Genomic DNA, 72,089 nt, shown 5'->3' on the forward strand with positions numbered 1-72,089 from the left:
GGTATCATAGACTAGGCGACTTAGAAATTTATTTCTTGCAGTTCTGGAGGCTGGAAGTTCAAAATCAGGGTGACAGCAAGGTCAGATTTTGGTGAGGGCCCTCTTCTGGTGTGCAGACTGCCAATTCTCCTTGCATCTTCACATGGAGAAAAGAAGCTGAGAAAGCTCTCTGAGGTCCCTTTTATAAGGGTACGAATCTCATTCATGAGGGCTCCACCTCCGTAGCACGCTTCTTTAATCTCTTCTCACTTAACCCTTTTGAGCTCATCATCACTTCCTTCAGAAATCTGCCTAAAAGGGTTATTACCCCCTCACGATCTATTACTACAGATATGCAAATATCCACACAACTAATTTGCCTTTGGCAGTTTTTCATTGAGGATTAAATTTAAAACAAATAAAGAGATGTGGCCTGGTGCGGTGGCTCATGCCTGTAATCCCAGCACTTTGGGAGGCGGAGGCAGGTGAATCACTTGAGGTCAGGAGCTTGAGACCAGCTTGGGCAACCTGGTGAAACCCCATCTCTACTAAAAATGCAAAAATTAGCCAGGTGTGGTCACACATGCTTGTAATCCCATCTACTCAGGAGGCTGAGGCAGGAGAATCACTTGAACCTGGGAGGTGGAGGCTGCAGTGAGCCAAGATGGTACCATTGCACTCCAGCCTAGGCAACAGAGCAGGACTCCATTTCAAATAAATAAATAAATAAATAAATAAAAGAGATGTTGTAGCTTCATGCTTAGAAGGAACTTAGTTATAATGAAAGCAGTGTGTTGATGGGACTACTGTGTGTGATGTTATTTCGGGATGGTGGACAGCGTAGGTTCTACTTCTTAAGTTTTGAAGTCTGCCACTCAGGATTTTGGCTTCTCAATTATTCTAATAAAGCTATTAAAAAGTGAAAGGTCACAGAAGTCAGTAGCAAAGCACTACCTGTATGCAGAAATGAAAAGGGAGAATTGATGTTTATTGAGTTTGTTTCAAATGATAACCAGTGTATCAGTCACTGAGAAGTGTTATTTTATATAATTTTGTATTTTTTCACAAGCTTATCAAGTATTTATTAATGAACCCATATTACAAATGAGCAAGTTGAATCTTGAAAAAATTAAACCACTGATAGCTGATGCCCATCAGAGGTAATGCCATCTGGTTCCCTTTGCCATGGGCTAGTATCTACTTAGTTTGCTACAGCCTCTGGTAATCAGACTATATGCCATGTCCTCAATCCTCGAAGCTTGGAAATCTTAGCTATGAGGTTCTCTTGGCCGTATTCCCCTAGGTCTCCATTATTGCATTCACGATGGGCTATAAACTTTCTAGAGTAGGTCTCTTCATAAACATGCTAGGATGCAAAGCTGTGGGTTCCTCTGTTCTAAATCACAGAATTTCAATATGACTCTCAGCCCAAGGAGGCCGAGGGTAGCGGGACACTTTTCAGAGAATGAGTGCAGAGAAAACAAGCATATCTTCCTAGATTCTCCTCAACTCGGTCAGAGTTTTCATTTGGAGGAAACATTGTCACGTATTTTTCTATGTAAGAACAATGCTAGCTTTTGCTCTTGATTTGTATAGAAAAGTTAAAAGTTTTTTTTTCTCTCTCTCTCAGGATCAATACTCTTGAAAGTCAACAGCATCTTTAGCTTATTGACACTGCTAATATTATATGATATTGTTTGAAATGTAAAACTTAGCAAGCATTTCTTCATTCTAGGAAGCATTTGACTCTTGTTTTGAAGCTATTAAAGCCATCATATTAGTGAATCACAAACAGCTAAGGACCACTAAAAATTACCTGGAAGAAATGCATTATTTATTGTTTCAAAATATCCTCTCTATACCTACACAAGTCTGTGACCATGTCTATATCTACTTCACATATGTCTATATTTCTTTTGGTATCGTATCCATGTGTGCATAAATCATATCTATGTATCTATAAAATGGAGAGCTAGTGAATGGATTGCAAACTTATTGGGAATAGCAGTACAATAATAAATTTTCTGGTGGAAATACACCAAATACGATTACATCAGAATTTTCAGCTTCCAAAGACCCTGAGAGCATCATATGGTAATAATGCTTGTCAATGTTGCAAATGATACAGATTTTCAGATGATGGCCATATAAACCAGTTTCATTAAAAGTTAAATTGATTTGCTAGTTTTTTCATAAAATTAACCTTTCTATTCACAGTAAGATATTAAAACAAAACACTATTTTAGATATTTTGCCAGCTAGAAGTACAATTTCAATGTGATTTGAGCTATTAAATACCAAAAGAATTGTGATGCATAAAAACCAATGGCGAAAGGGTCGATAGTTTTGTAGCATAACATTTGTCATTATCGTAAGATTATATAAAATCTTAGTGTATGTTTTGTTCTTATTACATTAGTCACTCATCCCATTGCTAAAAGTAAAATGGTTACAAATGGGCTTCATCAAATATACCTCCTATTATCTTCAGTCTCTACCTTTACAAAGGCTGATTTAACCGATCAATTTGTAATTTTTACATTATTAAGAACATATTGTCTTCATACCGTTGAGAAAAGCATCTGTATATCATGTTCTCATTCCAGAAACATTGCCTCTGGCCAAAGCTTTCTTCTTAACAACATAAAAAGTAAAAAATGCAGAAAACAGCTAGTCCCAGAAAATTTGGTTTAAATGTCTAGCATTCCTTTAATAGAAATTGTAGGTAGAATTTCATCTGTGTTAGTCAGGGTTTTAGAATAGCAGGTAGTATGTGGATAACTGTCAGGTTTTCTATGAGTAATTCAATTGATGTGGAATAAATTTGGTTATGGTTTTGTCTGCTTGGTATTTCGAGGTTTTTCATTTTTTCCATTGTGGAGATGGGCCCAAATCTAAAAATCATTTGTTGTGGCAATTTTCCCCCATTGATGAACTAACCCCTGTGTCTTCCTCATGTCCTGCTTTAAAAACAGACCATAGATTATGGTTATACATGATGAATGCATTCATGTTTTCTTCCTCCCAAAACTCCACAAATAACAGTAAATGAATAAAAAAGACATGAATCCAAGTGGCCAGCCTACAAGATGGTTTCCAATGATCTCTACCTCCTGGTATTCACAACCTGTATATTTCCCCCACATTGTACAAGATTCATAATAATCTACTCTGTTTGACCCATATATGGCAGAAGTGGTGGTATATCACTTCTGATATTGGGTTATAAAAGAATATGGGTTCCATCTCGTTCTCTCCCTCTCTCCCTCACTCTCTGTCAAGGTGGTCAAGGTGGCTAATAAATACCTACAAATGAAAACTCAGATAAATAGTTTATTGATACCCAATAATGTTTTTCTTTTTTTTCAAAATGCTAAATATCCTATTTATAGTAAATTACCTCTTTCCTTGCTCAATTACATTTAATTATTATTTATAGTTTCATTTTCTTTTAAATTATTTTTCTGATTTAGTCAATATACCACTTTTCTTTAAAACTTAAGCAGGCACTGGTTGTTTTCTGGTTTTGCCACCCATGTGTTGAACACGACTGTTCAGGGTCTAGCCATATTTGCTAAGGTCTAGTTTTTCATCAGCCAAGTGGTCAGAGTTATTTTCATATTGGGGAAAATGTTAGAATATACAACATGTGATGCAAAACATCCCTTCCACTCACTTATTTATCTATTTTTTCTTCCCTAAAGTATAGTACATGCCTAATGCCATCTCACATGTATTAATTTAATGAAATGCCTCTTTATAAGAATTTCTTGCTAATGATAGGATTTGAGTTGTGGCAGGCAATATTTAGGATATTTATTTTTAAACAGGGATGTTGTGTGTATTTATGGGCAAATGATCCCATTTCCCTTACAGAGTCAAGGACATTTTTAAAGGTTATTTTCTTGTAAGTAAAAGCTTCTTCCTGAGTGTAGAGCCATTAAAAGTGAATCTAATTTCAACTCACATTTAATGTATCAAATATTTGCATTCATAATAATCTACTTTGTTTAACCAAAGGCTGGTAGTGTGGTTGGAATTCTATAAGCTGTGCATAGGGTGAAGAAAAAATATTTACAAAAATCATTTGATGTGTTTTTATTAAAATAAAGTTTAGTCATTTAAAAAGCTAGAGCAGTAGTTTATTAAAATAGTATAAGGACCAGTGACAGTGACAAAGTGTATATTCCTGCCTTGTCTCTAAGGAAAGCACAATTAATCCTTCAGAAGAGATTTATTAACCCAGATGATGATTTCACAATGTGGATTCCACCTGATGTACCTTTGAGTTAATATGTGTTGAATTCTGACCTTGGAGACACTACCTCATAAGGAGTAGACCAACTGTGTGTAAGTGACAAAAGAGTCTCTGAATGTTTTACTGGGAATGACTGCCATGGGCAGAGTAAGCCATAATGTTAAGGTCACTGATGAGACACTGACTTGGCTAACCTTCCCCCAACTTAACCAAGCGTGAAAGCAGATCTGCAGCCAAGTCTGTCATGGTGGGTGAAGGAAATTTGGAGAAGGCTTCCCTCCACAGTTGGCTTTGAATGAGCAACAGTTGGTTAGCGCATTGTGTTTATGAGAATAAAACCATGGGCACCATCCCAGCTCAGCCCAGTTAACATCATTTATTTCCATGACCACCAAGTACACCACTCACCTTGCCAACAATATTATAAATGTTCACATTTGGTTTCCAGGACAATTGGGCAAAAAGCATCTCAGCCTAAGTATCCTCCACACTGTAGATAAAAGAGCCGTAGATGGCATGGATCTGCTATATCATATTTGCATTTATCTACTACATATGAACTTTTCTTACCTGAAACATACAAATGCTGAATTTTATAATTGAAATTGAACTTGGATGAGAATGGCACATAAATTGGCAAAGAAATATTATAGGTAAATAGATGGATTTTTTACCACAGTCACTCATAAAAGAGTTCCTGGAATTTAGCATATAAAATCCTACTTTCTGCTTGCTTAGCTTTTCCAATTAATGTACAGCTGAGCTATGGTGTGTAGGAGAATTTAAATTATCTAGTGAAGGTCAGTATCTCCGTAGTCTTCATTTTCAGAAGTGAAATGATTTCATTTATGGGAGTCATATTCCAAGTCTTGTCTTTTCTCTATTTTCCTGATATTTAAAACATAAAGTGAATGTAAGTGATAAAGCTTGTTGATACTTAGGTTCCCTTTTAATTAAGGAAATAGCAACTTGCAAACTGTAAAGTAACTTTAGGAGTTATGTGGAAGTGCATGTGAGTTGGGGAAAACAGCTGTTCCTTCTAGTTTATTTGCTGATAAATAATGAGGATAGAGATGGTAGCGAAGGAGCTGTTGAGGCAGTGGTGATTGGAGGTGATAGTGGAAATGATGGTGATGGGGGTATTGATGCTTAAAGGGGAGATGGAGGTGATGGTAGTGATTGTGAAAATGGCAGTGGGAGTGAAAATAAGGGAGAGGATTGTGGGGTTGTGTATAAAGCAGATGGTTGTCTAAGTCCTGATGATACCATTAGAGGTGGAGATGGTGGTGGTAGAGGTGGTAGTGGGGGAAGTTATGGTGATATCGTTTTTGGAGGTGGAAATATTGATGGCATATTAGTAATTATGGAGGATTCCTTGATGATGGAGGTAGTGGTGGAGGTGGAGATAATATTAGAGGTGGAGGTGGAGGTATTTGAGTTGGATGTGGTGGAAGAGCTCAGTTGCTATCTTTTCTTAAAAGTCTTTTTTCCATGTGCAAAAGAGGAAAAGAAAAATGATACTTAAATATATATATATAGATATCTATATATATAGATATAGATATAGATATATATATATACACACACACACACACACACACACACACATACATGCACATGACTAGTTTTCTATTGCTGCTGTTACAGGTTACCACAGACTTAACAGCTTAAAAAATCATCTCACATATCTGGCATTCAGAAGTCTGGATTGGCTCAGCAGGCTTCTCTGTTCCAGATTTCACAAGAACACAATCAAGGTGTCAATTGCCAGGGTTCTGATGGAGGTGCTTTGGGAAGAATGTTTTTCCAAGCTCATCCAGGCCATTGATCAAATGTAGTTTGGTAGGATTGCAGTTCCCATTTCCTTGCTGACTGTCAGCAGGGGCTGGTCTTTCTTCTCATGTTCTCTAAGTAAACCCCATTTAGTAATGAGGGGTCTGTCAAATGCTTATCATACTTCTGATCTCCCTGCCACATCTCTCTGAGTGACTTTTCTGCTTTAAAGGGGACTCATACTACTATTGGACACCCAGATAACCTATAATTATCACCCTACTTTAAAATCAGCTGATTAGTAACCTTAATTACATTTACAAACTTCTTCATAGCAGTACCTAGCTTAGGTTAGTGTTTGGTTGAATAACAGGAGATGGGAAACTTGGGGGTTCATCTTTAAAATTCTGCTATATACATGAAATCTCAAGTATCTGCTCTCAGTTTAATGTACCTTCAATTTGCAAAATTGATGAGACATTGAATGATCTAAATTTTCAACAAAGACTCAGACATTACCTTCTAAATGGTCTCCCTAGTTGCAGTTACAAAGTAATATAGTCAACAATCTCTCCTGATTTCTATTCACCTAGTATCTACCTGTAGGATCATTATTCCTAAGGATTTAATTTCAGCATTACATGCTTGTGGTCATAAATCTTCACAATGTATTTGTCCTTTTCTGATTTCCTGTAGGACTTTTGAAACAAGAATATGCATATTTGTATTATTATCTATAGTGCAGATATATTTGTCATGTCATATGGATTCTAATTTTCTAGGAAGTGGAATCACATTTTATATTTTTTTCATTTTTTACTGAAGAGGAGAAAAGGAGGCATTGTTGTCTTAATAGCATTATTAGTATAATATTTCAATATCATATTTAAAATTTATGTGTATCTCATTTAAAATTAAGACAAATAACAGTAAATATAAAATCTATAGACAGTGCAGAAGAAAGAAGTTAAACAACAAATAAGACTAGTGTCACAGCAAACAAACAAGGAAAAACAATTCAAAACTGAAAGCCCTACCAACTTCCTTATGTTTGCTTATCAATTTGTCTCCATGAAAACAAAGCACTACTTTTTACATCTTCTTCTGAGTGATGACAGTGCCTTCCAAAGACCACCAGAAGCACAGCTGTAGTTAAATTAGTTAGATTTACTTTTGGTTGCAAAAAGGGAGAACATGCACCATGGGGATCTGAGGATGTCTTCAAAAGAGGGTTTTAGAGAGAACGTGATACAGAATTTACACTTTGGTTGGGTAATTTGGGAGAGGATCTAAGAAATGAGTTTGCTCTAAGTTTAATGCTTCCAGAAAGCAGGACAATTTTAAGACTATCTCAAAGAATCTTACCCATACAAAGAGGGGACTAAAACAAAGATAAAGCTATAGTTGGTAAAGTAGCAGCCTATCATTTAGGTAAGAGAGAGAGACGTTTGGTATTTTGTGGGTGGCACTGTGATTTTCTTTTATTTTTTAATTGGTTCTTAGGCAAAATTATGAAGTAGCCTTGTTTTATCTCTTTTGTCATAGACTCAGGATAACCTTGTCTAAGTCTGGTATTTTGTGAGATCAGTTAAGCTAGATATAGTGGCATGGCCTAGGATGGGTATTATGCCAACTTTCAAATGTCAGGATGGTCTTTTTCGATTTTCTTTCTCAGTGGTGTGCTAGACTTCAGTAGTGGCTTTATTTCTGTGCACATTAAACAGTTTTTTTGTTGTTATAATAAAATAGTTCTTAACATAAATTGAATTAATTGATCTTAATTCCAAAGTACTATTTATAAATATAATCATGATGGTAATGATGATGATGATGACAATAATCATCATAGCACCAATGAATAGAAAGGAGAGGATATGAGATGGGAGATGAGGAAAGGGTGAGGAGAAGCCATCAGTGAGTGCTAACCATGCTCCAAGGACTGCCCTATCTTATTTGGTATACAAGTACTATTTGAGGTAGATATTGTCTCAGATAAAGACACCAAGGGACAAAGAGTTAAATAATTTGAGGGAGATAGCCCATAAGAAGGGTGTGTTTGTGGGTGTTTTCGTGTTTTTCTACACCAACTAATTCTCCAATTGTCCAGACACCAGCTGAGTGTCTTGCAATCAATTCAATTCTGACATTATCTACTTGGGGTTAGTGTTGAATTCTACAAAGTGAAGGGCTCAGTCTTACTTTAAGACTGTCTCCCACTTCACGTGCCAAGCGCTAGTCCAGGCCTCCCATATTTCTGAACAACTGGATCCAAATAGTGAATTTCCATGACCCTCTCTTCAGGTTCAGAATTTGCTAATCTGACTCACAGAACTCAGACAAACATTTAACTGTGCTTGCTGGTTTATTATAAAGGATACGGTAACAGATAAACAGCCAGGTGGAAGTACATAGGGAGAAGTTCAGCAGGATCCCTGTATGACAGATGCACCTGACAGCGGTAACTTATAGAATGACCCTATATGGCAAATGCACTTGAATATGTGTTTGGAGTTCCAAGCTATGGAATCCAGGAGCAGCAAACCTGGAGATTTATTTCTTATCTATGAGGAGCATCTGAACCCTCAGCCCATCTTGTGGAACATGGGTCATACAGGAAGTTGAGACCCTTTGTTTGGGGTTAAATGAAGGCTACCAGGTAGAGATTGTTATGTAAACTGCATGGTTTTAACAAGCAGTGGTGGTTCCCCTCTACTGCCTGCTGGCGCTGGACCTCCCTGTATGCAAGTTCCCCTCAATAAATTCTGTGTCTTGTTTGCTGGCTCTGGGTCTTTTTTTTTTTTTTTTTTTTGAAATAGTCTTGCTCTATCCCACAGGCTTGAGTGCAGTGGTGCAATCTCAGCTCACTGAAACCTCTGCTTCCTGGGTTCAAGCAATTCTTATGCCTCAGCCCCCCAAGTTGTTGGGATTACAGGCGCTGGGCTAATTTTTGTATTTTTAGTAGAGATGGGGTTTCACCATGTTAACCAGGCTGATCTCGAACTCCTGACCTCAGGTGATCCACCCACCTTGGCCTCCCAAAGTACTGGGATTATAGCATGAGCCACCGCACCTGGCCTGCTCTGGGTCTCTTTTTCAGCCTCTTGAACCTTGTGGCATTCCTACTAGAGTTGACAGGGGTCTGTCATGACACCCAGTGCAGAAGTTTCTGTCCCTGTGGAGCTGGAATGTGCCAGCCTCCCAGCACATGGATGTGTTCACCAACCCAGAGGACCTTGTAACTCTGTGCTTTAGGGATTTTCATGGAGATTTCATCATGAAGGCAAGATGGATTATTTTAATTGTAGCTCCTTTCCCATTTCTGGAAGATGAGGTGGGGGTGGAGCTGAAAGTTGCACAGATTCTGATCATGGCTTGATATTTCTGGTGACCAGCCCACATCCAGGAGCTATTCAGGAGCCCACCAAGAGGCACCTAATTAGAACAAAAGATGATCCTATCACCCAGAAACTTCCAAGGAATTTAGAAGCTCTGTGTCAGGAACCAAGGTCAAAGGCTGAATGTTAAAAAAAAAGATGTTCCTAGAATCTCTAGCACTCAGATTACAAGAGTTTAAGGAGCTCTGTGTCAGGAACTGGGGCCAGATTCTCTCTCTCTCTCTCTCTCTCTCTCTGTCTGTCTCTATTCTTTGTTCTGTTCTCTCTCTCTCTCTCTCTCTCTCTGTCTGTCTCTATTCTTTGTTCTGTTGTCTCTCTCTCTCTCTCTCTATTCTCTTTGTTCTATTCTCTCTCTCTCTCTGTCTCTATTCTCTTGAATTCCCAAGAAGCAGATGATTCATATAAAAGTTGATTTGTTTGCTTTTAAAAGACTATTCCCCAAGAACTACCAGTGGAAAATCAGGGAAGTGAGACAGAGAAGAAAAGAAGGCATTCTCTATGCCAACAAATGCCAAGTAAGAGGCATGTATTTAGCAAACTCCCACAAAGCATCACCCTATAGGGAAGTTCTCAAAACTGTGCAGTTCACACATTAAAGTTGTCCCAGTAAGGGACGAGAGGGCTGGGCTATTCATTCCTCCCTACCTGAGTATCATCAGTGAGGAGTTGGCAGGAGAGACAAGGGAGTATATGAAATCCCAGGCCCCACATGAAGGCTCTCTGTGTCCCCAGTGTGTGGTCCAGTGGGTCTCAAGCTTCAGCAAATCAGAATCAGCTGGAAGGCTTGCTAAAATAGTTTCACATTCAGTAGATCTGGGGTGAGACTCAGTAATTTTTACTTTTGACACATTTCCAAGTGCACTGCACTTTGAGAAGGGCTGATATAGCATTACGAGTCTTTAGGCAAAGAGACACAGATGCTGGCTATTAGGATTATAGCAACGGGAGCTGACCCAGATGAAAACTACACAGTGATCCTAGATGGTATGCAAAGAACACTATGGAATACAATGGAAGCAACGAGATTAGGATCTAGATCTGTCTGAATCCAAAGCTGGTACTCTAAAACTGCGTGATGACACTTCTCAATTGTGTATTACAAGAAGCTACAGAATAAACCCATTTGAGGCTTGTCAAGTTCAATGGCGTATAGGCAGGAGGGGATGGGAAATCAGATTGGATAGATAATTTAGATAATTAACTTGAAATATATATTAAAATTTAAAAATATGTATGTAAATACTTTGTTTTTCTTAACGTCAACTATCTAGTAGGCATTTTGTGTTTTCCTTTGTGTTGAGGCCAAAGAACTATCACTGCCCATTTTCACTCCCTTCAATTAAATGATGATGGCTGAAAAGTTTCACAAGCACTACATTCCTTTATCATATTTTCTATGCTGTGACTCTCATATTTCAGGTTTAATTTCACATAATGTTTTATTCAGTAAAGGTGATTGTTTTGTAAGTCAGTAATCAAATATGATTTAATATGTGTGATTTTATATGAGCTGCCCTATCAATAAGCTCACAATTTATAGAAGAAACATTTTTGAATACTTTGTTCTACATTTTGGATTTAGATAAGAGGCTGCTGGTTTACCCAGAATCACAAAGTCTCAATTCCTCCTGTCCAAGTTGAAGCCAACTAAAAAATGCCTTGTCACATTGGGTAGGCTCAGCCTAGGGATATGCTATGAGTAGAGACAGCACAGGTAAGGCAGAAATGTTCTGGAAAGATTTTAGGAAAGAGGGTGCCAGTGCAAAGTTTATCTATGTGATGCTTTTTCCTATGGGCAGTAGGAGTATCATTTTATGCTTGCCTCAGATACTACAAAGGCTTTCTATATGTTTACACACAGATCTTCACTGCCCCCAAGTGAAGTAAATACATGAGGTTTTGGCAGAAGTGTGAAGGCTGTTCCATGCATTTTTCATGAGAGAAATTTCAATAAAATGAATTAACTTGGTGTCCCAAACACTATGCCAACCAATGACAAGGAAGGCTGTTTACATTTGGATTGGGCAACCAGAACAGGTTGGGTTTTCTACATCCTGAGGCTTCCAGCCAGCACTTTCGGTTGATTCACATTAGAAAAAAAATTCAGTTAAAATAAAAAAGAGAGACCTGTTTAAAAAACTACCTGGAAAACACATGTTAGGAAATTCAACCTCTTTTTATTTAAATGGAATTCCTTGAAAAACAATTACCATCATACATAGAATTTCAGTTTATACATGCGAAGGTAGTTGCAGCTTTGACCCAAATTACCTCAATTATTTACAGGCCTTGATTAACTGAAATGCCCATTTAGTTGAAGCAAAGTGTTTTGTTTTTGAATTTTCTGAACGAGGGCCATTCTTCCATACCAACTGAACATAGTGTATAATCCTGGGACCCTCCAAACATACTGAGTAGGCAAATTATAACAATATAAATATTAATTGGAAATAAGAAATATAGATAACAGAAATATAAAATATTTTTCTATGTCAGCTCATCATCTCCTATCTAGAGGAGTGATTCTCCAAGTAGGGTCTCTGGATCAGCAACAACCACATCACTTGGGAACTTAGTACAAATTCTAGGAGCCGTAGCCTAGACCTACAGAACTCAAAGTCTGCGACCCCATAATATGTGTTTTAACAAGGCTTCCAGCTGATTATGATACATGCCAAAGTTGGAGGACCAGAGTTGGATAATATTTAATGACTGAATGATAGTAATAGAACTCAGAATAGTAGGTAACACAGTGTGATGCCATTATCAGAGGTAATTTTGTGTCTTCACAAAATAGAAAAACATACTTACATACATAAATAGAAAAAAATGAGGCAGAAAGAGACAGCATGTGAAATGTTAATAGTCAGCATTATAGGCTATTTATTTTTGCCATAAGCGTTTTGTTGTTTTCCATGATTTCTTCATTGAACAAATGGTTTTGTGATTAAATCTTAAAGAGAAACACAAGAGATACCCCGAGGTGTATTGTGGTGCAATAAGAAATTGTGCCTAATTCTACTGTAGCAATTTACAAAGCAACAATCATCTAGTATGTAGCAGGTGTATGTTGAAGGCATTGCTCTCTTCATAAAGTATGGGCAACTGTCATCACACAGCTTATAACCTCATTTTCACCTGCCCTTAAGGTAGTTGCTTTAAACTGCTGGCACACAGCTGATTGAAATGTGGGGAATCCCTGGCTGAGAGCTACCTTGCTGGGTGCTCTCTATTCACATTCTTTCTGGGAATGGAACATCTCCCTGGCTCTGGTTTGTACATGTGGTCGTCATGGCTTCTTTGTTAGCATTTGAGGCTTTTATATATATTTTATATATGCATATATAAATAAATATTTTATATAAATATATACAAATAATATATTATATAAATATATGATTTATGTATATATAACCATATAAATATATGATTTATATATATAAGTATATACATATAAATAGAATATGTTATATAAATATATATTTTATATATAAAAATATATAAAGGTTCAAATGCTAACAAAGAAGCCATAAATACCCACATTTACAAAATATATATAAAATCTATATATATGTATGTGTGTTTGTGTGTGTGTGTATACATATACATATATAAGTGAGCCAGATGGTGATTGTGAGTGCTTATTTTTGGGAAAATATCTGAAGCCATCCTTGCAGAGTTAAAGAAAAAAAAGTCAGACAAGGTCTTTCTGAATGTCTGATATGATTTGTTAAATTAAATTTAACCTAGAGCTGCCCCTGTACGTATTTTTAAGTTGGGCCTAAGTGTTTCTCATTCATAGTGAACTGTAACCTAACTGGGTGTGTAAACAGACTGTAAGTTACTCTTGTTAACGAGAAGTCACGTCTCAGCCAATCCCAGCAGCCATACTTTGACCACTCACAGGTGGCCAACTGTTCAAACCATGTGCAAATAAGGCAAACACTGAGGTGTAACGACCACGGCTGTTTCTGGACCTCACTTCCTTTTCTGTGTGTCACTTTCCTTTTCCTGTCTGTAGGTCATCTCCAAGTGTGCAGCAGCTGACATTGTTCTGAACCTATTCTGGTTGCAGGAGGGGTGGAAGGAGGCTGCCAGAATTGTGAATTGTTCTTTGCTCAGTTAAACTCTGTTAAATGTAATGAGTGTTAAGTAAACAGATTCTATGGTGGAACTGCCAAGGAATTCAGAAGCAAGTTCTGGCTTCCAAAGCGTATTAGTTTCTTGTTGCTGCACTAACGAAGTACCAAAAACTTAGTGGCTTAAATCAACACCGATGTATTGTCTTACAGTTGTGGAGGTCAAAAGTCCTAAAATCAAGGAGTTGGCAGAGTTATGTTTCTTTTAGAGGCTCCAGGGAAGAATCCATTTCCTTCCTTTCTTTATCATCTGGAGACTGCCCGCATGCCTTGGTTTATGGCCTCCATCCAACAATTTCCTCACTCTGACCTCTGTTTCCTCTGCTTCCATCATCATACATATCATATCTCCTTCTCCGACTCTGTCCTGTCCCGCTTACCCCAACACACTTGAAGGATGCCTGTGATTCCACTGGGCCCACCCAGATAATCCAGGATAATCTCCCCATCTCAACACCATTAACTTAATAACATCTGCAAAGTTCTTTCTGCCACGTAAGGTAACACATTCACAGGTTCTGGGAATTTGGACATGCACATTGGAGAGGGGGCAGTATTCTGCATGTCATACAAAGGAAGAAAGCTTTCAATACTGAACTCTATTGTTCTTTATCCACGTAATAAACTAATACTGAACTTCTTTTATTCCTGTCACATTTGTAAAAGATTGAGGGACAAATCTAAAGGGCTATATAAATGTTATCATTGACAATGCCAGAATCCATACAATGAGCTAATGGAGAAAACCAAGCTTTATTTGGCAATATTATGTTGAATTTCTGATTCATTGTACGTTAAAGAAAATAACTCCAATGTTTGTATTTATTAAAATGGTTCTGCATTATGCATATAAAATTGGACCACAATGCACGTTCTGTTTTTAACCCTCTTTTCATTATTCTCTCATGAAATATTTCCTTATGTTAGGATTCATTTACTAAATTTCACAAAACCATAAATTATGCAATTTCTCTAATATTATTGGAGATGTCATTTGTTTTTTATTTGAATGTTTAAATTTCATAAACAATTTTATGTTGAACATTCTAACCAATAAATCCATGCATGTCCATAATCATTTCTGTAACATAAAATGACTATGACAAAGAATTATTTAATATTTTTAAAATACTTACATCCATAATTGATGATATCAGCCCCCTAAAATCACATATAGCTAACAAGGTAAATATAACAACATTTGGGCTGTTCCATTCATTTTCAAAGAATTTTTTCTATAACTTCATTGGGGGATAGAAAGCTCAGAGTCAAGAACATAAATTATAGAATAGAACATCTATTTTTTTATTTACAGAGTTGGTAAGTAAACACATTTAAGATCTAGGTCTTTAAACACTCTTTATTTAAAATGTGTGGCATGTAATTCCATATCTACAAAGAGCAACTTACCTTTGCCATGGGCAGAGACAGCTCACAGTAGTGAATGTGTGTAATCAGAAATAAAAAGATGGATAACTTCAAGAAAGTAGCGGGAAAACTAGCAAAATGCTTAGGCAAGACCCATGCCAAATTAAATTTTGTTGAAGGGCAATACCTGCAGGATGATTTTTCAAAGACACAAAAATTAAAGTTGATGCTCACCAGTGTAATCGAATCATCAAACGTTCCCACTGCCCTGCTGACTTACATACCAGTGAGAAAAACTAATAGTATTATTTGATGTAAAGTGTATTAACGTTGAATGCTGAGATCATAGAAATTAATTGGAGGACTTTTATTTTAAAATTATAGGATGCAAATAATAACAGCAAACATTAAATGTTGGCCTAGGTCTGAATATTACTGAAGTCAATCGTCTTATTATGCTCATTACTCTTCCAAAGAGTAAAAAAGTGCATAGAAGAGAAGATTTTAAAATTAAGTAAATGATTAAATCACTTTTGAGAACATTAAAGATGACATGCTCATGATATAAAATTAGGAGAGTTAAGCCAATATCTGTATTTGTATGTAAAATCAATATAATGTAAAATCAATTTTTACATCAAAGTGAAATAAATTTTGCAAAAGATAAGTACGTGTGTGTACATATTCATATAATCTTATATATAGCAGTGGTCTTGAAATGGTAGAGTCATAAATGATTTAAGTTTATTTTTAGTATCTTCTTTTGTGTAATAAAGATGATAGTATATTTCCTAGTAATCAACAAAAATTCATAACTGTTTTAAAAACAGAAGTAAAGGTGACCTATTGAAAGCTTTATTGGACCTTTACAAATAGGGTACACTAAGCAAAGTGATCGTTTTTCGCTATTAATATTACAGGTATGGTGGTAGACACAAATACGTTCTGTGCTCAATTTGTAAGACTAGCAAAATGTATAATATCTAAGGAAAATTGTAAAATATATCCATTATACTTTATCTTTTTTTGAAAAATATAGCAACGATTTAAGTAGAGGGATGAAACATTATAATGACACACTACAGTCGTATTACAAAGTTCAGACAAGGCTTTTGGGTCTGCTATCAAAGTTTTAACTTATCAGCTATTTTACAAGAATCAATATACCTCAGGATCTGGTTCTCTTGACTTCAAACATTATATGATCACAATGACTAAGAGCAATCCCATTACTGGGTATATACCCAAAGGATTATAAATCATGCTACTATAAAGACACATGCACATGTATGTTTACTGCGGCACTATTCACAATAGCAAAGACTTGGAACCAACCCAAATGTCCATCAATGTTAGACTGGATTAAGAAAATGTGGCACATATACACCATGGAATACTATGCAGCCATAAAAAAGGATGAGTTCATGTCCTTTGCAGGGACGTGGATGAAGCTGGAAACCATCATTCTCAGCAAACTATCACAAGGACAGAAAACCAAACACTGCATGTTCTCACTCATAGGTGGGAATTGAACAATGAGAACTCTTGGACACAGGGTGGGGAACATCACATACTGGGGTCTGTAATGGCATGAGGGGATGGGGGAGGGATAGCATTAGGAGAAATACTGAATGTAAATGAAGAGTTGATGGGTGCAGCAAACCAGCATGGCACATGTATACCTATGTAACAAACCTGCACGTTGTACACATGTACCCTAGAACTTAAAGTATAATAATAATAATAAAAAGAACACCTTAGTTTTAATCAAATCATAAAGACTATGGGTCTAGCAAATGCCTGGTGCAACTAGAAAAGGCAGCATAAATTGAAGTCCCAGACTTTCCTTGAGACATAGGCTGCTTTTGAACACTATGTTGATCTCAGCTTGGGAACTGAAAATCACTTGTAAGGAATTCAATTCAATTTCTTTAATCTTTGAACTCATGAAATTAATGCAGGTGAGGTTATTTGTTTTCAGTGAGCCATTTAATATAACGAAGGAGGGTTTTTGTAATCCCTAATTAATTTTTGCCCTCAACCCACCAATTGATTAATAACCCAGGGGAGTGAACAGTCAGCCACCTGCCCCTCCCAAATAAGTGCTACTGCCATTAGGAATGTCACATTCAAAATCACCGTTGTTAAAATAATAACAAATTTGAGTAAAAGGTGATGGCATTAATGAGTCAAACGAATTTCAATTCTTACTGATTAATTGGTAAAATTTATATCATCATAAGCCCTGCAAATCTACCTTAAATAAATGTAGAAATGGAGAAATGAGCTATGGTTTTTATTGAGACTACGTCTACTATCCAAACAAATGTTTTTTTTGGGGGGATGGGGGGTGAGCATAATATAATATAGAACTGTGCAAGATGACTGGCTGCTATATTTAACTCAGATAAACACATAACAAATCATTATTCTGTAGTGAGAAGGCACACCTCATAGGCTCCTTTTTCTTTTTTTTTTCTGTCTTTTTTTTCTTTCCTCGGGGCCTGGATATAAGACCACAGCCATCTAAATAATCCTCCAGAAATAAACCAATGAAATTGTGAGTCTGACAACAGACACAGTATTATACCTGCAGCTGGTAAATGTTTCCATAGTCCAACCACCTTTCCAGTAAAAATTTTGTCCCCGGGGGAAAGTCAGCAGCAGCTAAGATTTTAACTACTTTTCTGCAACAGAAAAGTTTGGAGCAATTGAGCCTTTATAAATTTTAATATTTATGACTTTTATTTTTCTTAGGGAATTACCCACCCATCAAGTATATTGTGAAAATACTACTACTGTATTACTAAATTCCCATAAATAAATTCTTTTGAAAAATCTGGATGATTAACTATGAGGCTGCCTCGTAAGAAAATAAATAATTCCAAAATCATTTTGTTATTTTCCATAATTTGCTATGTTCATAATTAGTGAATGTGTATTTCAATTAAAGGAATATTAGAGGCTAGAAAATTTGTAAAAGTTAGGCCAGTTACCTGGAGTGTGAACCTCCACTGATTGGCCTGCTCTGTTTTGATAGCACCCCTAAATGTTGGAATGTTTGACTTTTGCATCCTACCTGTTCTCTCCTCTGTAGAAAAAGTATTTACTTCTATACAATCTTTCAGCCCATGAACATATTTCCAATAGATACTACGCTACTACGGGGGATATAACATAGTGAACTTAGTCTTTGCTATCAAGGAATCTAAAATGAAATTGAAAAGAAAGGGCAAAACATGAAATAGCAAGCCACCCAGAGTTTTGGTGAGAATATGAACAGTTACAACTGTTAAAATTTGCATTATTTGTCAAAATATGAAATTCATGAATGCTTTTACCTAACATGCTAGTCCCGTGAATCTAATGCATATGCATGTGTGTGTGACAAAGATATGTGTGTGTTTGTGGGGAGGTATGTATAGGTGTGTACACACACACACATATATACATATATATATGTGTATATATATAAAATGATGTCCACCAACACATTATCTGTAATAGTAACAAATAGCAATATGTGAAAGGAGTAGTCAAAGGAAAATAAATTGTAATCTTTTCTTATCCTGAGTTCTCTCAAGAAACACAGCCTGAGGGGCTGCATTGCTTGCAGGTTTATTTTGGGAATTGATTGCAATTGATGAGAGTAGAAGCATGAGAATAGTGTGACAGAAAAAGAGTGACTGCCAATCCTGACACATGATATTGATCTTGCCATTTCCAGGGCAATTGTATATCAATCTTGCTTGGGGACCTTCTGAAAAAATGAGTAGACTTTCCTTTGACAGTGTTTCTTAAGGGCTGGAATCTGATCTTTTGTGCCTCCAATACTCATGAGTTGCTCTATGGAACTTGTTTCCTTTCACCTTCAAGATTCTCATCTGTAAGAATCTCTGAGCAGTTGCCACAGGCTTCCCAGATGGTGCCCAAGAAACAGAAGGACAGAAAGGAGAAGGCAGGCAGTTCTACTGAGATGAGGGGCTGCCAGAGTCCACCGAGACCATCACAAAAGTGGAGTGAGCTTTGTTACAGCTGCATCCCAGAAATGCTTTATGTTCATTTTAATTTTCACTGAACTAAATATTCACTTGTCATTTGATTTTGACCCATCAGTTTTTCAGATGCAATGTTACTCAACTTCCAAACATTAAAGATTTCCCAGATATCTTTCTGTTACTGATTTTTAGCTCAATTCCATTTTGGATAGAAAACATACTTTGCGTAGTTTCAACAGTTTTAAATTGTTGAGTTTGTTTAATGGCAAAAAACATGACCTATCATGGTGAATTCTCCATGTGTGCTTGAATGTGTTCTGTGTTGTTGGGCAGTGTTCGCTATCAGTTAGGCTAAATTGGGTGACAGTCTGATTCAGGTCTTCTATTATTTCATAGGTTATCTGTCTACTTTATTATTAAATACTGAGAGAGAAATGTTTAAGTTTCCAATCATAATTGTGGATTTGTCTCTTTCTCCTGCTCTATCCATTTTTGTTCAATGTATTTTGATGTCCTGTTTTAAGGTGCATACATATTTAAATTATATCTTTGGTGAACTAACCTTGTTATCATTTTGTAATGTCCCTCATTATTTCTGGTAATATTCCTTTTATCCAGTCTAATTTATCTGATATGAATATAGTAATTCCACCTTTTTTGTTTTTTGTTTATGATGTGGTTCCTTTTACTTTAGTCACTCTAAGGTTTTACATTTCTAATGTTTTTTTTGTAGACAATATATAGTTGGATCTTGCCTTTTGTTTATGTAATTTCATCATGTCTATATTTTCATTCATTCTTTTAAAATAATTATTGGTTATTATCTCTTTAAATTTTCCCTCTTCTCTCTCTTCTGAAGGAACTTCAATTACACGTAGGTTGGGCCATTTGATATTGTCCCACAGCTCTTAAATGATCTGTGTAGTTTTTCCCATTCTTTTTACTTCCTGTTTCTTTTTGTGTTATTTCTATTTATCTATCTTCAGATTCATGTATTCTTTCCCGGGATGTATCAAGTTTACTAGTGAATATGCCTAAAGAATTCGTCCTCTCTTATATTGTTATTTTTGGTTTGTTTTTCATTTTGGCTTCTTCAATGTATTCTTTCTTAAAGCTTGCCTCTCTCTGCTGAAATTCCCATCTGTTCATGCATTTGTGTCTAGCTTTTTATAATATAGCAGCATAATTATATTAATCATACATATTTTAAAATATTTCTCTGGCTGTTCAACCGTCTGTGTCAATTTTCATTCTGGTTCTGCTGATTGTTTTATCTTTTACAATGCGTTTTCTAAAGTGAGTGTGTGTGTGTGTGTGTGTATGTGTATGTCTCATAATTTTTAATTAATTGTAACACAATAGGCATAGAACGGTAGAACATAATAGTATATATTGTGTGGTTTACACAGTATTTAAACGTGGAAATGCATGCTCCTTGTTTACTTGCTTATCGGGCTATACTTATTAAGGAGAGGAAAGTAGGAGTCAATTTAATAAGGAGTATGGCTAAGTTTGAGTTTTAATGTTATTGTGGTTGCCTTATTTCAGAGTTTTAGAACCTTGGTGTCACTGACATTTTTGTCTGGAGAATTCTTTCTTTGTTGGTGATGGTGGTGGCAGTGGTCATGGTAGTCCTGTGTACTATAGAAGGTTCTGCAGTATCCCTGGCCTCTATCCACTCAATGCCGGTAGCACTTTCCCATTCCCAGGTGTGCCAATTAAAAGGATCTCCAAATATTGTCAAAATTTCCCTGTGAGTCAAATTGCCCTCATTTGAAAACCAAAAGCTTCAAATCCTCTAAAAATGCCCTGTTTTTGTAATAGTATGTTTAGAGGGATTTTCCTCAATGTTCATGCCCCACCCAAGGCTGTCAGCTGGTCTGGTGTATGTGAGTCACAATCTTGTCTCTCCTCCAACACTACTTGACATTTCTAGTGTTAGGGGCAGAGGCACTTGCTCTGTTTTCTTGGTCTTAGTTAGACTCTGTGAACTCAGGCACCAGGAATGAGTCCTTCCCAGGAACCCTCTTTTTCTCTTCATGGCTCCTAAATTCTGCCTTATGTCTATGGAGGGTTTTTGTGGGAAATCATTTCCTGACCCTGCTCCAGCAGTCTCAGAATTCTGAAGGTATTTGTATAAGATCCTGGGTTATAAAATGTTTCCTTCTTGTCCTATCCCCCACTCTTAAGGTGGAGGAGAGTTTTTCTTTTATCTTTCCTCCCCTCCCACTCCCCCAAAAAGGAAACAACACAAAAATGAGTTCTACATGTGCTTTGGAAGTGGGAGTATGACAAGATTTACTATACTTCCCCCAATGGCTGAAGGAAAGGTGCTAATTAAGAGAGAAGTTTTATAATGTGATACATATACACCATGGAATACTATGTGGCCATAAAAAGGAACGAGATTATGTCCCTCATAGGGACGTGGATGGATCTGGAAGCCATTAACCTTGGCAAACTAACACAGGAACAGAAAACCAAGAACCACATGTTCTCACTTATAAGTGGGAGCTGAACAATGAGAACACATGGACACAGGGAGGGAAACAACACACACTGGGGCCTGTTGCGGGGAGCGAGGGTAGGGAGAGCATCAGGATAAATAGCTAATGCATATGGGGCTTAATACCTAGGTGATGGGTTGATAGGTACAGCAAACCACCATGACTCTGACAAAAGAAAGAAAGGAAGGAAAGGAAGGAAGGAAGGACAGACGGACGGACGGAAGGAAGGAAGGAGGGAGGGAGGGAGGGAAGAAAATTCATGATTTTGATTTTTATTATCTTTAATATTTTTATTGTTAAAATGAGTATGACACTTTCCAGTCTTCTATGTCCTAGGCAGAAACAGAAATCAAATATTGCTCTTGGTGTACGACCTTGGCAAGCAGCAGTAAGTGTAGTTCTAGAAACTTACATAAGGTCTCCCCAACAGGCCAAGGCACCGAGGTGTAGATTTGGCCAACTCTTAAATATGTAAATGGTAATTGCATTATGCAGAAGTTAAACATCTCTTTAGCTGATTTTGCAATTAGTGTTAAATTAGTGATTAGTTAAGAATAGCCTTTCATTGTTCTTCTCCAGTGCATTGATGGTGCACAGAAATAACCACTGGATTGTATTTTTCTTGTAAATATTACTTCCCCCAACTTCTCAATTGTTTGAGATGCTGCCCCAATTAGTGCTTTCCCTTCCATTAATATTCCATCAAGTATTCTTTAAGCCCTTGGGTAGTGGTGCTGGCAGAGGTATTACGGGCAGAGAAGGAAAGCCAACATCCAGCCAATTCTGGTAAAAATGGATCACAGCCTCACAGCAGTGTAGAAGGAGTCTAATATAATCAATCTTCCACCAAATAGCTGGCTGGTCTCTTCTAGAGCATAGTATCATCAAGAGTTCTTCATAGGCCTCTGCTGCCTATAATTTGGGCATTCCATGATGAAGTCTTCTCCATTAGGTTTAATTAAAGGGAGCCCATGCTGTTTGGCTTAGGACTAGTCCCGTATGGCCATCTTGTTCATGGTCCTACTGAACAAGCAGAGGAGTGGCCATGGAGCCATATGCCTGGCCTTATACTCCAGCTGGATAATCGGGTACTTTCCTATTGAGTCCTACAAATGCAACAATTGAAACAGGCAGATTGTTGCTGACAGCACGTATTTCCCCCCTCCGTCTTCATTCAGGGTTCACCTATAGCCTCTTTCAGGTGTGATTTTTTGCCCTCTGAAAGCTGACTTATTGGGAAGGATGCTCTTCTAAAGTGTCTAGGCCCACACTTCTGTGCTAATTACTCATCTGGAACCCAGATTTATGCTTCAGGCAACCATCAGAAGGGGGTGCTATGAAATTCTATAAATGACTCTGTGAGAATCATGTTGATATAAATTTGCTGACAATCTTGATTTCTGATCTATAGGTTTCCTTACTCTCCCAACCTAGAGTATATTTGAGTTCATTTGCAAAGATAGTTTGCTCAGATTCTTATTATAAGAAATGATTTTTTCTGCATAGATTCTTAGATATTGTCTCTTATCTAAACATAACTAAATAAAATTAATCTATGAAAACAGGTTAATAAGAAAACATATTAAGTAAGAGAAAAAAATATATATACATAGTACATGTACCAACTGCTTTGTCTAGGCCCTGATCCATTACAGAAAATATAAAAAGAACTTAGGACAACTAAGTGTATTGGTAAATTTTAAGAAAATCTCATTCTGCTATCAAAAATGTAACACAACATATTATACTCATATGATCATGTAGTTTATAAAACACTAAAAAGTATTATGCTTTAGTAATTTTCTTTCAAAAAGGATATGAAATTAAAGGATAACATATAATATCTCATGAACTATATCTCTAAAACATGTCAATTGATGATTTCTTATCAAATAAAATCTTTGACCAGTTGACTGCTTTACCCTCACAAGTGAATTTTTTCTAGGTGACAAACGCCCAGCAAATTGATTATAGAGAAATGCATGCTTATTATGATAACTCAGTAATTAAAATATGCCCTCGATGCTTAAAGACAAAGCTATTAACTATCACTCTTCTCCACTTCACCCACACAGTGTTTAAAATCACAGGATCATGGAATAACTAACAAAATCATTTTAAGGGTCTAGAACCATCCATCCTAATAAGCATTAATTTACTACTGAAGATACTTTGTTGAAGCAGTAAGAATATTTGCCAAAAAAATATTTTAAGCTTTCTGTTGTCATTGTTAACATTTATTTCATTTTTGTCATGTGGTCACAGTTTCCTTTTGACACGTCTTAGATAAGAGCTATCCACTTGCCTATAAATGTTGACATGGCATAAGTGAGAGGTAAGTGAAGACTTTTCAGACTGCTTCTGTGAGGTTGAAGCCATTAGTGAGAGTGTATAAAATGTTCAAAATATTGCCCTAGAGGTTTATATTTTTTACATGCTTTCATTATAACTATTTCAATGTTTTAAATAAATAAATATCACCAGTCTGATCACTATTGTTTTATGGTAAACTAAAAACATACCTATTGTGAACACACTTAATTTGTTATATATAGGCAGCAAAACAAGTATAAATGAAAGATGGCTTTCATTATCTTAATCCTCACCTTTTGCAGCTTCAAATACATTTTAGAAAAAAAAGTAAAGTAAGAATAAATAAATAATAAAGTAATTTTCCTTTGGGTTTTGGGAAAAGATGGACTTTCGTTAAATTCACATTTTGCACTTTCTCAAGTTTCTTCTTATGTCTGTTTACATATTTGTGTGATGGCTGACTAGGGCTTAGAGGTAACATATTTAACTATGGAAAATTTTTCTCTGCACATCCATATGGCCTAGTTAATACAGTTATTGAGTTAAATTTGCACACTTACTCTAGGAAAATCAAGTCTTTTTCTAAGAATTCCTTTTGCAGGCATGTTTCTGTGTCCTGTAGACACAGAAAAATATAATTTGGAGCTGGTGCAAGCCTACTGAATAACTTCATATGGGACCTGTCATACCTTGGAAACTTTGCACTCTGAGCCATGTAGGTGCGTGCATGGCCTCTGAGCTAAGTCGACAATAACCTAGGAGCTCTTCTACCCCACTGAGGTTATATTTTGCAACTGCTTCTGTATTCTCTTTGAACCCCATGCTATGTGTATTTGTCTGTTTTCACACTGCTATAAAGAAACACCTAGGACTGGGTCATTTATAAAGAAAAGAGGTTTACTTGACTCACACTTTTGAATGTCTGGGGAGACTTGGGGAAACTTACAATCATGGTGGAAGGGGAAGCAGGCACATCTTACATGGAGGCAGGTGAGAGAGAAGTGCAAGCAGTGAAATGACAAATGCTTTTAAAACTATTAGCTCTCGTGAGAACTCACTCACTATCATGAGAACAGCATGGAGGACACCAGCCCTAAGATACAATCAGCTCCCGCCAAGTCTCTCCCTTGACACAGGAAGAGAATGGGAATTAAAATAAGAGATGAGATTTGAGTGGGACACAGAGCCAAACTGTATCATCATCAAATGCTCAACTAAAAGCCTTCAGCCTGCTGGTGTTGGTTGTCTCAAAGACTATTGTCACCAACATTGTCAATAGGAATGCCAGAAACCCACAGACAATGCTGCTGTTGTTGATGACCTTGCCCAGACTTCATAGTTCGTAGCCTAAGCCCTGGAAGTCCCAGAGAGATATGACCTGGTCTGGTCAAGATCCCTACATTTCTCATGATCACTTAAAACTCCCCACTAAGAGTAAGCCAGGCATTGGAACCATGAGAAGTAAGAGTGTGTGAGAAAACTCCCTTTGCCCACTAGGTGGCTTTACCACAGGAAACTACCTTTCACCAAGTGGTGTGCTGCATTATGATGTATCTCTTTCCGTAGTCACATACACACAGTCATATTCCTTGAGGAGCAGTGATTAGAAGGACAGGGTGCATGTGCAACAGCTGATTGTCTTGGGTTGGGCACTTCACCCAAGCTTGGCCAATGACATTCTTTCTTTGGCAGTATTTTGGAATGAAACAAAAATTATCAGGGAAGCTTCCTCCAGTTAAGAAGGTTCCCAAACGATGAGGTGTTGTATTAGTCCAGAGACTCAGTTCTCCAGAGAAATAGATCTGTTCTAACCAATAGGAGATACACACATAAAATACATATAAAATGAGGATTTGGCTTATGTGGTTATGAGGCTGCTACATTCCGAGGTCTGCAGTTGACAAGCTAGAGGCCCGGGAGAGCTGATAGTGTAGCTCCAGTTTGAATCTGTGTCCAAAGCAAAAGAAGACCAATCTGTTCCAACTCAAAGACAGTAAAGAGAGAGAGAAAATTCTCCTTGGTTCAACCTTTTGGTTCTAGTCAAGCTTGATTAGATTGGATGAGGTCCACTCACATTGGGTAGGACAATCTGCTGTATTCAGTCTACTGGTTCAAATGTTAATCGCATCTAGAAAGACCCTTAGAGACGCATCCAGAATAATGTTTAACTAAATATCTGGACTCCTGTGACCCAGTCAAGCTGACACAAATTAACCATCACAAGTATCAACAGTTGAGGTATTATCCGTGATAATTTACTTCATGAAGAGAAAGGTATTCTGTTGTGAGATGACAGGATGACGCTGCCACACTTCATAGAGAAAAGCAGAAAACCATGGAAGAGAAAATTCCCTGGAGGCATGCACACCTTGTTGCTAGATGTTTCAGGGACACACCTGTTTTCTTACTTTTCCCAGGGCTGGGTTGACTTAAGAAATATTATAGGGACCTGTAATTAAATTCCCATATTTTCTTTAGTTTCAATTCAAACTTGGTTTCAACGATTAGACACTAAAGCTATAAGCTAATACATGTGACTAAGTTTGATTAAAAGATGACTCAATGAGGAGACAAGCAGGCTGGGTTCTATCCTGTGTGTGCTACAGATTGTCTGAGCTCAGAGAAGTCACTTACCCTTTTAAAACTTCAAGTATCTCATCTATTACTCACTATCAAACAAATACATATTGAACACATATTCTGTGCCAGACACTGTGGTAACACCAGGTTTGCAGTGAGAAAAAAACAAACACGATCATAATTTATAAAAGGTGCAGCTAGAATTTGACCCCAGGACTCTCTGCCTCTAATGCTTCTCAACACTCTAATACATTTAAAGCCCCATATTTTTCCACTATATCCAGCTTTTTATATACAGCAAAATAATGTATTCCCCCAAATAATACAATATGTATTCAAACATAAGTAGATATCTCAGTACCATATATATAAACAAATATAAATTATGTATACCCACATGCCATTTAAAATATGTTTCATGTTAAAATTACATTTGGGGGTCATGTTGTGAAAATAAAATAACTGTTGATTTATGAGTCTTCATAAGAGGCCGATTCTTCCTTATAATAAAAGTTATTTATGTCGTTCCTGTTAAGACGAGAAAGTTTCACCATGCGGGAGAAAGCCATTGATTTCCTTTTGGGGATCTTAAAAGTTATTTTCTACTTCCTAAGGTAGAAAGGAGACCTCTATGTACTCTGTTTTATGCATCCCATGCTTATCTTCCCTTCAAAACCCATTCAATCCCCCCATGATCTGTGCCCATGAATCTCTCCTTGGCCTCTTCCACTGCGTGATATTGCACTGCTCTAAACTAATGGAATTGATTTCCCTTTCAACAGTGGGGTGGGGGAACACCGGATGGAAGCAGATAGCAACACTCCCAGAACAGGGAAACTGGTTTGAAAAGCTTGAGGGTGAAATTGCTGCAGGGCCAGAAATAGAGAGCAGCCTTCTGAAAAAGAGAAGGTCACAGATCCAAACAAAGAATGTTTATAATCTGTATGATTGCCAGGTTTTTTGGATAACAGTGACCCAGCAGATTGCTTATGCTGAGTCACTTATGCTATTCCTGGGAAGAGAATAGATTTTTTTTTCTTTTCTTTTTTAAAATTTTCCTTTCTTTTACTTTTTTTTTTTTTTTTTTTTTTTTTTGACACAGGGTCTGGCTCTGTTGCCCAGCCTGAAGTGCAGTGGCTCAATTATGGCTCACTGCAGCCTCGACCTCCTGGGCTGAAACGATCCTCCTGCCTCAGCCTCCCAAGTAGCTGGGACCACAGGCATGAGCCACCACACCCAGCTAATTTTTTAATCTTTTGTGGAGACAGGGTCTTACTATGTTGCCTAGGCCTGTCTCAAACTCCTGGGCTCAAGCAATCCTCCCACCTCAGCCTCCCAAAACATTAGGCTTATAGACGTGAGCCATCACACCTGGCTAAGAACAGATTTGAATGTTGTCAGAATGAAGTAAACAGATAGATATATGACTACTTTATTTGAGCAGGTGAAGTTCCAGTGTGTGGAATCCTAACTTTCCCACTGATTCCTTTTTTGTTATTATTATTTTTCATTAGCATAAAATTTGTTTTGATGAATTTTCTCATGGTGTATGTATCATAAATGTGTAGAGTATTAGTTAATTTTGATTAATCAACTTCAAAGCTCTCAGTGTCTTACACCAACCATATTTTTCTTGGCTTATGGCAGCTGCCGCTCATTTTCTTACTCATGGGTGACCAACTATGGCTCCTCGGACTTGACTGGAAGGAGCTGGGCTTCACTACGTAGTAAAGTTGGGTTCAAGTTGACACCACAGGTTTCTACATTCTCCTTGGGCCAGTAGCATCCTTTTTTCTTCCTGGTGGATCTGAGAAGCACAAGTAGGCAAACAAAATACCAAAAATATGCTTAAAGCCTCTGTGTGTGTCTAATGTCCCCTACCATTCCACTGGCTAAAGAAAGTTACATGGGTGTACATCCAAGTCCTGCAGCAGTGTCAGGAACATTTCTCTGTACATGAGCGGGGGGTCTACAGTTATATGAGAATGTAGTTGTTACAAAGGAGTGAATAACTGACACTAATAATCCAATCCATCTCACAAAATTGACAATAAACAGTACCAAATGTTTCTAAGAAAAATACCATTCTTTCTGAACACCTAATCCTGCTTCTGGGAGACAAATCTTTTCTATTTCTTTTACTGTTTACCTTCATCTATTTATCTATGTTTATGTGTGTGTGTATATATATTTACATATAGTTACGTATATATGTAAATATATATATATATATTTCGAGGTGGAGTTTTGCTCTGTCACCCAAATTGGAGTGCAGTGGCGTGATCTTAGCTCACTGCAACCTCCGCCTCCAGGGTTCAAGCAATTCTCCTGCCTCAGCCTCCTGAGTAGCTTGGATTATAGGCGCCTGCCACTGCGCCTGGCTAATTTTTGTAACTTTAGTACAGATGGGGTCTCGCCATGTTGTCCAGGCTGGTCTCGAACTCCTGACCTCGTCATCCACCTGCCTCAGCCTCCCAAAGTGCATGGATTACATGCGTAAGCCACCACACCCGGTCTGTTTATATTTTTAAATATATTTAGGAAATGGTAATGTGCTTATATTTTGTATAAATTTGTATTCATACATATTCATCAATTTCAGATGTTATCTGTCAAATTCCTGTAATAGGAGACAAGGGTTTAACTTTGTTGTTTACTCATATGTTCCCTTCTCCCACTGTATCAATATAATATTATCACAATTTGGGGATTTAATCTGTTATCAGTGTTTATGTTATAATTCACTGCTTACATGCTACTTTTCAAATTTCCTCACTTATTGATTTTATATTTGCTTAAATATCTTTATACCTTTGTTCTAAAAATTCCATCAAGCTCCTGTCACTAAGTTTTTCTAATATTGAAAGCACAGATACTAGCATGCTGTTAATTTCACCCCCATCCCTTAGTACACACTGAGTTTTGCCTCCTCTTTTGCACTAGCTGCCGCGGACTCCTGGTGCAAAATTATTCTCCTTGAACTTTCTTCTGTGCTTGAGATACTCTACTAGTACTCAATATTCTACTAGTATTCAAAGTTTCCACTGAGAAGTCTAATTTCAAATTCTTAGTAGGTGATCTGTTTTATTCCTCCTCCGTACGTTTTTAGTATATCCATTTTATTTTTTGAATGTCTGAATTACCAAACAGTGCATCTTATTGATGATTGCTTTTTTAATTAGTGGCTTTTCCAAACTGAAGACTCATTTTCAGGTTTGGGAAATTGTCTATCATTATTATCATTATTATTATTTATTTTATCCCCTCTCTGAACCTCCTAGAGTTATTCCTATTTTCATTATTTTTTCCTCTTATTTTTCATCCATTGTATATTTGTTGTGATTTCCAGAAGATGTTTTCTCTTACTGATTGTTCTGATCGTAGTTACCATCATCTCTTGACTCGATTAATAAAATAGCCTTTGAACTCATTTTCCTGAATTTACCTTTGCTTCATTGGTGTCCAGGCACAAAACACCAAACATAGAGACCCTTTTAAATATGATGTCGGCCCAAATGTTCTCTCCTTCAGACGCGGTAATGGTTTGGATGTACAGTTCACTCAGAATGAAAGCTGACATCTTTGCAACAGTCGACAGGCCACTTCTCCATCTGGACTATGGTCAGCCCTCCGTTGTACTCTCTGGCTTTTCTTCCTTTCTCTCAGACTGTCCTAGACACATCAGTGACTTTGCTACTTTTCTACATAGTGCTGGTCTTATGAAAATCAAACATGGGTCACACGTGAAAGCCACATGTGTGATTTTACATTTTTAGTAGCCAGTTTTTTGTTTTTTATTTAAGAAAAAAAAGACATTTTAGGCTGGGCGGTGGCTCATGTCTGTAATCCCAGCACTTTGGGAGGCCGAAGTGGACGGATCACTTGAGGTCAGGAGTTGGAGATTAGCCAGACCAAGATGATGAAACACCATCTCTACTAAAAATACAAAAAATTAGCTGGGCGTGGTGTTGCCTGCCTGTAATCCCAGCTCCTCCGGAGGCTGAGGTGGGAGAATCGCTTGAACCTGGGAGGCAGAGGTTGCTGTGAGCCAAGATCACACCACTGCACTCTAGCTTGAGCGACAGAACAAGACTGTCTCAAAAAAACAAAACAAAACAAAACAAAAAACAAACAAAAACATTTATTTATAACTAGTCTCTCTTTTTTTTTTTGTCTGAGACCTCACTGTTAATTGAAAACCACTGATTGCTCATTAGTACTAAGGGTCAAGAGTTTTCAGTAAGTCACAGAAACAGAGAGCAAAACTGTGTTTACCAGAGGCTGGCGAAGTGGTCTGGGGAATGGGGACATGTGAATTCAATGGACACATAGTATTTCCGTTAGATATGAGGCATGAGTTCAAGAGATCAATTGTACATCGTAGTGACTACAGTTAATAGTAATATATTTAATATTTGAAAATTGCTAAGAGAGTATATTTAAAGTCTTCTCATTACCAAAGAAAATGATACATATTTGAAGTAAGGCATATGTTAAATAGCTTGACATAGCCACATAGCCTTTCTACCGTGTGTACATGTAACATAGTATCATGCTGTATACCATAAGGACTATATATGTAATTTTTCCTTGTCAATTAAAATAAATTTCTTAAAACAATGTTTTTAAAAAGTCAGTAATTTGAACACAGATGTCTAAATAATGCCAGGTTCAAACTTAGATTTAAACATTTAAAATATCCAAAGGAGATTCTCTTACTCTCTCTGCTTTGCTTTACTGTAAGAGATAGAATTCATAGAATTCTAAGTTTACTTTCTCTGGCCAGGCACAGTGGCTCACGTCTGAAATCCCAGCACTTTGGGAGGCCGAGGCTGGCTGATCACTTGAGGTCAGGAGTTTAAGACCAGCCTGGCCAATGTGGTGAAACCCCACCTCTACTAAAAATACAAAAGTTATGCAGGTGTGGTGGCGCATGCCTGTAGTTTTGGCTACTCAGGAGGCTGAGGCAGGAGAATTGCTTGAACCCAGGAGGCAGAGGTTGCAGTGAGCCAAGGCTGTGCCACTGACTCCAGCCTGGGTGACAGAGAGAGAATCCAACAAAAAAAAAAAAAAAAAAAAAAAAGAGAGAGAGAAAACAAAATACTATCTGCATGCTGAAACTTTCCCATGAAAACTGGATAAAGATATGACGAGATTAAAGGAAGACACTAAATTTCTAAATCTTTCTTCCGATAAAATAGTTTAGACAAGATTAATTTGGAAAAAATTCTGGTAAAATCCTTCTAACATGCCCAACTCAGAAAGAGCGTGGTGGAGACTTATGGCCAAAATAGGGCTTGGGATTGAGATCAAGTGCTCCAAATGAGTTTTCTTTTGTGTCCCAGATGAGAAACATATTTGGAAGAATCTGTGAGAGAAATATGCCAGGCAGAAAGTCTGAAAGACAATGAACTTTCTTCTTGATCAGGCAGACCCTGTCACTGATATTTCAGACAGCAGCACCAAAAAGAGTATCAGAGACAGACATACTGTGTACAGGGAGTGAAGGCAAGCAAAACAGAACAGGGACCATTGATAGCTGTCCCCAGTAAGGCATTTTCCCCAAGCAAGAAGAGATAAACTGCCACTGTTGAAAATGCCGACTTGTCTTACGCTTTGTGCTGCTGAAGTGGCACTGAAAATGTATATCTATTGTATCTATTCATATGAAGTTGGGTTGCTCTAACAAAAAATCCAAGCTAGAATGTCTTAAATAAGATATATTAAGTAATAGTGATAGAAAGTAGAGAGGAGTATATAGAATACTGGAATTCCAGAAAACGAGACTGGAAAATATAGAACAGAAGTAATAATAAAAATAGAATAAGATATAATCCTGAGTAAAAGACCCAAATCTGAAGAATATATAGGTACGCGATACATCAGGCAAAATTAATCAAAATAGACTGATATAGACAACTGCATCTCAAAAGAATAAGAAGAAGAATCCAAGAGTGTAACAACATAAATAATGCAAAATTTGCTACTAATAATAACAAAAAATCAGGCTCCTTTCAATGCCTTCTCCTCAGCATTAAACACAAGAATTCAAGATTTGAAGGAAATAAGTTATTTCAAAAGATACCTATTATCAAACAAAGTACAATTCAAATGTGAATATAATGGCAAGACAGGCTCCTATACTTTCTCTGAAAGCACTAATTGAAGATATCCTTCAGCTAACTGCATCACAATAAAGACTTCAAAAGTGGACAGTTTCTAGAAAGCATTAAAGGTGGAAAGCACAAAAACTATTTAAACTAGTCATAGAAAAACAAGCATTATAAATGTAATTATAAAACAAAACACAACTAATTCTTGTAAGAGCAGACACATAAAATGTTAATCATAAACAGATTCTAAATTGCTGGGTCGTATCCCCAAAACTGGGCAACTGCGATTTAAAGAATAAAAATGTGCTACTTCCCTCATTTTAAATAGGAATAAGTAGATACTACTTTGTCACTGACATTGGTAAACAGAAAAGATTAAGTTCAACTGTGCTGTTTTCAACAAAATAAAAGGTGACCATTTGTGTAATTAAAAATCATATTAAATATTCAAGGCAAACAAATTGTAACTCATACTAGAAAAGTAAAAAGAAAACAGCCAGAAACATAAGATAGGAATAATGAAACTTGATATCCAAACAGTAAATTTATTAGTGATGACAATAAATACAAATAGGATAAAACTCCTCAATAAAAGACAAAAACTCATATAAGTAAAAAAATGCAATCCAGAAACTTGCAAGAAATGAGACAACATGGGAGTTTAAATTTTTAAAATCTCCTCTTCAAAAATAAAATGAGATTTATGGAGTAAATATAGCAACAATGTGTTTGTACAGTCAATGGTAAGTACAGTCAATTAGTACAGTCAATGAAACAAGTTAAGGGCCCTCAGCCAAACATAAATAGTGTAAAGTGCGGAATGAATTGCACCCAATTGAAAGAATTAGCAAGAAGTCCACAATTGGATCCCTACAAGAAAGAGCAGAATAGAGCAAAGTAGTAAAGGTAGAGAACAATATCTTAAAACGTTTGCTGCTATTCCTCTAAATTAGTGAGGTCATCAGTGGAGGTATTTGCAGTCATTTGGAATGTTCTTTGAGCCTTTCTTCCTTGATATAGTTTGGCTGTGTCCCCACTCAAATCTCATCTTGAATTTCCACATGTTGTGGGAGGGAGCCAGTGAGAGGTGACTGAATTATGGGGTTGGATTTTTCCTGCCCTGTTCTCCTGATAGTGAGTGAGTCTCAGGAGATCTGATGATTTCAAATATGGGAGTTTCCCTGCACAAGCCCTCTTCTCTTGTCTGCTGCCATGTGGGACGTGCCTTTCACCTCCCACCATGATTGTGAGGCCTCCCCAGCCACATGGAACTGTAAGTCCAATAAACCTCTTTGTTTTGTAAATTGTCCAGTCTCGGGTATGCCTTTACTAGCAGTGTGAAAAAGGACTAATACATTCCTCTTGGTGGAGAACCATCAACAACATAAAAGCACATTGGCGAGAGTCAGAAGAAGCAGTCTAGTTTAGCCTTCTCATGCTAACCTCATCATCCTCTTGCAAAATAGTAATTGCAAGCAGACCAATGTATAATGTCCTAATTCTAATTCTTTGACAGGAAACAAATAACTGTGATTGGAAAAAAACAATTGTTGAGCCCCTGCAAGTGAAATATTTAAATCCACAAGACCTCCCTACCTTTGAGGCAAGAAAGGCAAAGATTGATCCAAATGGGAAGAGATGGTGGCTGGTTCCACAAGAGTGGACCTCAGTGCATGATGCATAACACAGCTGAAGACCAGCAACATGCTGGCACTTCCCACATAGAGCCCTTGCCCATCTCTTTTTATTTTCCTTTCAGTCAACTAATATATAACATCTTAATATTCATGCTTCAACTAGTCATTCTGTCAGGAAGCATTTGATCTGTGTCTAGGTTAAAGGAATTACAAAAAATAAACAATACAAATGAAATCTAAAATGAGGTTTGGATAATAAACAGGGGAGAAGAGTTAGTGAGGTTTGAGGGATAAAGGAATGTTTAAGTATTATAGAGTTGCAGTAAGTAGAAATTTGATGCTATAGAAGAAATAACATTTATTAGTGAAATTAAACATAAATTTCTCAAACAGTTTCCAAGCTAGGTGTTTTAGTCAGGGTTCTCTAGAGGGACAGAACAAATGGAATATATATATATTATATATATATTTATATACATTATATATATTTATATTATATATTTATATTATATATATTTTATATATTTATGTTATATATATTATATAATATATTTATATATAAATATATATTTATATTATATATATTTATATTATATATAGAATATATATTTATATAATATATATTATATATATTATGTAATATATTATATAAATATGTATTATATAATATATATTATATTATATATATTTATATAATATTAATATAAATATATATTTATATTAATACATATTATATAATATAAATATAAATATATATTTATATTAATACATATTATATAATATTAATATAAATATATATTTATATTAATATGTATTATATAATAAGATAAATATATATTTATATTATGTATTATATAATAATATAAATATATATTTATATTATATAATATATATTATATAAATTATATAAAATAAATATATATTATATAATATATATTTATATATAAATATATATTATACAATATTTATATATTTATATATAAGATATATATATTATATATTTACATATTTATATATAATATATAATATATATTATATATAATATGTATATTTATATAATATATATTATATATATATTAATATATATTAATATATTTACATCTATGTATATATTAATATATATTTATATAAATATAATTATATATAATTAAATATATAACTATACATATAATTATATATAATTACATATGATTATGTATATTAGTATATATTTATATATTGATATATATTTATATAAATATACATATTTTTATATATTTATAGATTAATATATATTTATATATATATATATAAAGGGGAGTTTATTTAGTATTAATTAACATGATCACAAGGTCCCGCAATAGGCCATCTGCAGGCTGAGGAGCAAGGAGAGCCAGTCTGAGTTCCAAAACTGAAGAACTTAGAGTCCAATGTTTGAGGGCAGGAAGCATCCAGCACAGGAAAAAGATGTAGGCTGGGAGGCTAAACCAGTCTAGGCTTTTCACGTTTTTCTGCCTACTTTATATTCTGGCCAAACTGGCAGCTGATTAGGTGTTGTCCACACAGATTAAGGGTGTGTCTGTCTTTCCCAGCCCACTGACTCAAGTGTTAATCTCCTTTGGCAACACCCTTACAGACACACCCAGGATGAATACTTTGAATCCTTCAATCCAATTAAGTTGACAGGCAGTATTAACCATCACAAGTCCACTCCTTGTTAACTTGAACCCATACACATCTCCTGAGATCATATATAATCTTCAAATGAAGAAAAGAATGAGGTCATAATTATGCCTAACATAATACAACTATCCTTACTACATCAGGAAAGGCACCGATCCCCAACCCAAATATTATTACATAAAGTTAACAATACTTAAATGCTGATGTGAAGTCAATAAATTTTATGTCATATGATAAAGGAGAAAGGAAATAAAATGAAGGTACTTTCTTATGCGGAAATATGTTTACCAAAAGAAGGAGGAAATACTCATGACAATTACAGTCCTCATTTCTGCAGCTGGTCATGTGGTCATAACTGGTATTGATGACTACCTTCTTCTACCACCCATTCTGTATTCCTTTTGCCTCCAGCAAGCAACTCAGCAGGTCGTGGATTTTTTTTTTTTTCCTGTTGGTGTGACCCAAACCTTCATTCCTGAAGGGTCTGGTAATTTGTAGTCCTCCCTGAATTGGGCTATTATAGTTTCCCATTGACCTTAATCACAGGACATGGTAATACTAAGAGATGCCCTAATGGATCTCCTGTATTCCGGGCACACTCTTCCTACCTCCGTTGTGGAGTAGTAGATCGATTTCATCTTGATAGTCTGGGTCAGTCACCCCAGCCAACACTGTAACTCCTTTCTTAGCCTGTTGACTTCAAGGTAGGAGGATCCCAAAGTGTCCAGGTGGCAATCTTAAATTCTAGTTTAATGGAATCATTGTCGTGTCTCCTGGTGTCAGTGTTCCTCCCTCTGGAACTAAGACCTTTAGGCCAGTAGAACATAATGTCACTGGAACAGGAAGCAGAAATTTTGCTAGTGGATCACTAGGTGAGTGGTGCCACTTCCACCCCTTGATTTCTAGACCCGTGAATCCTGGCTATGGGAGAAATAGTGCCATACATTGGATGCTGAGTCAGAGCATATAGGGCCTTCTGGAGAACTTTGCCCCAATCCTCCAAAGTATTGTCACCTAGTTGGGTTGTAATTGTGACTTCAAAAGGTCATTCCACCATCTATCAATCCAGCTGCTTCAGGATGATGGAGAACATGGTAAGGCCAGTGAATTCCACGAGCATGAGTCCACTGCTGCACTTCTTTAGCCATAAAGTGAGTGCCTTGGTCAGAGGCAGTGCCGTGTGGAATACCATGACGGTGAATAACACATTCTATGAGTTCACAGACGGTAGTCTTGGCAGAAGCATTGTGTGCAGGATAGGCAAACTCATATCTGGAGTCAGTGTCTATTTCAGTGAGGACAAACCTCTGCTCTTTCCATGTTGGTAGAGGTCCAATATAATCAACCTGCCACCAGCAGATCACCCCGAGGAATGGTGCCATATCGAGGGCTCAGTGTTGGTCTCTGCTGCTGGCAAATTGGGCACTCAGCAGTGGCTATAGCCAGGTCAGCCTTGGTGAGTGGAAGTCCATGTTGCTGGGCACATGTGTAACCTCCATCCCTGCCACCATGGACACTTGGTTCATGGGCCCATTGGGTGATGACAGGGGTGGCTTGGGAAAGAGGCTGAGTGGTGTCCACAAAACAAGTCATCCTATCTCCTTGATTATTAAAATCCTCCTCTGCTGAGGTCACCTGTTGGTGAGCACTCACATGGGATACAAATATCTTCACAGTTTTTGACCACTCCGAGAGGTCCATCCACATACCTCTTCCCCAAATTTCTTTGTCACCAATTTTCCAATCATGCTTCTTCCAAGTCCTGACCGTCCAGCCAAGCCCATTGGCTACAGCCATGAATGGGTTTATAGAATCACATCTAGCCATTTCTTCTTCCATGCAAAGTGTACAACCAGGTGCACTGCTCAAATTTCTGCCCACTGGGGAGGTTTCCCTTCACCACTGTCCTTCAGGGATGTCCTAGAAAGGGGCTGTGGTGCTGCAGCTATCCACTTTCGGGTGGTGCCTGCATATTGTGCAGAACCATCTGTGAACCAGGCCCTAGTCTTCTCTTCCTCTGTCAACTGATCATAGGGAGCTCCTCTGAGGCCATCAGTGTAGGATGGGGGAGAGGAGGCAGGGTGGCAAGAGTGGAGACTATGGGCATTTGAGCCACTTCCTCATGTAACTTCCTTGTGCCTTCAGGACCTGCTTGAGCCTGATCACATATATACCACTTCCATTTGATGATGGAATGCTGCTGTGCACAACCCACTTAATGGCTAGATGGATCAGAAAGCACTCAGTTCCTGATAGGCAGTTCAGGTCACATGGTGACTTGAGGACCCATAGTCAAATGTTCAGTTTCCACCAAAGCCAAATAATGGGCCAAGTGCTGTTCCAGTAGTTATCTGCAGAAGATGGCAGGGCCTTGCTCTATAAAGATTCACTACATAAATTGTCAGTAATGTAGTAGTGTCCTCCCTAAAGGAGACCCAGCCTCCCCTTCATTAAAGGGGTTCTGGGTCTATAAACTGGCTCAAGTCTGGAAATTGATTGAAGGGGCGTGATTCTATGTTTTTATAATTCAAATTAGTCTTTTGTCCATTTGACCTCTAAGTTTTCTGTGTATATAAATTAAGTAGGAGTGCAGTAGGTTTCCTATCAATTTCACTTCTAGGAACACAGTGATTCATTAGCCAATGCCATAGCTCTGCATGAATCAGACTATTCTGATTGCCGCTTTGCCTCTGCTGTTCATTACGGTAGCTATGCCCACCTTGCCTTTGACATTTGAGTGCTGCCACTTGGACCCTGCTACCTTGGCATCCAATTATTCCCATTGTTTTTAAATTTTGTAGTTGAGTGACTGCAGTTCCCACTGTTAGATCTGACATACAGAGAAGAGCAATTACGGGGCTCTTCAAAGATGTGGGTGCTGCCCTCACAAATCTATTTCGCAAGACATTGGTCAAGGGTATATCTTCTGGACCTTCCCAGCTGGGATGAGTAGGTCTAAAGTGACTAATCCACTCCACCATCCCAATCTCCCTAAGCCTTTGGATCCCTTCCTCTACATTAAACCAAGGGAGATCAGGCATTTCCACCTCACTCACAGTGGGCGAACTTTTAATCCATATTTCAGCTAACCAAACAGATAAACTTTTAGAACCTTTTTTTAACTCCCCAGGCTGCAACATTAAATGCAGAGTCCTTACTTAGTGGGCCCAAATCAATAAATTCAGCCTGATCCAACTCTATGTTTCTTTCACCATCATCCCACACCCTTAATATCTATTCCCATGCCTGTTCTCCAGATCCCTGTTTATATAAATTAGAAAACTCAAGCACTTCTTTTTAAGTGTAGCACACTTCCTCATGGGTCATACTCTCAGTCCCATCTCTATGGGCCTACCAGGACTTTAGTCTAGTTATAGGTCTAGAAGCAAACAGGAGTGTTGCGGGTGGCTCCTGAGGAGAATCAACATTACCTTGCCTGGCAACTGCCTCATGGGAGGCCATCACTGTTGCCTCAGGGAGCACAGGGTTTATCTCCTCAGATAAAGGTGGAAAGGCTGATGGCAGCATGGGTCAGGAAGAGGATGTTGCCACTACTGGGGATGGGGAAGCTGTCTCTTCTGGCAAAAAAAGTTCATCAGAGTTTACAAACTCAGTATCCCCAGCTTCATCAGGGTCCTCCCACACATCCCCATTCCAAGTTGCAGGGTCCCATTCTTTTCCAATCAGTGCCCTCACTTTAACAGTAGACACCTGGTGAGGCTGTGCATGCACCTTTCCTTGCAGGTCAGCCACTTGCATGATAAGAGCTTGTGTCTGTTTTTCCACAATTTCAGCTCTTTCTCTACAGGACATGAGACTCACTCAGGGCAATCTTAGCAGATTTGAGGTTCAGTATCTGCTTCTGAAGCTAGGAGATAGAATCCCCGAGTTCATTATTTTCTGTCATCACTTTGTCCACTGAACTTAGGAGCAACCAACTAGCTTCATTATGTTCCTTGGCTCTCCACATATGGTCAAAGGTATTATGTACAGAGTCACTAAACTCCTTGACTCTCATGAGCGATGAATCAGGAGTGTCAAATGTATTTATTTTGCATAACTCTCTAAACAGTTCATGCCAAGGACTATCAGTGTTCTCCATACTATTAGAAGTAGAGTCCTTAGCATTTTTGGGTCTAATCATATTAAGCAGCCAACTCCAGAAACCCCAAAATCAGTGAAAGAACTTCATCCTTAATATTCTGTTCCTCTAGAACCACTCCTGGTACCAAAATCTGTATTAGCTAGGGTTCTCTAGAGGGACAGAACTAATGGAATATATGTGTGTGTGTGTGTGTGTATATATATATATATATATATATATATATATATATATATATATGAGTTTATTAAGTGTTAACTCACATGATCACAAGGTCCTACAAAAGGTGGTCTGTAGGCTGAGGAGCAAGGAGAGCCCATCCAAGTTGCAAAACTGAAGAACTTGGAGTCTCATGTTCAAGAGCAGGAAGCATCCAGCACAGGAGAAAGATGTAGGCTGGGAGGCTAGGCCAGTCTGTCTTTTCACATTTTTTTTGCCTGCTTATATTCTAGCTGCACTGGCAGCTGATTAGCTTGTGCCCACCCAGGTTAAGGGTGAGTCTGCCTTTCCCATCCCACTGACTCAAATGTTAATCTTCTTTGACAACACCCTCACAGACATACCCAATACTTTGTATCCTTCAATCTAATCAAGTTGACACTCAATATTAACCATCACACTAGGTATACAAAACTTTAGTATTTAATAAAGATATAAATAGTATTTAATAAAAATAAGCCCTTTCAAACCCTTTGAAAAGGGACAGTTTATTCAATAAATAGTCACAATTAGTGACTTATGGAAAAAAATTAGTTTAACTCCTATTTGAAATCATGTATCAAGATAAATTTCACACTGTTAAAATCATAAGGTAATTTTAAAAATTAGAATAAACTATTGGTGAATATTTATCTGGTCTTCAGAGTGGTCTTTCCAGTTTTTCCTCCTTTTCCACAAAAGCAAAAGGAGGAAAATAAATCATGATAGAAATAATTTAAAAATTTTCAATTTTACATATTTTTTCATGTTTCAAAAAATACCATAAAAATAAAAGGCAAGGTATAAACTGGAAAATATATTTCATGAAACAGTAAAGAAAAATACTTAAGCATAATCTTTTGTGCAAATAAAATTTTTCACTAAAAATGGAGCATTTGAACTAAATTTTGTGAACAGTTCTGGGTCCTGATTATTTCCCAAACGTGTATTTTCTTAAGCACATGTCTGGAGGGGCATGGGAATTTTACAAAACACGTCTTTTTAAAGTAGGCATGCTTAATTACTTCCTGATTTGCTTATTAAATTTTGACCAATTACTTGAAGAGAGTAGCAGGATGAACTTATAAAAGTACAGATTTTGGAGTTTGACAAATCATGCTGGAATCCTGCTTTAAGCATTTACTAGTTTTTTCACCATGTGTATGCCACTCAATTTTTTTGAGATTTGATTTGAAATGGTAAAGTTTGGATCTTTGTCAATATGCAAAAAAAATTACTTTACTTTCCTCCTTGTATGTCAAAGGCTTGCAGATTCCGAGTTTCTAAATGATGCATGATAAAGGCAATTGCCTAAACCAGGGTTGGCAGATGACTACATGCATATCAAATTGGTCTGGCCATTTTTAAATAAAGTTTTATGGAAACACAATCACACCATTTTTTTTAACATGTTGTCTGTGGTTGCTTTTGCCCTATACAAGCAAAGTGGTATCATTGTGAAAGAGACTGTCTGGCCTGCACATCCTAAAATATTATCATCCCCTTTGCAGAAAAAGTTTGCCTACTGCAGGACTGAATTATATTGCTACTTAGCACTTGTGAGAAAAGAACAATCCACCTGTCAAATACACTTACCAGGTGAAAATGAGATTTTAATCTAGAAGTATTAAAATGAAGATTCTGTAGTTAGTATAATTTTCATGTGTTCTGAGTCATTCTAGCAAAATGATGCTTTAAAATATGTTTTAATTATGTTTTATGCATCTGATTTTTTTTTCTCTTCTCTTTTCTTCTCTTCCTCTATTATTTCTTTCTTTCTTTATCAGCAAATCCAATGAGTGATCTAAGCAGGAAAACTGCTGAATGCGAGCACTGCCCCCACTGCACCTCCTTTTGATTTTACTACAATACAGAATATAGTTAAGCAGATGTTCAATGCATTACAGGCCCTGGCTAAGGTACAATCAAAATGGATTGAGTGCCAGAAATCAGGGAGGGGAGTCTGGACTGGCTGTCTTTGCTCCGATTCAATCATGTCTTGTGTTAATCCTGCCCTAGCTGAATCTGAATTTATCTACATGTCTTTGGCCTGGAGATCAAACTGAGAGTTTATGGCTACTCTGTCTCTTGTGAACTTCTGAGCATTTCCTCTTTTCACTCAATCAAAAAAAGAGAGAGAGAGAGAGAAAGACAGAGACAAGATTAGGCTGTCCTTTTTGTTATTACCCTATCATTTTAGAAATAAAGAGATGCTTGACTGGGACATCAATTTGGCAGGTTTAGATAATCCTGTATATCTACTTGCTCAAATAAGTAACTAAATATTATAAAAATGTGGTTTTATCTAACTTTTACTTATAAAATAGAGGAACCAAGATAACACATCTCAGAGTGCTTCCTCCTTTTATTCAGACCACAGGTCTTATTTTCTTATCACATAGTCTCTTCTGTTTTAACATGTTTTTTATCCTTCTGTAATGCTTATATAATTCAAATGGTTACACATAGTTAGCACATCTAATTTTGAGTCATTGCTTGGACCAGAAAAGCCTATGGACTACTTCCTTTCTGTTTTCTCCTTTTTTCCTTTAGGATTCAACTGGCTAATAATTTCATTTTCTTCTTATAAGTACATTCTTCATTCCATTTTTTGAAATAAGCCTGAATCAGAATGCTTCCTCTTTCTTGATACATGTATCCAGAGACTAATCATTCATGTGCCAATGAAACATTTTGATTTATTTTTTTAAATTTTATTATTATACCTTAAGTTTTAGGGTACATGTGCACAACGTGCAGGTTTGTTACATATGTATACATGTGCCATGTTGGTGTGCTGCACCCATTAACTCGTCATTTAGCATTAGGTATGTCTCCTAATGCTATCCCTCCCCCCTCCTCCCATCCCACAACAGTCCCCAGTGTGTGATGTTCCCCTTCCTGTGTCCATGTGTTCTCATTGTTCAATTCCCACCTATGAGTGAGAACATGCGGTGTTTGGTTTTTTGTCCTTGCGATAGTTTGCTGAGAATGGTGGTTTCCAGCTTCATCCATGTCCCTACAAAGGACATGAACTCATCATTTTTTATGGCTGCATAGTATTCCATGGTGTATATGTGCCACATTTTCTTAATCCAGTCTATCATTGATGGACATTTGGGTTGGTTCCAAGTTTTTGCTATTGTGTATAGTGCCGCAATAAACATATGTGTGCATGTGTCTTTATAGCAGCATGATTTATAATCCTTTGGGTATATACCCAGTAATGGGATGGCTGGGTCAAATGGTATTTCTAGTTCTAGATCCCTGAGGAATCGCCACACTGACTTCCACAATGGTTGAACTAGTTTACAGTCCCACCAACAGTGTAAAAGTGTTCCTATTTCTCCACATCCTCTCCAGCACCTGTTGTTTCCTGACATTTTAATGATCACCATTCTAACTGGTGTGAGATGGTATCTTATTGTTGTTTTGATTTGTATTTCTCTGATGGCCAGTGATGATGAGCATTTTTTCATGTGTTTTTTTGGCTGCATAAATGTCTTCTTTTGAGAAGTGTCTGTTCCTATCCTTCGCCCACTTTTTGATGGGGTTGTTTGTTTTTTCCTTGTAAATTTGTTTGAGCTCATTATAGATTCTGGATATTAGCCCTTTGTCAGATGAGAGGGTTGCAAAAATTTTCTCCCATTCTGTAGGTTGCCTGTTCACTCTGATGGTAGTTTCTTTTGCTGTGCAGAAGCTCTTTAGTTTAATTAGATTGCATTTGTCAATTTTGGCTTTTGTCGCCATTGCTTTTGGTGTTTTAGACGTGAAGTCCTTGCCCATGCCTATGTCCTGAATGGTATTGCCTAGGTTTTCTTCTAGGGTTTTTATGGTTTTAGGTCTAACATGTAAGTGTTTAATCCATCTTGAATTAATTTTTGTATAAGGTGTAAGGAAGGGATCCAGTTTCAGCTTTCTACATATGGCTAGCCAGTTTTCCCAGCACCATTTATTAAATAGGGAATCCTTTCCCCTTTTCTTGTTTTTGTCAGGTTTATCAAAGATCAGATAGTTGTAGATATGTCAGATAGTAGATATGTCAGACAGTTGTAGATATGACAGATAAAACTATCTGTCAAATATCAGATAGTTGTAGATAGATTATTTCTGAGGGCTCTGTTCTGTTCCATTGGTCTATATCTCTGTTTTGGTACCAGTACCATGCTGTTTTGGTTACTGTAGCCTTGTAGTATAGTTTGAAGTCAGGTAGCATGATGCCTCCAGCTTTGTTCTTTTGGCTTAGGATTGACTTGGCAATGCAGGCTCTTTTTTGGTTCCATATGAACTTTAAAGTAGTTTTTTCCAATTCTGTGAAGAAAGTCATTGGTAGCTTGATGGGGATGGCATTGAATCTATAAATTACCTTGGGCAGTATGGCCATTTTCATGATATTGATTCTTCCTACCCATGAGCATGGAATGTTCTTCCATTTCTTTGTATCCTCTTTCATTTCCTTGAGCAGTGGTTTGTAGTTCTCCTTGAAGAGGTCCTTCACATCCCTTGTAAGTTGGATTCCTAGGTGTTTTATTCTCTTTGAAGCAATTGTAAATGGGAGTTCACTCATGATTTGGCTCTCTGTTTGTCCGTTATTGGTATATAAGAATGCTTGTGATTTTTGCACATTAATTTTTTATCCTGAGACTTTGCTGAAGTTGCTTATCAGCTTAAGGAGATTTTGGGCTGAAACAATGGAGTGTTCCAGATATACAGTCATGTCATCTGCAAACAGGGACAATTTGACTTCCTCTTTTCCTAATTGAATACCCTTTATTTCCTTCTCCGGCCTGATTGCCCTGGCCAGAACTTCCAACACTATGTTGAATAGGAGTGGTGAGAGAGGGCATCCCTGTCTTGTGCCAGTTTTCAAAGGGAATGCTTCCAGTTTTTGCCCATTCAGTATGATATTGGCTTTGGGTTTGTCATAGATAGCTCTTATTATTTTGAGATACGTCCCATCAATACCTAATTTATTGAGAGTTTTTAGCATGAAGCGTTGTTGAATTTTGTCAAAGGCCTTTTCTGCATCTATTGAGATAATCATGTGGTTTTTGTCTTTGGTTCTGTTTATATGCTGGATTACGTTTATTGATTTTCATATGTTGAACCAGCCTTGCATCCCAGGGATGAAGCCCACTTGATCATGGTGGATAAGCTTTTTGATGTGCTGCTGGATTTGTTTTGCCGGTATTTTATTGAGGATTTTTGCATCAATGTTCATCAAGGATATTGGTCTAAAATTCTCTTTTTTTTGCTGTTGTGTCTCTGCCAGGCTTTGGTACTAATCATTCATGTGCCAATGAAACATTTTGATTTATTTTTAAAAATTATTTGTATTAATTACTTTTTCAGCCATCATGATATATTACTTAAAGAATACGAACATTTTAGTATAAAATTCAATTCATTCTTATTGAGAAACATAGTGGGAAATCTCAATTTTAAGTTAAAAATTCTTTGGGCTGAACTTCTTTTAGATAGCTCATTCCCTATGTGCAATGGAAAATTTCTGAATGAAATTTAAATATTAACTGTCTGGAATATTCTAGAGCATGTAGATTTTTAGTTTCTTACATTTTCTCTGAGAATGAAATGAAGCGATTACCTTGGGCACTGAAGGGGAAAAGGTTAGAAAGAAAATGGCAGAGCCTGTACCACTGGGTTTGGGCAATATTCCCCAGTTGATGGTATGAATGATTTCTATTCAGGTAAGATAGTGCTCTAATTTGAGGAGTTTGTACATTATGTTGTCCTCCACCAATTGTTCTTAACTAAAAGGATTATCAAGGGAATAAGTCACAAATCATATTTAGGTCCATTAAAACAATGAAGAGGAACCCGGAAAGGAGAGGCATTTTTTTTATATTGCACTTAAAATTCATACTTGAGCCTTACTTACATTTCTGCCTTATCTGTCATTGCTGCAATTTGAGAAAGTCACTTACTTGCCACCTCAGAATATGCTTTGTGCATTTCTGTTTGTGGCAAAATTTCGGCCATTCTGTAAACTTTGCCAGAAAGCTACCTGTCTCATCCATTTCTTAGTATTGGAAGCAACCCATATGCTTTATTTTCTGAATCTCTTACATTAGGTTTATCAAGAACAACACACCATGAGGAGGAGCTAGTGTATGCCAGGCACCATGTTAAGTGCTAAGGAGACAATTGCAAACAAGCCATAGAAAATCCCTGGTCTAACAGTAGTCACTGGCTGTTGTGGGGGAAACGCTATAGGCTATGAGACCATTGAGCAGAGTTCCCAGCTGAAGAAATAGCATCTTAGCTGATTCCTAAAGCATGTGTGGACTATAGATGTTTCCTAGAAGAAGGGGTGGAAAAGAAAATGTATTCTAGAACAGAGAACTGCTTATACAGAACTTCATAGAGAAGGTCATCATGTTGAAAATGTGAATATTTAGAAGTCATAGGGCAGGTGAAGATGTAGAATGTGATACAATGAAGATGAACTGGGCTGGAAGGCCAAGAGAATGAGTCAGGTTTAGGAATGAGTGTTGACTCAGTTGAGTAAGAGATCCATCACATTTTTATCTGGCTATTTGGGCAGTCATGTTCTCTCTAAAACCAAACACTAAAAATTGAAGCTTTCAACCAGACCCTGTCAGAAGTTTTCTCTAAATCAAATAGCAAAGAATAATGAATATCTACAAGTAATTGTCTAAGTCCATGACAATGCATTTTAGTTAAGATTGGGATTTTATATATGCATTCATGTGACAGCTCTGTGATTTTAAGGTGGCTCTGGCTAGAGGACTTTTGTTAAAATAAAATCCTTAAGTACACTTGACACAGAGAAACCCCATATCTGTTTGTCAAACACTCTAATTTTGTGGTGCAAAAGTAAAATATCTAAATGGTCAGCCTGCTGATCTGTTGATAATTTGACATCCTTGAAGTCAGGTTTTAAGATCATATTGTCAAGAGCAAGTGGTATCATCTGAAGACATCAAAACACAGAAGGCATCAGACAATGGGAGTTATTTGATATATTCCTTCTTTCATTTTTGTTTTTTGTTCAGGTTGATGAAAAAATGTAAATGTGAATTTAGATATCAGGATGTTAGCACAACCCGACAAAGAAAGAGTAGTTTTCTTTGAAACTTGGCAGGCTCGGAATGACTGCTTCTGACATCATGGGTATATTTAATGAAATATTAATGACTCTGACTTTAATAGGAATTTCAGCACAACCTAAATTAAGCTATTGGAAAAGGGATATGGTCCCGTTAAGAACAGTAAAACCGTAAGCCCCCTTCCTGAAGAGTAGCTGTGGGCAGTTAAAGTGACAATCAATTTAACCAGGCCATATTGCTTTGTAAGTCTCTGAAGTGTGAAGTCCCAGCATGCCTTATGTATTTCATTTTAATTTCCTTTTGGACAGAGCTATGGTTAGTGGGGAACCTCACACACAAAAAGAAAAAAAAATAAATGTGCAGAAGAGAAGGAAATTATTTAACCCTTTCAAAATACTATGCCATATAGTTAGCTAAGTAAAGAAAATAAGGAAGATTAAATTTCTTTTGTTTTCAAAGAAAAATAAATGGGCAGCACATGTAGTAAATAATGATGACAGATCATATTGATAATTTCTATTTAAAAACCTAAAATGCTCCCTTGACATGTATTTTGAGGTTTTTTTTTTTTTGGTTAAGAAACTAGGTGGTTTAGAAATAAATCTTCCTTTGCTATTTCTACATAGAAAGATAAAAATCATGCAATTTCCTATGATTTTTCATCTCTCATTGGAATTAGATATCTAAATGGCCAGTTTGCTGATCTGTTGATAATTTTACATACTAGAAGTCAGGTTTCAAGATATAGTTTTTCAAGTCAGATTAGGTTAGATGTTTTTAAGATGATGTCTTTGTCAACTTTTCCAAAATTTGGATACATAAAATGCAAAAGGAATATGAGAGACTATTCTTAAATTATAAAAGAATGTTCGGTTACCTGCAGCAGTTTCTATGAGATTGTTTTTGTCCCAGAGCAGCCAGGAGAGAAGACAGCAATTGTGTGGTAAAATAAGACATAATTGGAATTGAGAGTCCAGATTGCTAAATTAGACTTTTTTTTTTAGCTTTGTCACTAATTTGTAATTTGACGTCTTTGACGTCATTCTATCTTCCTTGGTTTCATTCCTTGTTCTCTAAATAAAATATTAGGTTTACATAGAACACGAAGCATCCTTAGAAATTTTTATATGTTCAACTACCACTTTTAATTTAAATAAAATGTTAGCTGTTCAAAAAGCAAATATTGCTATATGCGTGATGTTTTACCTTAATACGAGTTGAAAGGTGGCTATTTATATTAAAGTTATCCACGGGAAGAGTTTTCCTTCAAGATTATTTCAGTACAAGCTATGTAAGGAACACCGTTTTGTGTCTTTGAATAAAGAGTGGAAAGTGCCAGCCACATCCTTTTAATAAGATTAGTGTATATTGGCTGATAATTTCATAAAAATTTTGTCAAATTAGTGTTCCTGAAGCATAGTTCTGATAATATTACCCACACTGTCCAAGATTACCTAGTGGTTCCCAGGAATGCTCAGAGTCAAGATCAAATTCTTTTCTTAGACTGCCCTTCAAAGGTTTCTAAAACTTAGTCTTAACCTCAATCTGTGTTCTCAATATTTTTCCCAAGACTTCCAAACTCTACTCCTTCTTCTATTCTTGCTCATGTTGTTCACGCTCTCTGATATTCTCCTTCCCTATTGGTAGATGTCAAAACTTTTACTCAACTTTCAAGATTTGAAGTAAATGTCATCCGTTGAGTCAATCCATCGATTGCATATAATTTCTTCATTCTGGATTCCCACAGCAGCTGAATTTCGTGGTTATAAAGACTTAGATTTAAACCTTGGCCTTACTAATTTCACATGAGTGACCTCACTTATTCTCCTGAATTGTGAGTTTATGTGAAAGGTAACAAGAGTATCTTTCATGAAGAGTTTGGAGATGTGAGGATTAAATGATGACACAAATGAGATGTCTTGTATCCTACACCTAGCAGGCATAGAATTTCTTCTGTTTCTTCTGGTGTCTTCTATTATTTATTGCTTTGTGATTAACAAATTGCACAGTGAACATGTGTTAGCTTTTTGGTATTGGCATAAGGCATTGTCTTCTCCATTTTACAGAATCAGGAAGTACGAGAGCCTCCCTTGTTTTAACCACTCTCCTAGAGAAACATATGTGCACATGACCTCTAGGCTCAAAAATGTAGATGCTTATGTCCAGGATTTGAATCTTGAACAGGTATGACAGAGATGGAGAGAGGTTAAAATTCATATGCAGAAGCAGCAGTAGCAGGGTCCCAGAGCCTCAGAATCCTGGTCAGAATGTGACTCCTAAAAGATAGTTGAATGGCTTCCTGCTTCTTGGATGTCTGAAGTAGCCTGGGTTGCTTTCTAAGCCTGGTTTTCTAACTTTCCATCAATTATTTCAACCTCCAATCTCCTACTTGTTTCATCATTGCTCAGGAAAACCACTGTTGGTTCTATTCCTCACAACTGAAAGTCCTTTAACTGATATAGGTTTCAAAGTCCTTCAGGGCGCACAAGTGACTGATTTGACTTCCTGGTTTTATTTTTTTAATTAGCTAGAATACTACTATATAAAAATATGTCAACTGTGAGCTACTCCAAGTATACTTTATACAGAAGTGTAAAGATAAATGTTTGATGCTTTTCTTTATATACTAGTTTTCAAAATAATGCATCTTTTCTATAGATTTTTTATTAAAAATTATTTATGTGTTTTTTTAGTATTAAGAAATAGTTTCTGAAGTATTTCTATTAATTGCATTTATTGTCTTTATTGAAGTGCAATCATAGTATCTGTATACAGTTTTTTGTTTTGTTTTGTTTTTGAGATGGAGCTTCGCTCTTGTTGCCCAGGCTGATGTGCAATGGCACAATCTCGGCACACTGCAACCTCCGCCTCCTAGGTTCAAGAGATTCTCCTGTCTCAGCCTCCCAAGTAGCTGGGTTTACAGGCATGTGCCACCATGCTCGGCTAATTTTGTATTTTTAGTAGAGACAGGGTTTCACCATGTTGGTCAGACTGGTCTTGAACTCCTGACCTCAGGTGATCCACCTACCTTGGCCTGCCCTCCCAAAGTGCTGGGATTATAGGCGTAAGCCACTGCGGCTGGCCTGTATACAGTTTTTAATTTTGCTTCCTCACGTAAATTCTGTATGCATTTTCCTATCACTGTAGCTGTTATTATTCCATTTGTGCTCACATAAAATATCATTAAGTAAAAGCACTATACTGTTATTTAATTACATTACCTGGCTTTTCAATTATCCTACGTTTGCAAACGAGGTTGGTTCTCATTTATTTCCAAGTAATCTTGTAATCAATGCCTTCATGTGTATAACTTCTTTTGCTTTTAAGTTGTTTCCTTAGGATACATTCATAGGATGTTTACCAAATCACAATGATTAACATTGTTATTTTTACCATATACTGTCAAATTACTTTCCACAGGGCTATACCAATTTATACTCTTCAAATAATGTAGGAAGATACTGTATAAATGTAACTTTGCCTGGTTGGAATTTACCTTTTAAATTGGTCACTTTAATAAGGGTAAAATGTCACATCATTATTGGTGCCATTTACATTTTTTATATAAGGAGATAAAATTTGCTACGTATGCAATTATTTTTTCTAAATCCATTATTTGCTTTATTCCCAGAATTTTGACATTTTCTCACCAAAATTTTTAGTTATTTTAAATATATAATCTATTTTCATCATTTTTTTTCCGTGTAGTGTTTTCAAAGCCAATCCCAAAGCTTAGAAAGCTACTGATGAATATATTGGCTAAACGGTCATTTAAATTTACTTTTAGTTTTTCATTTTTATGTATATATACACACACATTATCATTTATCCTTTTAGAATAACCTTGGATAAACTAAATTACTTATTTTTTCCACATTAGTAAAATTTAGTAAAAATATATGACATTATGAGAAAAATCCCACTGAGTTTCAAATAAGATTGCATCTGATACACCACTTATTATTAGAAAAACTGACAACATTATGACATTTCATCTTCCTTTCCAAAGATAAGTTTTAAATATCTATCTTTTTTTTTTTGGTCTCTCAATTACAAAAAGTAGATCCCAGAAGACTAAAAAAAATTCTAAAGGACATACTATTTTCTTTTTTCCACCCTGGACAAAAACTCTAAGCACCCTTCTATCGAAATAGACATCCAGTGGCCAAGAGCACAGCAGATATTTTGAATTGCTTTGGAACATGTTAATTAGAACTGCTTTATCTTTCTCCGTAAAGCAGATTTAAATTTCCCGGTATAAATCTCGATAAATCTTGGTGTCTATTTTATATATCCGTTTCTAAGCAACAGTGTTATTGATTAATATTTGAATACAATTTCACATTCATTATTTCATTCATTTTTTGCAACCATCCTGAAGTTGGCAATAAATGTTTTCATCATTTTTGTCATATCAAGCAGGTGAGTGAAAAGAAGCTTCAGTTGAGACAGGACTGAAGGGCAGGAGATGACCCTGGAGTCATGCATACTCCACCCTTATTTTAAAACTATTATTCTCTCCCCAGATTATTCTGAAATGACTAGATTATTACCCTGCAATGACTTCCCCAAGATCTTTCTTCTGGAACTAGAGCTCAGGTCTTCTGACTCTCAGTCTGGTTCTCTTACCTCTATGACAGAATAATTCTCAAGAATACAGGAAATCTCTCCATTCTTTCCTTGTGTTTACACATTAGCAACACCAAATTAGTTAAGCTCAGTCTGTGTAATCTTGCCATTTCTATCCGTTCTTTAGCCTTTGCTCAATTGTCCCCTCGGCCAGGATTTCCCTACCTATGCTGCACTTGGCCAAGCCTGCCTCTCCACGGTTGAGATGTACATATAATTTTCTGTAATTAAAAGTGTCTCATCTCCTCACTATACTTTTGTCTCCTTCGGGCAGGAACCATGACCATGTTATTCATTATTGAATTCCAATGCCTTTGTTGAACAAAAATATTTGCCTTCCACTGCAAAGCACATTAGACTAAAATTTCATTCAGGCTCCTAGCACAAGGTAGGTGCCAAAAAAATTAATTCAGATCAGGTGCTTTATTTTCTTAGACGATTTCTCTTAGCTAACCATGTGTCTAAGCCTCCCATAATAATAAACACAGGACCCTAACCTATAACTATCACTTCCCCAACTAGAGTGAAAATTGTGGGACTTGTCTTCTTTTATGTTTATTTTTTATTTTATTTTTATTTTTTTGAGACAGAGTCTCACTTTGTCGCCAGGCTGGAGTGCAGTGGTGTGATCTCGGCTCACTACAACCTCTGCCTCCTGAGTTCAAACGATTCTCCTGCCTCAGCCTCCCGAGTAGCTGGGACTACAGGAGTATGCCACCACACCCGGCTAATTTTTGTATTTTTAGTAGAGACGGTGTTTCACCATGTTGGCCAGAATGATCTTGATCTCCTGACCTCATGATCCGCCCACCTTGGCCTCCCAAAGTGCTGGGATTACAGGCGTGAGCCACCGCGCCCGGCCCTTTTATGTTTTCAATAATCTTAGCAACTAGCACAGTATAGCGCCTGATATGTAGTAAGTGCTCTCTGTCCCTCTCTCTCTCTCTACACACACACACACACACACACACACACACACTCTCTCTCTCTCTCTCTCTCTCTCTCTCCATATACATGTATATGTATGTGTATATGTATATACAGAGAGAGAGAGATGTATATACAGGTAACCCTTGAATAACACGGGTTTGAACTGCATGGATCCACTTCTACACAGATTTTCTTCTGCCTCTGCCACCCCTAAGACCACAAGCCCAACCTCTCCTCTTCTTTCTCATCCTTCTCAACATGAAGACAATGAAAACGAAGACCTTTATGATGATCCACTTCCACTTAATGAATAATAAATATATTTTCTCTTTCTTAGAATTTTTTTAGTAACATTTTCTTTTCTCTAGCTTACTTCATTGTAAGAATATAGTATATAACATACAAAATATGTGTTAATCAATTGTTTATATTATCAGTAAGGCTTCCAGTTAACAGTAGGCTGCTAGTAGTCAAGGTTTTGGAGAGTCAAAAGTTATATGCAGATTTTTGACTGTGTAGGGGATTGGATCCTGTAACCCCCATTTTGTGTAATAATCAATTGTGTTAATCTATATACTGACTTACATATATAAACACTGACTTGTCACAGTGACTTAGATTATATATGTGTATATATGTGTATACATACATATATGTCCATGTGTATGCATATGTGTGTACATATGTATACATGTGCATATGTATGCATACACACATATGCATACATATATACATATATGCATACACACATAATCTAAGTCACTGTGACAAGCCATAGTTTTCTGACAGCTTATTATATTTTCAGGTATCTCGAAAAATATAGCAAAGTTTCAACCACCAAGAAGCATCCTGTCCCAGCACTCTGCTACTAGTTAAGGCCTCCAATATACTGCTGTCTGGAGCTACTGAGCTGACACTCTTATTTTTCTAGAGCACATATCTCCTCCTGTCTGTGACCTGTCTCTCGGGGACATTGTGGCACATGATAGAGTACACGTAGGGAGAAGCATTTAGATACTTCAATCTTCACTGCTTATCTTCATGCTTCTAGGACAATAAAAATACTTTAATTTTTAATGTACAAAATGATTTTTTCTTTGAAAGGAGGTATATGTCAAACAAACCAGAATAGGAATCACGTATTTTGGACTTTGACCATTGTGAAATTTACCCTCATCCTGAAAGGAAAGACACATATAAGCATATATTAGAGGATGATGCAAAACACTAAAATGAATGTAAGCACCCTGAGGACAGCAGCTTGTGTCTGTTTTATTCTCCACTGTATTTCAGTGATTTTTAAGCTGTGCCTAGCATGTAACGCTTAATAAATATTTGTTTAATGGTCGGAGAATATATTAGGAAAAAGGTCTTATATGTGTTTAATATTTTTGAAAAAAACTCCAGTACATTGTAAAGGGATTACTCAATTTTACATTATATTGAAGTTAGACTAATATATTTTTGAAAAACATGACATAATGAATTTTAAATAAAATGTACAATTAGAAGCTAATTTTCCTCAGATGCTTTATGACTTAAAAACTAATTATGAAATGAACAATTCTTAATAATAATGACCACACAGTCTGAGGTTTTGTGTTTTCTTTCTTTGTTAACCCTAAACCCTGTTATTGAAATGGAAAGTTAAACTGACATTTCTGCAAGTTTTTTTTTTTCTTTTTTTATAGTCTAAAGGTTAACGAGCTGTGGTGTGGTTTAGTGCCGCATGTGCTAAGCTAGCACCTAATACGTTAAGTTGGGTGCGATTCAAGCCTTCCAAGAAAAGTGCTCTCAGACATTACAGGTGGGGGAGGAAAGACAGAAGGGAAGACGCCGATGCTATTGTGTTTGTGTTATTGCTCAAGAACGGTGGTCCTGGTCAGCACACACTGCTGTTTGGGACTTTATATACAAGCTATTCTCAGGGGGAGCATAAATATCCCACATTCCATTTCGAAAGGTGCTGGGTTATAGGTTATTGACCAGTTTAGGGATTTATAGCTGGAGTCAGTAATTGTTAAGGAAAAATGGCTTGACAATTTTATTATTGTGGAGGCCTGTTGGAAAAGTTAAACACAGACTTAGCTGAGAACGAACTTGATCTTAACAATAATAGATATGTATATGCATATACATTTACACACACATATAATTATGTATACTTTATATATAATAGTACATACAAATATTTTACATATAATTATGTACAAATACTTTATTACAGACTGCTTTCATTTTCATAGAGATGTTAAATATAAATTCATTTGCTTGCTTCAACATGGATAAGTGTACTAAATACTGCTTCACAAGAATATATAGATTATTATAAATAACTGAAATATTGACAAATACATTCTTTCCGAACAATCAGAAAATTGTTAACTTGTGTCAAATATCAGAGGAACAAATAAAAGGAAAACAACACAATAGTCATGGGAGCAAGCTACTCTTTAATAAGAGGTATCATATCCCCCGCCACTTTACCCATCCCCTGAAAATACACCAGTGCAATTGTGGATCCCTATAATCTGAACAAGTTAAACACTTAAGTTTTTTAAAACATAAAATGTTTTAAAATTAAAATTAGAGACTTAATTATCATCCTGATGCTTTCTGATGCTTAATCTCACAATTGCTCATAGATTAGGAATTAGTTATAAGAGTTAGTTTGATGTTTCTCTAGTGATATAGAATACTGTGATGTCAATATTAGGTCAACTTGATTGGATTGAAGGAGGCCTAGATAGCTGATAAAGTATTGTTCCTGGGTGTATCTGTGAGGGTGTTGCCAGAGTGGATTAACATTTGAGTCAGTGGACTGGGAGAGGGAGACTCACCTTCAGTGTGAGTGAGCACCATCCAGTTGGCTGCCAACAGGGCTAGAATAAAGCAGGTACAAGAAGGCGAGATAAGCTGGTTTGCTGAGACTTCTGGCTTTCATCTTTCTCCTGTGCTGAATGCTTTCTGCCCTTGGACATCAGACTGCAGGTTCTTCAGTCTTTGGACTTACACCAGTGGTTTGCCAGGGTCTCTTGGCCCTTGGACCACAGACTTAAGGCTGCACTGTCAGCTTCCTACTTTTGAGGCTTTTGGACTCAGACTGAGCCACTACTGGCTTCTTTCTTCCTCAGCTTGCAGATGGCCTATCGTGGGACTTCGTCTTGTGATCATGTGAGTTAATTCTCCTTAATAAACTCCCTTCCATATATACATAGATCCTATTAGTTCTGTCCCTCTAGAGAACACTGACTAATACAAATACCCTAAAAATTGTCAAATAAAACCTTCCAAAAGCATGTGCCACAGAAAATATCTGGGATAAGTTTTAAGTAAGAATAAAAATTTCTGTCCATTTGAATTTTGCAAACAGCTATTGAGTAAACAACTATTGAGTGCCCAGTATTCATATTCCAGATGAATTATGGGGTTATAGCTTCAGCAGAGAGGCCTATAAACCCTTTCAGATACCCATAGATGAAACCAATAGGACAGAAAAATAGGAAAGATAATGTCTTCAGGGTTCTAAGCTAAGAGAGGGCACTATATTTATACTGGATACATCAAGGGATGTCTGCAATGTTTAATTCTTTACCTGTAAAGGAACAACCTGGAAAAAATCCCAGAAGAACTTCACTCTGGTCTCTGCTTGCCCACTTCCCATCTGTATTAGTCTGTTTTCACACTGCTGATAAAGATACCCGAGACTGGGAAATTTACAAAAGAAAGAGGTTTAATGGACCTACAGTTCCACGTGGCCTCACAGTCATGGCAGAAGGTGAAATGCACATCTCACTTGGTGGCAGACAAGAGCAGAGTCAGAGCCAAGCCAAAGGGGTTACCCCTTATAAAACCATTATATCTCATGAGACTTACTCACTACCATGAGAACAGTATGGGGGAAACAGCTGCCATGATTTAATTATCTCCCACCAGGTCCCTCACACCACAATGGGAATTATGGGAGTTATATTTCAAGATGAGATTTGGGTGAGGACACAGCGAAACTATATCACCATCCTCACCCCAACATCAGCATCTGGAGCTGGAAGCAGGAACAATAAGTGTAGTTGTAAGTAACAGACCTTAGGGAACACTGTGGTTATGGAAAAATTCAAGTAGAGAGGATCAGTAATGATTTCTACCTAACAAATACCTTTGCTGAAGAGAGATACATGCCTTTCATTGCAAAGTACATTATACTAGAATTTAACTCAAGAAACAGGTATTGAGTGCCATCTATTAATCCAGGTTTGTTTTGTGAGGCTACAATGGTAAACCCCAATAGCAAGATTATTGCATGAATGAAGCTTATATTCTCATTAGGAAAGACCATCACTAAATAAATGAAAAATGATTATGGTTGTTATGTAATGTCATAAATGAAATAAAGAAAATAAGATGATGATATAATCAAAAGTAATTAGGGTGGTCAACTTAAGATGTTCAGAAAGATCCTTCAGAGGCAGTGACTACTGGGCAGAGACCTGAAGGATGAGAATGAGCTAATTTGGAAAGAAACAGGGAAGAGCATTCTAGGAAGTAGTAATAGCAAGGATGAACTTTTCATCAAGAAAAGTTTCAGTGTGTTTAAGGAAATGGCAGAAAGACAAAATCGTTGGAAAGTAGCAACTGAAATGGAAAGTGGGATGAGATGTTGGAGATATAATCAGGAGATATAATCAGGATATATTGCTGGGTTTTGAGACCAGGATGAGGCCTTTAAATGGTGGCAATGAGAGTCTGGAAAGGTGGATGAGTCAAGTCTGGTTGCACTTTGTAGATGTAGTTTGTGGTGTGTATGTTATTCCAGGTTTAACGGAAGTCAGTGGAAGGCTTTAAGCTTGTGTGTGATTTATGGCTGCTGGGTGAAGAATGAAGGCAACCAAAGTGTGATCGTATACTCCATAATATTGAGTTGCGGAGGGTACTGTTGCTATTTACACCTAGGAGTGGTTACTAGAATATAGAGAAGGCATCCACATGGAAAAACCCACAGCTGCTATGGCTTTCAGTGGAATGATGGAGGCAACCCAATGGTGTGCCCAAAGGGTGATGGAGTCAAAGCAATAAATGTACTGACTTCCCCTTTCTCTCAGTCTTTAATTTCTTGCTGTCCCAGACTTTGCGTGTACCCAATCAGAGGGAATCTGTTGATTTCCTTCATAATGTAGTTCCAACAAGGCAGCCTACAAGGGTATAGCCTACTAGCCAGCCACAAACAATAAAGCAGTGTATTCCTAGGCTGCACAAACAACAGAAGTGTATGCAAATAATTTCCCAATTTAATGCAATTTCTATGAAAATCTCAAGTGGTTTTGTTTGAAGTTTTAGCCATATGGAATAAGTGAGACTTTTTGAGCAGCGGAGGGATTGTATGGCATGTGAAGACAATGGCATTCCCCCATGTTCTTGACACCCTGCAGGTACATATGCATAATGGGAGAATGGGTTATATGTGTTTGAAATGAAAGAGTTGGCCTTTATGCTGTGCAGAGGCCAGGCAAGGCTAATCCAGGGCATCTTTGACTTTACCCAAAAGAGAGAAATAAAGTATTATCTTCCTTATTCTGCAAAAGCTCTCTTGGCCTAAGTAAATCAACGGAAAAGTAACAATGATGGCAACAGCAAGACAATAAGCCAGAGGGAGTAGAAGAGCTCTTAGAAATGGACACTCATCATATATTAGAGGAAAAATGGTTATAGATCTGATCTGGAGGCATAATAGCCAAGTTCTGGCTCCACTATTCATACTGTTAGCGAGTAATGGTCATGTCTATTTTAGAGATATGTGTAACTACCTCTAAAGTTTCAAGGAAATGCGTTGAATTTGGGACTCTCAAAAATAAAGTCTGTTATTAATGAAGAAGGATACCTAAAAACAAAGAAAAAACATATTTAATAATTTAGGAATTACATGAAAGTGATGACATAGGATGGAGTAACCCCTGACATTCAAAACATCAAGTTTGAAGATACATACATTACAACTGAACGAGCTGAGGATTAGAACAATTAATGGATAAATAAAACTACATAATTCATAGCCTCTAGTTGTGTTTTACCTTAACAATGAGATGGGCTTGCTCTACCAGGTGCTTTTCAGGTAAGGTCCAAAATCTAGGTCATCTTCTTAGATGTATATTTTCAATGTATATTTGTTGGTGCTGGAGTAAAATATAACACACTCTATCTCATGAGTAGGCAAGCCTTCACACTGAGATTCATATTTATCACCGTAAGTCCTTGATTTTGCACCCATGTGGCATGTAGCACCCTGCCAGGGAATACATGGCACCACAGGAAAAACACTGTTCATCTTTCTGGGAAAATTATTTTGATCAATATTAATTTCCTGCTACAATTGTACTCAATCCAAAATTTAGCTATCAAACATGCAATTACACTAAATTCAGCAACCTAATACTTGAAAGGCAAATGACAATTAAAAACAGCCGTTTTTTTTTATTTTACTGTTTGTTTTTATTTTCCTAAACGTATTAATTTTAAAATTACATCTTCAGCTGGACACACACAATATTATTATTACTATTGAGACAGAGTTTCGCTCTTGTTGCCCAGGCTGGAGTGCAATGACACGATCTTGGCTCACTGCAACCTCCACCTCCCAGGTTCAAGCAATTCTCCTGCCTCAGCCTCCAGAGTAGCTGGGATTACATGTACCTGCCACCATCCCCAACTAATTTTTGTATTTTTATTAGAGACGGGGTTTCACCATGTTAGCCAGGCTGGTCTCAAGCTCCTGACCTCAGGTGATCTACCTGCCTCGACCTCCCAAAGTGCTGGGATTACAGGCATAAGCCACTGCGCCTGGCCAATATTATGAAACTAAGTTAATTGTTCACATATAAGCTGTCATGAGTAGTCATGACACAGTGTGCCATTTCCTGGGCTAGTGCCTTTCACCCAAGTCTATAATTCTCTACTTCATTTGGCGATGGAAAGGCAGATCTCTGCCACTCATATTCCTTCTTTGCAGCTGGTTCCTTAATAGGCTCTGCCAATACAAGTGAACTGGAAGACTGGAAGATGAAAAGAGACTTGCCTTTTTATACTAGCATCCTGTTGGCTTTTTCTCTGTTTTCTCAGCCTGTCAGCTTCACCCTGGCTTTGCTCCTGCAACCATTCCACTGGCAGAAGTTTAATCCAGTTTTCAGTCTTCCAGCACTTACAGATCAGCTTCAATGTGCCTCCTTCTCATTAACTGTCCAGCTCCTCCTCCCACAAGGTCTCAGGTCAGTCCCACAATGGCACTGAACTCACTCATCTAAGTTTAGTGGCATCCTTAGCAGCAGAGCAGCAAGCCATCCTCAGAGGTCTCCAGGTCCCATTCTTCAAGTGTTAAGTGGGAACACATCTAGTGTTCCCCTAGTCACAGAGGTGGCAACTCCTTACTGCTGTTAATACACCCATGATTTCTTAGTGTTTTCTCTGTGTCCTTTCTGTTCTTCAGCAATTAATATCCAATTCTTTATTTTCTCTGTTTAAATAACATGTGCAATTTCTACTTCTCATCTGGATGCTGATTGTTATATACATTTATATGAGGAGTGATCCCAGAAAACAAATGACCAAAAATGGTATTTGGAGGTTAATAAGATAAATATTTTGGATTAGCGTACTCAAGTGTGTTGTATGTTGCTCTTTTATCCCACTCCAAAATGTTCCACTGTATAGTACCCATCTTTTTGAGTGGTAGGCAGTAAAATTTCAGAAAACTTTCCTTTACCTTTGAGGGGATATTTTGATATACTGAGACACTTGGACCTTTAAACTTCAACCAGAATATGAGTCCCTAAAGTTTTGGACTGTTTACCTTCCACTTTCTGATTGTCATATTTTTAAGCCGTATTTGTCCATTTGCATTGCTATAAAGAAATACCAGAGGCTGGGTAATTTATAAAGAAAACAGGTTTATTCAGCTTAGAGTTCTGCAGGCTGTCCATGAAGCATGGCATCAGCATCTGCTTCTCATGAGGCCTCAGGAAGCTTCCAATCATAATGGAAAATGAAGGGGAGCCAGCATGTCACATGATGAGCAAGGGAACAAGAGAGAGAGGAAAGAGGTGCTAGGCTCTTCAAAACGACTAGATCTCATGTGAACTCATAGAATGAGAACTCACCCATTACCACAAGGACAATACCAAGCCATTCAGGAGGGATCCGCCCCCATGACCCAAACACCTCCCACTAATCCCACCTCCAACATTGGAGGTCACATTTCAACATGAGACTTGGAGGGGACAAAACATCCAAACCATATCAGCATCTCAATTTTTTGGTGTTACAAGTCAAACCAACATAATCAAAATTAAATATTCATTGGATAGACTCAATGGCAAAATTAAAAAGACAGAGTGAAGAGTCAGTGAACTCAAAGATACATCAATGGAGATCATCCAATCAGAACTAAAATATGGAAAAATAACTGAAAAGCATTAATAAAATCTCAAGAGTGTTGAGATAATACTAAAAAGACTCAGATTTCTTCCTAATTGGTACACACATGGAAAATAACTGAAGAGTCCTGTAGAGGTTTTAGAAACTGAACAAATATTGAAGGATAGGTTATAGCTCATCATGTGAACCCAGCTGATTGTTTGAGCTGATTGTTTGCTAAAACAATCCATAGGACTTTTAAAAGATTCAAAATCTACCACAATATTAAAATTTTTAAGGATACAATCCACTATTACTTGACATATAAAGAAGCAGGAAAATCTTAATAACTTTGAGGAAAATAAACAGATAACATCAATGTTGAAATCATTAGAAAAATAATTTAAAGCAACTATTATAACCTTCCAACTAAGTGGTCAATTTTGTAATAAGAGCGGTGTGGTGCTGAGAAGAATGTATATTCTGTTGATTTAGGGTGGAGAGTTCTGTAGATGTCTATTAGGTCCGCTTGGTGCAGAGCTGAGTTCAGTTCCTGGATAGCCTTGTTAACTTTCTGTCTCGTTGATCTGTCTAATGTTGACAGTGGGTGTTAAAGTCTTGCATTATTATTGTGTGGGAGTCTAAGTCTCTTTCTAGGTCTCTAAGGACTTGCTTTATGAATCTGGGTGCTCCTGTATTGGGTGCATATATATTTAGGATAGTTAGCTCTTCTTGTTGAATTGATCCCTTTACCGCTATGTAATGGCCTCTTTGTCTCTTTTGATCTTTGTTGGTTTAAAGTCTGTTTTATCAGAGACTAGGATTGCAACCCCTGCCTTTTTTTGTTTTCCATTTGCTTGGCAGATCTTCCTCCATCACTTTATTTTGAGCCTATGTGTGTCTCTACACGTGAGATGGGTTTCCTGAATACAGCACACTGATGAGTCTTGACTCTTTATCCAATTTGCCAGTCTGTGTCTTTTAATTGGAGCATTTAGCCCATTTACATTTAAGGTTAATATTGTTATGTGTGAATTTGATCCTGTCATTATGATGTTAGCTGGTTATTTTGCTCGTTAGTTGATGCAGTTTCTTTCTAGCCTCGATGGTCTTTACAATTTGGCATGTTTTTGCAGTGGCTGGTACCGGTTGTTCCTTTCCACGTTTAGTGCTTCCTTCAGGAGCTCTTTTAGGGCAGGCCTGGTGGTGACAAAATCTCTCAGCATTTGCTTGTCTGTAAAGGATTTTATTTCTCTTTCACTTATGAAGCTTAGTATAACCATGCTCCAGGAAGTAGAGAAAATACTCTTAAAACGAATGGAAAGATAGTCTCAGCAAAGACATAGAGGATATGAAAAATAGAAACATTAGAACCTAAAAACAATCTAAGTTTAAATAACTGAAATGTTAAAATTAATAGCAAAATGGAGTTAATTGTGAAAAGAGTGAAATACATCAATAAAAATTATCCAGTCTGAGAAACAGAAAGAAAAATATTTGGAAAAAAAAACAGCCTTGGGTACCTGTGAGACAATTCTAAGAGTCTAATATTTATGACATCAAAGTTTAAAAAAAAAGGAGAAAGAATATAGTACAAAAATAACTAAAGAATTAATGGCTGGTAATTTTGCAAATTTGGTAAAATTTGGTAAAATAAAGTTTACAGAATGAAGAAGCTCAGTGAACCCCAAATAAGATGTACTTAAAAAATCTATATGCAGGTAAATCATAACCAAACTGCTGAAAATCAAAAACAAAGAAAAAAAATTGAAAGTAGCTAAAGGGTGGGTGAGGGGAATGAGATGACAAATCACATATAAGAAAGCAGCTATTTGAGAGACTGCAGATTTCTCATCAGAAAACAAAAATAAACAGATGAAAGACTAAAGAAAATGTATTTTCATGTTATTTTCTAAAATGATGGATCAATATATATTACAATGATGAAGGATAATTTTTTGTGTGTGAGGCAAGGAAAACCAAACAAAAATTCTCTCTGTATTAGAAACCTTAGAGTTTTTACTATTCTTTGAGATCAGCAGTTAGATGGAATAAATATAGAACATGTGAAACTTTTATGTTTTTCAATCTGATACAAAACCTTCTCTCTCAATGAAATCTGTAGAATTTTATTTTTCTTGCCTAGAACTGCATGAATATGTACTACACATAATAGTTTAGTATACTGAATGCCTACTAAATTTTTAGTAAGATTTTATCTTTGGTGGCTTTATTGAAGAGGTGCCACTTCCTATTCTATTAATAGTTTCTAATGAAAAAAGAGTTATGTATGCAGAGATCCGCTGAATCACAGAAAGAATGAAGTCCTAATAAACTTGCAATGTAGATTATATTACTTTTCAATACTCTTAGCATTTACTGTGTTAAAAGTGGCAGTTGACCAAAAAAACTGATTAGAAGATAAGAAATATGAAGTATGAAATTCATGTATTTTCATATAGCTCAAGAGTGGCATAAGAAAGAGTACTTTGATTTAAAGTAGTCTTACACCTCATAACCACATGACATAAAAATCTCAAACTAATGCATTAAGCTGACAAAAGTTTCCTTGGGTATTTTCCTCTAAGGGGATGTAAACCAATCTTCTCTTTAGTGTCCAGATAAAGAAAACTGATATATATATTTTCTTGTCTGAAGAACAAAACAGAAAGCATTGAAATAATTTCATTGAAAAAGAGTTTTTTTTTAACATTTAAAGAGCGACTGGTCAGTCTTTTTTAAAAAATCTGTATCTTTAATTATTTCCTTACAAAAACAAATTGAGAGAGGGCACGAATATTGTGAGGAAACAACAGAGGAAGTAGCATGTTTTTCCAAGTCCCCGAGCCATGTGGCTGCTGCTGGGTGTCTTTTGTCTCAATGGTTTCCTGAACATGAGTGGAAAACACGACTCTCATAATATTACTTGAGCCTTTTCTCTTCCCGGTCCTCTTTTAGCTTGGTCATTGGGGGAATCACCAGATGGGAAGAAACCTTTCAAGTCCATTTCTCCTTTCCTATCCCTTCAACACCTTCTCATGTCCAGTGGGGTTTTCACAGGTTCTAATATTACTGCAATGATTCAGCAAGCCCTTTGAATTATGTGCAGGAAGGGAATAGTATTCTCTTCCTAATTCTTTAAGGAATTCACCTTTCCTTTCTAAGAATGCAAAGGACCAAAATATGACTCCTACTGGATTAAATAAAATAATCACTATGGAGTTAAATGCTATATTTTCAAAGTCTGGGTTGGTAACAATAGAATAGGAGGGAACAAGCAGGTCATCCACTAGTATTGCTTTCTTGAGACAAAACACTAACCTAAAAGTCACTGGTATACAACCATAGAAATGTGAAGGAAACTAAAATTAATAGCAGGTATAAACGATACCAACACTGACATTAATAGCACCTGGCATTCAAAATACTCCTCCTTGCTCAACTAGAATAAATTTTAACTATAAAAAAGAAGCTCCTTGAGTCTTTTTCCATTTATAATCCTTTCTATCATAGGGCCAGAAAGGGGCCAGGTAACAATTATTGTTAACAAATTCTAGTCTAATAGGTAAAAGTCTCCCATATTATATTAGTCCATTTTTACACTGCTGATGAAAACATACCTGAAACTGGGTAATTTATGAAGTAAAAGAGGTTTAATGGACTCACAGTTCCACATGGCTGGGGAGGCCTCACAATCATGGCAGAAGGCAAAAGGCACATCTTACATGGCAGCAGACAAGAGGGAAAATGAGAACCAAGCAAAGGGGTTTCCCTTTATAAAACCATCAGATCTCATGAGACTTACTCACTACCATGAGAACAGTATGGGGGAAACTGCCCCCATGATTCAGTTATCTCCCACTGGCTCCTTTCCACAACACATGGAAATTATGGGAGTTACAATTCAAGATGAGATTTGGGTGGGGACACAGCCAAACCATCTCACATATATGTATCATATTGACTATGGGAACTAATTACTCTGCCTTCCTTTACCCCAGACCCTTTCATCTTCTCTTTCCTGATCTCTACCACAAGGTATTATATCAGACAGAATACAGAGCACTCTTTTCTCTTAACTCCTGGCTTCCAGTTGGGTCTAGCCAATGGGAGGTTCTTGTCAGTGTCCAGATATCTTCTCCCTCACTCAGGTAACAACAAATCCTTCTGCTGACAGCGTTTCTTTTACTCATTTTGTTCTTAGAGGTTCTACTGACTTATTTTTCATGTTTTATATGACTCCAGCACTGATCATATTTATCTGACATAAGGTACAATCTGACTCCAGTTGACTTCATGAGTCACTTCAATGGAACTTTGGAACGTGGAAATAAGAAACTTCTTTATAAGACATAAAACTGAGGAATTCTTGGTTAACATGTCTACCAGACAGAGAAAGTTAGTCTAGGGAGAAAGATCAACACAGCTAATACTTAGAGATGAACAGTGAGTATTTTGACAGTGCTTAAGTACTTCGACCTATTTTTTTTTTTTCTGAGGTGCAACAGCTGAATGCTTCTGTTTATTTTGGCTTGATGGTCAATGCTTGCTTAGATTATTGAGTTTCCTCAGTACATTTTAAATAAATCTAATAAATTTCTTTTTATGTTAAAACTGTAATTAATTCAAATTCTATCTTCTATAATCAATTTGTCGTAATTAATATAATAACAAATGGGCTTGAAAAGTGCACCCTGCTGCAGTGTTCATTTTAGGTTGTAGAAACAATGTAACCAAAGACACTTTGTAGGGGAATTTTCTTTTTCTGGTCACCAATTTATCCAGTAGGATACTTAAAGTTTATAGAACTCTGGAGTGTAGCTGTTATGATACACTATTTCTGAATTTAAAAATTCAATGCCCACGCTATGTTTAAAATGTACATAAGACATGAAAGGTTCCTGGTGTGGTTTTTAAAGTGCTTCTCAGTGTCCAGCCACCCTTAAGTGCTTTGGGAAACACACTTTTAAATATTTGCTCATCATTGATATAGTTTGTGGACCCAGAAAGAGTGAGAACTGTGTTCAGGAGGTCTTAAAGGAAAATAGTACCAATTTCTGAACTTCTAAGACAGCCCTAAGTGAAAAGGCAAGGCATATGCTATGGCCATAATGTGCTGCTGTTGCAATTGCTGAAACCCAGTCACAGAAGTCAGGGTCCTCGTCAGTCAAGAGGAGACAGGAACCATCTTTCTAAACATGTGACTCTTCCTCTGCCAGGATAGGTGCTGCCCCATCCTGCCAGTCATGGGAGTGAGCAACCCAATACTTCCCTCTCTCCGCTATTCATTCTCAAAAGAATGGGAGGTAACAGAAAAGCTAATTTGGGGTTTACCCATATTCTGTGCCTATGAATATAACCATTTATTTTGTGGAGAAAGAATGTTCATTACTTTCATTGAAAAATAAAGGACTAATTCTTATTCAGCCTAACACACCAATGCAGTCCCAAAAGAAAAGGAAAGGGAAAATATTTTAAACTGTTCAATTTTTGTTAAGGTACAGTGGAAAGAAAATCTTCCTTCTTCTGCCCATACCATTCTTTCTGTATTCAGGATATTGTATGTCATAGGAAAATCTACTTCATCCCATTTCACAGTGGCTAGGAAGTATACATTCTTGTTTATCTCTGTGAGGCATATTGAAGACCTCACCCTATTCAACCCAGAAGAAAGTCATTAAAACTCAGTAAAAGCAGGGACTATCCTTTCTCCTATATGTGGGAAAATTCTTAGCTCATATTACAGTGCTAAGGATAGAGTAAATAATAAATATTTATTATTTATTTGAGACTGACTCTTGCTCTGTCTCCAGGCTGGAGTGCAGTGATGCAATCTCGGCTCACTGCAACCCCTGCCTCCTGGGTTCAAGCAATTCTCCTGCCTCAGCTTCCTGAGGAGCTGGGATTACAGGTGCCCCCTACCGCACCTAGCTAATTTTTGTATTTTTAGCAGAGATGGGGTTTCACCATGTTGGACAGGCTGGTTTCAAACTCCTGACCTCATGATCTGCACACCTCAACCTTCCAAAGTGCTGGGATTACAGGCGTGAGCCACCGCACCTGGCCAATAAATATTTATTGAATAAACTATTAAAAGGGTAGCTATTATTAATTATGTATTAATATAATATAATTTAAGCACTCTCCCAAGTCTTCAAGTCTAACAGACAATTTGCTAAGGTGATGGGATGTAATGGTTTGAATGTAAGAAATTTATCGACAGAATTTTTTTTTAATTCAAATGAAATATAAGAAGCTATTGCCAGAAACAGGAGGGTCAAATAACATGTATTTTAGAGCATATGTTGCAGGTAGGTCCATAATTAGGACTAGACATGCCTGTGAGATTTAAGCCCCTATGTTGTAATATGTGTTTTTGAATGTGTTTTTCATGCAATAGCATGTGATAAGATATGAATAATACAATGTAAAATTTAATTTTACTTTATTTTAAATTATATAAGATTATTTGATATATATTATCTGGGTGATGAATACATGAAAGACCCAGACTCCACCTCTGTGCAATATTTCCATGTAATGAAATCGCAGTTGTATTCCTTAAATTTAGACAAACTAAAAAAAAGTTTTATAGACAGAAGGAGAAAAGAATAATGTCATGCATATATAATTAAATGTCTTTCAAATTTAGTAAGTGCATGCTTTGAAGCTAGTATAATCCAAATTCTTCACCTGGGTTTGTTTTTTTTTTTTTTTTTTTTTGAGACGGAGTCTCACCCTGTCGCCCAGGCTGGAGTGCAGTGGTGCGATCTCAGCTCACTGCAAGCTCCACCTCCCGGGTTCACGCCATTCTTCTGCCTCAGCCTCCTGAGTAGCTGGGACTACAGGTGCATGCCACCACACCCAGCTAATTTTTTGTATTTTTAGTAGAGATGGGGTTTCACTGTGTTAGCCAGGATGGTCTCAATCTCCTGTCTTGTGATCCGCCTGCCTCGGCCTCCCAAAGTGCTGGGATTACAGGCATGAGCCACTGTGCCCAGCCCTTCACTTGTATTTTTTAAGGAAATAAAATGGATATATAATCCTCAGCAAAACTGCCTAATATCAAATTTATTTTTCTTTCAACAAATAATTTTTCTTGCACAATGCAGCTGTGCTTTGTGCAATTTTCTCTTCAGCTTCACTTTTCTCTTCAACTTCACTAAAATAAAACATCTGTGTTTCACATTCAGAGAGGTGTTTTTGTTTTTTCTCCCTATTCTCTCCCATTTCTCTCCTTATTCTCTATCACAGAAGCCCTGAACTTTCTCGAGAGCAAATAGTCATTCAAGGCAGAGTCCTCTGTAGTCAGAAAAGGGGAAAGGAAAATCAAGGAACTCTCAAAAGCTGATACATTTTATCCTGTAACAGCAACAATAAAAGAAGAACCAAGTAAGAAGGCAATAAGCCTCTATGACAGAATTATTTTGTATAGTTATTATTTTTAACCCTATAAATTGCCATTTTAGTTAATTAAAAATGATTGAACATTAGTTCTTTTGTATGATGCAGCCTAATATAACAAGTTACATGAAATAAAAAACTATTCACATCTTTGGTCTTCTACAGTAAAAGAAGAAAAAAGGTAGGCAAAATAAGCATCAAATAATCCAATCATTTGTGTTACCTCTATTCTGATTCTTGTATGTGCTACCGTTTGCCATCACAAGAAATGCGGAGGCAGTTATCTCCACTATTAAATTTCTTATAACCCAAACCTTCCGGTATCTCTCCATGTCAGGTAGACACCTCTCCTGTTGCCTGTCCTATCAGGTCCACAATAAATATCTTGCTAATTCTGCAAACCCACAGGGGTCCCCAACCAACACCCAAACTGATCTACCTACTCTAAACGATAATACTACTTCTAATATTTTCTACTACATTTCTAAAACTTTTATTTGTATTATTCCCTACATTTTAATCATTTTTGAAAAGAAAAAAAAGTGTATGTTTTGCTAAGTCAAATAGTTGATCAATTTCTTTTTTGTTTTTATGTAAGTTATTCCATGCCAAAAAACTATGATATTATTTTAATGCCAGTGTATAATGTCAATGCCTAAGATCAGAAATTAAACAAATTGATGTTGTGAACTTTATCAGCTGGAATAAAACAGGTTGATTGTAATTTGCAGCTTAAAATTGGTTAATAATAGCAACTGAAGCCCTTGGAAACGTGTATAAAACTCCTTTCACACGTGCCTAATAATTCTAGTGAGATTATTCCACAGGGGGAAAAATTACCTTCATCATTGGGCTTGCAAAAAAACAAACAGAAGTGGATTAATGTAATTGCTTAATCAACAACATTCAGCCAAAAGTCTCCAAGAGTGTAGAATTAATCATCTTATTGTAAGATTCATTAAAATGTAATGGGTAGAGTGAGAACACTGCACAGCTGGCAGTAATTTTGTTTCATTAAAAATAAAAATAAATACACCTTGAAAAACACTATTTTGACAATATTTTGCTCCATACCTTGTCTTAAAAACAAGTATTTTTTTTCACTCATGTACTGCAGAGCACCAGTTACCTGAAATCTGTGAACTACAAAAGTCACAGGCAGCATGATCTTTTTCAGTAACACTCCTTATCCCAAAAGAACTTCTTTCCCCTGGTTAATGGTCAGTATAAGTGTAATTTTTTTTATTATTCTTGACTCTACAAAGATTACATTTTCAATACACTATTTTAGAGTTTTTGGAACCTAAAATCTAGTTAGCAATTTATGAAATAAAAGTTTAAAAATTGCATGTAAAACTTATTTTTAAATATAATTAAATAGATTAAAGAATATCAATCACTGGGGAAAAACAGAAGGAAAGTAGCAATAGTCGAAGGGGGTCAATTATTATATCCTTTGACATTTAAGAAAGCATTATTACATTACCATTAACTCTAGCTTCCTGAAGACGATCAAGTATGAAATCATTTCTTTTGGAATGTCTGCTGGCATTTCCAAAGATTCATCATTGTTTTGGGGTATACTGGACAGTTTTGATTCAACTTTAAATCGACAAAGACATTTGGCTGTTCCAACAGATTGTTTAAAGGGATGCTTCTGTTTTATTCTTTCTTTATGGTACATGTGCATGGTCAATGGCCACTGAGTTTAAGGATCCTTGAACTTTGCCAGTCATTAGATCAATCCCTTTGAGGACATGTTTAGACCCTAATATGTTACTGACTTTTGTTATCCACATATGATGTTAGGGGTAATAATACTAACAACAGCAATAATTACTAAATTTAGTAAATATGTACACGTGAGACACTAAACTAAGAACATTTTCCTTTACCCCTATTTTCTTCCCATTTGCAACCTTTAAAAAATTTCCTCTTTTGTTCATAATAATTTATCTCATGCTCTGAGTTTATGTACCCTACCCAGCAAGAATAAGCTTAGAATGTAGCCCAGGACCATCTTTTTTTCCTCAAAAATTTCCCATGAGCATTTCTCCCACCCTTGCCAAGTGATGTAGCAAATATTTTTCCAACATTAAAGAAAAAAAAATATTCTCCTGCAAAGGAATATTTTTCCATATTGTTACATTACTAATGATTCTAGAAGGTTAATGTGAATTGTTACTGCAACAGTCTCCAGCTCTCATTAGAATCACCTGATAAACATTGAAAATCCTGGGACCCCACTCGGACACAGTGCTTCAGCGTCTCCAAGGATAGACAAAAAACGCTGAATGTGTTTTATCTGTTTCAGGGGATCCTTGGAAGGAGCCAAGTTTGGGAACCAGTAATGTAGGCACATAGCTTTATTTCCCAGTATTTTACCAAAATATTTTGGCAAGATACCAGAATTTGGCCATATTGAGGAGATATTGATGATCTGTCTCTTAGTCAATCATACAGTGTCATTTGATTATCTTCTGTTTCATCTTAATTCTTTGAAAACAAATACTGTATTTGTAAATACAAATTGGGCGCTTAACAAAAACCAGGAATAAATATTATAAGACGAGTTCGATCAATAATTTACTCACCAAATATGTGTGTGTTGGTTGAAATGGAATCAGGTTGAGGCTTTCAGGATATGTTTGTTAAATTGATATTTACTTGCATTCTGATGAAGTAAAATTTGTAAAGGGTTTATTTTTTATTATTTTCATTTTTAGTATACATGAGCTGACGTACACTAAGATCTTAAGTTTATGCTGTTCATGATGTGTTTCTGTTTGTGTGTGTGAAGACGCTGTGTTATTGAAGGCTACTGTCTACAGCAAGCAGGATACTAATAATTCCGTATTATTAACATGTTCATATTAAGACTGAATTGTTGGTAATATCTTTCATATATCTAGCACTTTGTGGTTTATAAAATATTTTCATGTAGATATTTCTTTAATTGCAATGTGTACCTTTTATTCACATTTTAATATTTTTTAAAGAATGAGATTAATTTTAAAATCAATATGTTTACTTAATGTGCAAAAAGGTGTTATTTCTTCAAAAACTTTCTGTGAGCCTTATAATCCATGACATCTCGAAATGAAGTGTATGTGGTATTATTCTACTTGTTTCAAGACTATCGAATTAGTAGGGCTTCTGTTTTCCTCAATGAAGCAACAAGGAAATTACAGCACAATTAGAATTTAAGTATTTAAACTTGAGGTTGCTTCCCAGTGGATTGTACGGCTGCTGAGGTTATTACATGCCAAAATGTATACTTATTTTAGCAAGGAAAAAGTATTCAGCCTGTCTCTGAACACAGAAATACAGACAGACAAGGAACACAGTGGTGCACAGTATGAATTTCTCTAGTAAGCGTTTCCAAGAGGAAATATGATATGTTTAGTTTCAACTATCCTTTATACAAGTTGAATCATTGGTAAACATTGCTTATTAGACATGTGGCCCAGGCAAGTATCCTTTATACCAACTAGATCATGTGATAAGTATTGCTCATGAGATATGTGGCCCAGGCAAAGCAGACTCCATTCTTTCCATTTCTTTGTTTGCCGAAGAACGCTAACTACCTAATACCCCATGGTAATCTCTGGCC

General features: G+C 36.7%; 1 long non-coding RNA gene across 1 annotated transcript; it reads right to left on the bottom strand.

The window, feature by feature from the left end:
* Positions 1 to 27,726: 27,726 nt before the first annotated feature.
* Positions 27,727 to 51,780, bottom strand: LOC105371884 (uncharacterized). The gene is made up of 2 exons (XR_934956.3): positions 51,667 to 51,780; positions 27,727 to 28,117 (listed from the first exon to the last, which is right to left on the bottom strand). It is a non-coding gene; the product is annotated as an uncharacterized LOC105371884 (long non-coding RNA).
* Between the last annotated feature and the right edge of the window lie 20,309 nt (positions 51,781 to 72,089).

Source organism: Homo sapiens, chromosome 17, assembly GCF_000001405.40.
Source record: "Homo sapiens chromosome 17, GRCh38.p14 Primary Assembly".
Classification (NCBI taxonomy): Eukaryota; Metazoa; Chordata; class Mammalia; order Primates; family Hominidae; genus Homo; species Homo sapiens.